Raw genomic sequence first — 72,089 nt, 5'->3', positions numbered from 1 at the left:
GGGCCCAAGGGCCTGTACTGCGCTGTATTCTTCTATGTTCTATGTTCTATGTTCTAATCTGCATAAACTATCTTCCATGTGCCTATCCAAGAGTCGCGTAAACATCCATAATGCATCTGATTGAACTACCACAGCCACAGAGTCTGATCGGTGCATAGAAAGAATTTACCTCTCATCTCCCCGAAACCTTCCTCCAATCACCTTTAAATTATGGCCCCTTATGAAGATATTTCTGTACTGGGAAGAAGTCTCTGGCTGTTCAATCTATCTGTGGCTCTTATCATCATATACATCCTTATCAATTCACCCCGCATCCTTCTTCACTCTAATGAGAAAAGCCCTCGGCCCCTCAATCTTACTTCATAAGAATTGCCCTCCAGCCCAGGAAGCATGGTGGTAAATCTTCTCTGCAGCGTCTCTAAAACCTCTGCCATCAGGATCAATCTAGTCAGATTGCAGATTTAAAAAAATCTGTAACTGATTCTGAATAAGCTTCACGTGGAATTTGCTTAAGAAATCTCAATCCCTCAGGTCGCTGGAGGGATCCCCATCTCAGAGTGTGATTTTGATTAAATACAGGAAATGTCTCTCCCCCACGGTCATTACGTGACTGTTTTGCTCTTTATGACAAACAGAAAGCTCTCGCCTATCTCGTGTCTATTTCACTGGAATTCTGTGCTTCATATTAATTGGCCACTAACAATAAGGAAGTCTGGCTCTGATTAGTTCATTGTGAGGATATAAGGAATCCTATGGACCACTTTCATTCTCAGAACGAAGAGAAATAACTTCTGCATGTGCCCTCCTAAATTCTGCTACTCTTCTCTTCCCTGTTTCCTGCATTTTCAATTTGTGTCATCTGCAAGTTCTGAAGACATATCCTGTTTTCTGGAGGTTGACAGTGAGTACATTTCGATGTCCACAACAAAGACTCCCAAGCCAAGCGTCAGCATGCTGACACCTCTTGATGTCAGTGACCAAGTCCTCATTGACAAAGTGGAAGTTTGAGATTCAGAAACTTAATAACTGTGATACTCTGTTCTGTCCATTGACTCTCCACCCCTCAGTGAAATTCAAATAATGACCTAGTTCCCTGTTAAAAGGGTCGGTTGGAGCCCCCTCCATTAGAACTCAAGCAGGGCCCTCCACGCAAAACCAAGCGTTGTGTCAACAAAAAACATCTCTTCTATACATCTGTTACTTTTGCAGATAATTTTAGCCTGTGTTGTCTCATTTTTGAGCCTTATAATTAGGGAGAAATATCTCCCAGGGTCTCATGATTTTTGAAAGTCCCATCAGATTCCAAATCTGAAAAGTTTCATTCTTTCCAATCCATCCCCATGATTGAAGCTGCGGACCCAGGGAGAAATATTCCAGTAATCTGTAGTGGTTAAGGAAGTGAGCTCACTCTCTACCACCTTCACGGGAGGAGTAAGTGACAGCACAGACAGTGAAGGCCACATTCTTTAGGAAGGCCTCCCCATCAGAGTTTTCAGGTCCCCAGTTGATTACCACATAGTCTATGTCCAGGTTTATGCAGGGGCCTGACATGCACAGCCAGCCTGTGCTTCTGCAATAAATACCTGACCAATGGAATGATTCCTTTCTGAATGAGTTAATGCAGAGAAATATTGATGCTTTTCATTGTAATTCTCTGGTTGTACAATCGACGAGAACCTGCTGTAAATGATACTCTCCATTAGGTGTTCGGCAGTATGTCAGGTATTCATACAGTAGATATTCGACCCATTTGAATGGCTGGATTTAACCCAGTGGAAGAGCTCCTGTCCTAAACACACGCAGGTTCAATTCCCAAGCAAAGTCACTGGGCACAGTTGTTACATCGGTTCCCTTGGAACTAGCTGTCCAAGCTCTGTGTGTAATTGTCAGTGTCCCTCTGTGCAGCCAATAGTGAGGCCCACAGTGACTCCTTCCTGGTCGTGCCTTTCTCATTGGGGAACACTGAGACATGGAGATTCTACAGAAACTGCGCTGTGGGGCCTGCCCCCTGAATCTCATCACACTGCGGCTGGGTCTCTGACCTCACAATGAGAGATAACCCTCTCTCAACTCGAGCTGGAGATTCAACAACAACCAATAGTATTGCTTCCTGGAGCACGGCCGCTGAAACGTGAAGGAAAGGAAATCAGAGAAAGTTGCTCAGATAGAGAGAGTACTGGGGAGAGAAACTGAAGTTCTCACGTGTCCAAAATCAGGTTGGAGTGCAGTGACTACAGCGACTCTAGCTGTCTTTTCCCATTTGAACTGAACTGGTTGTACTGGAATCTGAAATATGAAAATTAAATCGAGGAAAATACTTCGTGTCCATAAGGGGGAAAGTGGACTTTACATTTCAACATCAATAAGTGTTAAGTGTAAATTTTAATGAATCCTAATCATACTTTACTTATTATATTGCAAGTTAACAAATACTCACAATCTGCTGTAGACTCTTACTTTGTCTGAGTTCCATCTGCTTTCGTCAGAAATTAAAAATGCAGAAATTAAAAGGATTTAGTGACAAAGAAAAAAGAGGGGAACCGGAGGGAATGAAAATAAAATGGAAGTGCAGGAATGATGAGATAACAAAATGATAAGGGTGCAAAACAGAACCCATGCATCCCAACCTTCTTGCCCAAAGTTGCTTGGAAGCAGAAAGAAATAGATCGGGAATGGAGTTTGTGGTGGAATTGAGCAAAAGTGCCAAAGTATTACTGGAAGCTATGTAATACTGGGACCAGGATTGGAATCAGGAGGTGTAGCCACGTGGGCATGGTCGGAAAAGTCCTGAATGCAACATTGTCAGAACTGGTCAATTAACGGTCGGTCAGCAGGGGGCGTCGTTCAATCAATGTGGGCAGAGGATGTTCCGGTTCATAGAATGCAGCAATCAATTTTAAGTCTGTTACCTATACGAACAAACAACAGCTCTGGAAAGACATTGGCTACTAACAAACATTTACCATCAATTAGATTCAGGTTGCTCTCTGATTCACTAAAGTTCCTGCAGGTTGTTTGGGCACAGGAACAGTCCCCGTTCTATCAAGGCTGGAGAAGATCAATAAGTCAATGTGGGCAAGTTCAGGTAGAGATTGTTCAGATGGTGAGTACGTGTGGGGAACCTGGTTAAGTTGACAAAAAGGGATCAGCGAGCGGACATTTTCTGGAAGGGTTACATGGTTAAACTGAAGAACTTACATGTGGCCAGAGGTGAAACTGAAATTGAAAGCAAAACACATCATATCCAGCCATTGCCAAATTCATGGCAGCAGACTGTCCTTCCAAAAGGTCAGGGAAAGGAGGATCCAGTGTGCCCTGCCAGGGTAGATCAGCTGCTGACTGCAGTAACTGGATTATGGGGAGTTGTAGGGTTTCGGGGGAGTGGGGGTTGGGGGCCTCACAGTCACTTCCCGTGACCAACAGCAGCTCCTCATTCCCACTGAAAATTACACCAGAAACCACGCAGAAAGCTCCCAGGTTGTCGGTACCTCTCGTCTTCAGGCAATTAGACGAGAGGCAGAATGATCAAAACCAACGGAGAAAACAGACAGCAGCTTGACGTCACTTCAGCTGTCAGTGCAGAGGTTCAACAACATCATAGCACCCGCATTTGCTAAGAAGGTCACCTTGATGTCCTTAGATTTCACAAGTATCTACTTTGTTATTAAATATCACCGTGGTGTGTCGCTATTTTCAATTAATTCTGGTGGGATGCATGACAAGTCAATACCGTCAGTTGCGCACCCCACTGGGAGCAGGGAGTCCGGGAACTGTCTACAGAAAGGGGCCATTGACAACAGGGCAAGTAGGGGTCGAGGAGAGCGCAGATAGGTGAATTGGAGCATGACCAAGAGCATCAGGAGCTTACCTAGTCAGAGGGTTCAGTGCTGTGTGAAATTACTGCCCGCAGCATGGAATAATGGACGTCCAGGTTCTCTAATGTGAGATCCTCAGAGGAACAGTGGATACTGGCATTCAATTTACATAAGGTCTGCCGGCTCACGAGGGCGACTGGGCAAGAGTCTGAAATAATTGCAGCATCAGTCGCAGTGGCAGGGCCAATACTGGAGTTAATGGGTTAGGAGAGTGGGTCTGTTATGGGTATTCTCAAAAACCGTAGAGTGCAGAGGGTCTTGCAACTCAGGTAATTTTCTGAGTCGGAAGCCGCAGACGGTTGGACAGACCCAGTATCCAACACAAAAGAAATGACCAGCTCCCCAGCACCTCCACATCCATCATCGGAATTTCAGATGGGGCGTTTGAGAGACATATTGAGACAGCCTGTGAAAACTCACTCTGACGATAACCCTAGTTAGTTTCTGGAGCACGGGGGAAGGGATCAGCCACAGTATAGGCAGCCTGTTGAAGCTGCCTCTGTTGTGTGGTCAACTGCTGTCGTGCCTAAGGGGAGAGGGAGAGGGTAGATGTCCCTGGGCGACATTGCCTGGACCAGCCCTGTGTCACTCAGTGTTCCAATTTCACACTGTTCCAGCACTGCCTTCTTTAAATTGCCCTAGTTTGCTGTACTGGCCTAGTGATGTCCTTGTGGTTGTCGGTTTGCGCGAGCCAGTCGAACGCCCCCGTCGGTTTTGGTGTAGTGAACATCCCATTCCCGTCCAAGTTATTAAGTACAATTAAAGTGTCCGTCCTGCTCGTCGTTTGATTGTGCAACGTGAAAACGTGAGCATATGTAAGGTCTGCACGGCAAGCTTTTCGTTCTCTGCGAAGGGAAGGCCCGACGAGGATTCACAGACCTCCCTAAAGCGGCCAAAGACATCGAGCAAATGCTTGGCTGCGCTGCAGACACTGGATAACAGCCCAAATTCGGCATGCCGTCTTGCACTGGCCTTTATTGCATCCTTCACGGTGCTCTCCAGCCACTTTTTCCCAGTCTGAAGCGGTGTCTCCGTGGGATGTCACTAACAGGGCTAATGGTCACCCAGTGGGTCATATGCACAAGCTGTAATACGGTCTGCACGTCTTGGGACCGACAGTTGAAAATACAGGAAATTTCGAGGACCCAAATGTAGAACGGGATCTGTCACTTCAACGGGTCTGGGGCATCTTGTAGCATGGCCCGAACCTCTGCGTGGATCCAGGTCTTATACAGGGGAGTGCACCCAATCATGATGGGGGGGAAACTGACAGTTGGTGGCCTAGTAATTTCGGCAAGCACTCAGGCTTCTTGTGAGTCTGGAGTTATCGTTTGTGTTGGGCAGCAGTGGTGATTCATACTGCCCGGCGGCTAATGTGTCCCATCGCGGGCTTGCTGTGTAATGCATGGTTAAAAAAATGCAGCCACTTCATTCAGGCCCAACGGGTCTGGCTTTGAAGCCAGTATTGGAAATTTCGGGTACTGTGGGACATCGGGCGGTGTGGCTGTATCTGGAATTATTTTGATCACAGTGTCGTTTGTTATTGCAGCAGTCTTCCACCTTCGCAGCCTGATACTGCTGGGTAACCTGCCGAAACTTTGCAAGACACTGCAGCATGTATACAGTGTCCCAGGAGGGGTCAACGTGCCCTCCCGTATTGGCCGTGGTCCAATAATCAAGCTTATCAGATTTAAAGGAACTCCCATATGGCCAATTTCCTTGTGGACATGTGTAAAGGTCTCCTGTGAAGTGGGTAAAGTTACCACCATCCCCTGTCTCTTTCAGCACAGTGTCTGCCAGTGAAACAGGTATAACAAGAGAATCTCCTATCTTTACTTTGATTTTCACGTATTAACAGGGCGGCGTGGTTAGCACTGCTACCTCACAGCGCCAGGGTCCCAGGTTCGATTTCAGCCTTGGGCGACTGTCTGTCTGCAGTTTGCACATTCTCTCCATGTCTGCCTGGGACTCCTCCGTGTGCTCCGGTTTCCTCGCACAATCACAAAGATGTGCAAGTCAGGTGAAATGGCCGTGCTAAATTGCCCATAGTGTCAGGTGCATTGGCGGGAGGGAAATGGGTCTGCATGGCTTACTCTTCCGAGGGTCGGTGTGGACTGGTTGGGTCGACGGGCCTGTTTCTACACTATAGGGAATCTAAACTTACATGCCTCCTCAATATCGTCTTGTACAACATCGATCCTGGGCCGTTCTCACCACATGGTTGGGGTTGCCCAGCTATCACATCCCAGCAGTGGGTGGAATTCCCTGCCGCCATGGCGTACTGGAAGTCCTGCGCTGACTGCTAAGCATTGCACTTCAGTTTTCGAGGAAAGACAAAGGGACTACTCACAGAACACACAACCAGTGAGTGATTGACAGGTCAAGCAATAAAGGATTATCGCGTACCGCACTGTAAATAAACACTTGTCTGATGGATAAACACACTTAGACGAGACTCCTGAAACTGACAGGACATGCAGTCAGCAACCGCAAAACAAGCAGACACATCCAAAGCAAATGCTCAGAAACCATAAGACAGAAAAATAAGTGAGCTGGTGGAGCCCCGGTCAATTTCCTTCGAGCTGAGGAATCTCTTAGGATTGATGCGAAAAAATTAATCAGCAATCTCTCATTCTATTTTGCCGGTCTTCCCTTGCCCATCCCGCTCTCCCCTGGCTGGATCCGGGTTACGGCACAGGCTCTGGACTTGATTGATACAATCTGGACTCAATCAAGCATCCAGCAGCATTAATCAGTTCAAGAATGGGATCAGGGGGTTCCAGCTCTCTTCGTGGGTATGTGAGAATGTCCCTTTCCTTGGCAGTCAGTGATACAATTGTTGCTCTCCAGAGATGGGCAAGGTATTCTGGTGCATCCCTGGCTGACCTGAGCTTCATGTGGCTTTGATATCACTGGGGTACTAGATTACCCTTCGGGCTTTGTTTCAGTTGTGTTTATCGTGTCGAGGAAGCTTATTGGTAGATTGTCTTGGGAAGTGTATTCCCTGGTTTGTGAATAACTGTGATCATGTATGGTTTCCCTTGTCAGCCTGTTTGGTCAATGCTGAGGCATTTTGGGTGTTCCTTGTATGGCTTGGACAGGCTTGATTTTCTGTGTCCTTATTGACCATGCTGTGTGTAGGCAGGTTTGCATGTCATTTCCCATTCTGTTGAAAAATAAACTTTCTGATCTGCAAAGGTTGTAAATTCAAAATCTTAATTCAATATCAACCTGTTCACATGGGGACAAGCCACTCAGCTGTTCCATGACGGGAAGGTATTCACTCGGGGATCAATCCTAATGGCACCCAAACAACTTCAACAAAGGGAGAGAAGATTTGTCTTCTCTGTTTGGTAAGCGATTATCTTCACAACACCGCCTAATGTCATCCAATCGACATGAAACTGGAGAGACACCATTCGTCTGTTCTGTCCTTGAGAAGGAATTTATTAAATCAGCAAAGGTTCAAATAAACATGAATGGGCACACTGTAGAGATGCCTGCACTGAGTGTGGAAAGAGATTCACCTGGTCATCTCTATTCAGTGAGCACGAGTATATTCACACCAGCGAGAAATATTTACTTGCTCCTTGCCTGGGAAGTGATTAATTCGGGTCTCCAATCTCAGCAGATATGGAGTTGTTCCCACAAATGAGAGAAAACTTTAATGTTCTGACTTTGAAAAGAGCTTAAGGAGTAGCAATGATGTGACGGAACATCCGAAAACACATGAGAATCCCTACAGTGCAGCAACAGGCCCTTCGACCCAACAAGTCCACACAAACCCTCCAAAAAACACTCACATCCATTACCCTCCCTTATATTTACCCCAACTATTAACCTACGGTATTGGTAATAGATCATTGCCAACTTACCTAACCGGCGCACCATTTTGTCTTGTGGGATGAAATTTGAGGACTTGGAGGAAACTCACGCAGACACGTGAAGAACGTGCAAACGCCACACACACAGGCCTCCGAGGCTGGAATCGAAGCCAGCCCCTCATGCTCTGAGGCAGCAGTGCTAAACACTGAGCCACCGTGCGTGGAGAGGCAGTTAATTTGCACTGTGGGTTGCAAGGGATTCAATTACTCATTCGCACGTGTGACAGCCCAGTCAGGTGGAATCTGTTTCGCTCAGTTGGCTGCTTTGTTGGCTTATAAAGCAGTGTGATGCTCGCAGCGTGGTTCGAATTCCTATCACTGGTTTGAGGTTAATTTAAAAGTTGTCCTTCTCGAAATCTTCTCTGACCTGGTTAAATCACCAACAGCCCCTTCTTTCTCAAATGAAGGCAGTAGCCTCTACGGTCTGGAAAGATGGTAACAGTGCAAACAATCCAGTGAGGTCGCATGTGAATGCGATATGGAATTATTGCATCGAGAATTGAACTGTGTTCATTCTGTCAGCCGGGGTTTACTTCATTGGATGTGTTTAATCTCTTCAATTGATCTGGTGTTGAATTGTTCAGTTTTCAATCACATCAAATTCAAAGATTCTTTTCCCCGGATTTCCGTACAATTAGAGGAGACTGGTAGATATCCATTGACTGCCCTGTTCTTGATCCTCTTCTTCATTGTTAAGTGTGGATTTGTACTAAAAGATATATCGATGCATTCAGCATTTCTGAATGCTCTTCACATCGAAATGAAGACCTCGTGAAGTGTATTCACTTTTATCAAAGAAACAACAATCCTACAGTGAGAGCATAAGATTGTGTTCTCATCAGCGTGAACATGTTTATGGGACCTCAAATACTGGAAACTTATAAAGCATTTCCCATACTGCGTCATTAAAACAAATTATTGTCACAGTGAACCCGTTGGTGTATCAGGAGGATGGACGGCTTAAGTGCATCCTTTCCCCAATTCAGAACATATGAATGGCCTCTCGCCAATATGAATTCACTCGTCTTTCAGTAAGTTTGAGAAACGTCAGAGCAGGTGAATGGTCTCTTTCCAGTTGAACTCTCTTGTATTTCAGCAGATTGCCGGAATCAATTAATTACTTCAAATCACAGCGGACGAATGGTCTCATACGAATGGTATGAACTCACTGGTGTCTCAGCAGACTGAATGACTGACTGAATGCTTTCCCATTCTTAGAACAGGCGAACGGCCTCTGTCCACTGGGTTCGCAGATGTAAAGTGAGATCAAGTGACGGCCTGAACCCATTCCCTCTGTGAGAACACTTGAATAGTTTCTCATCAACTTGAACACATTGATTGTACAGCAGTTCGTGAGAACTTTTAAAGCCTTTTCCATACTCTGGACAATTAAATGGTTTCTTCTCCGTGCGAACCAACTGGTGAGTCAGCAAGTTAGAAAACTGAGCAAATCCCTTTTCACACTCAGAACAGTTGAATGGCTTTTCCCCGGTGTGGTTGCACTGATGAATTTTCAGTACAGACAAGTAACTGAATCGTCAGCACATTACCGCAGTTCCTCTCCAGCGCCCCTCCAATTATGTCTCGATAGTTCAGATAGTGAATGCTTTCACTCCACTGTGAATGTTACATTCTGCTTTCATTTTCAAAGTCCGGTGAGGATCAGGCTACATGGAACAAAGCAGCTCCATCAAATTCTGATGTGATGCATCGTTTCAGTTTCCCAACAGCAAATCCTCATCTTTGATACCCCTCAAATAAAACCAGATATATCTCAGTAAGAGAGAACGACTCAAAACTCCAAAGCGTATGATTTTCATTCTTCGTCGGGTTTAGGTATTCCAGAACAGGTCAGCATTTACTGTTCATTCCTGATTTGACTGGACAAGGTGGTGATGAGTTGCTTTCTTGAACCATCGTTTCCGTGTGCTGTTGGTAGACCCAAAATAAAGGGGAGTGAAATCCACAGTTTTGACCCAGTGATTCTGGAGGAACGCCAATATATGTCCAGAGCAGGATGGTCTGTGGGTTGTAGGTCTTTCCTCCCTATCTACTACACTTTTCCTATTAGATGGAAGTAGTTGTGATTTTGTAATGTACTTTTTAAGGAGCCTTGGTGAACATTTGCAGTGCATCTTGTGGATGGTGCAGACTGCATGTCTGAGTGTTTGGTTGTGATGGGAATGGATGTTTGTCGATGTTTTATTAGTTGTGTGTTGCGGCTCAATTCAGTTGCTCTGTTCTGGACGGTGTTGAGCTTTTCAGTTTTGTTGCAACTGCACTAAGGCATCCTCAACAAGGTTGTGATTTAAATGTCTCTTGCAACTCAGATGCTGACTAATCTGCTGTGCTTCTCCTGTGCATTGTTTTTTTAACACTGCAATCATCCAGGCGAACAGGAACTATCCCATCATGTCTCATTCTGTATTGTAAAGGAGTAAACAGTTGGTCGGGAAAGAACAAAAGAAAGAGAAGAACATTTGGTCAATGAGGTGAATAACGCTCTCGCTCGGAGAGTGAACAGCTGTTAGTGGAGACTGCCGGTGACAAATCATAGGTGGCGTGTCATCGCAGGCTATGTGTCAGACAGGCTTTCGGGAGTCACGAAAATCTCTGACTATGACCTGCTCTTGTGGCCACAATGCTTTTGGCTGCTAAAGTTAGCTTCTCAAAGACATTGTGACTTTCACTGAACCAAAGAAGGACTTTGGACACATCTTTCAAATGTCCGTCATGGAGCAACGTTCCATTCTCATCCCATGTTTTTCAGAACATGGTCTGGAATCTTAAGCGCTGTGGTACTCCAAGTCATCAACGAAGTATTTTCCTAAATCCATCACCTCCAGCGAAATACTATTACCAAACATATATTCCCCTCCCCGCCCTTGTCCACCTTCGCCAGGAACCATTCACTCCGCGGGACCGTGGTGCACTACAGAGGTTAAACAAAGTTCTATGATGTTGGGGAATGGGTCTGGGTGGGTTGCGCTTCGGTGGTCGGTGAGGACTTGTTGGGCCGAAGGGCCTGTTTCGACACTGTAAGTAATCTGATCTAATTCCTCATATTCTGTCTGCCTCCCTTTTTAAACAGTGATGTCATATTTGTGTTTTCCAATCAGCTGGGACTACCCCAGAGAACAAAGAATTTTGGAAAAATACCACCAGCACACTTCTTTTTAACACGCCATCGTGTTAATTAGCTCCAACAATCCAACACTCGCTCTTTTGTTATAATGACTGTTCCCAGGTCGTCACCAACCGTCATCACTTTGTCAATTACTGGCATGTTATTGATATCCTCCACCGTGAAGACCGACGCAAATGCCTGTTCAATGTCATGGCTATTTCTGCATATCTCATAAGTAAATGCCCCTTATTATCCACGAAAGTGTCAACGTTTACTTTTGCCACTCTTTTTCATTTTATATTTTAATAGAAACTTCTGCTATCGATCTTTATATTCTGTGCTAATTTTAATGCCATGCTCTTTCTCACATTTTCTCTGCATTAAATTCCATTTGCCAACCTTCAGACCAGCTCTGCATCTTACCTGTGTCCCTATGTAACCTACAATATCTTTCAGCACTATGCACAACTGTAACGAACTTAGTGTCGTCCGCAAATTTACGAACCCATCCTTCTGCCCCCCCATCCAGGTTGTTAATAAAAATGAGAAAAAGCAGTGAGCCCAAAACAGATCGTTGCATTACACCAAAAGCAACTGAATTCCAGGATGACGTTTTCCCATCAAATAACACCCTCTGTCTTCTTTAAGCTGGCTAATTTCTAGTCCAAAGCACGAAATCCTCCTCAAGCCCATACCTCAGTATTTTGTGCAGTCATCTACCATGGCAAAATTTATCAAACGGCTAACTGAAATCCAAACGTGCATTACATGAACGACATTATCCACATCTATCTGTTTAGTCACCTGGCGAGTTTTAACAAGTTTGTAGATCTATGGTGTATACCTATCCCTTTAAAAAGCTCAAGTAAACATAATTGAATTTTGGTAACTATCACCAAAGTGCTCACCTACCGCCAAATCTATCACCTTGCCTTGTTCATTACCCGGTACCAAATCTAATTTGGCCTCTTCCCTTGTTGGCCTGTTCCATTACACAGTAGTTAAGGAATCTATGGCAGACACACAATACTCTCCTCATCAAGGCTACCCTGACTGAGCTGCTTCGACCGATCGACATGTTGATTAAAATCCGCATGATAATTGCCATACCATTTTTTCAGGTGTTATTTATGTCTTTGTTTCCTGCCCTCCCTAATGTGATCTTAAAATTTGGAGCCGGTAGACTCCGACAATCAATGACATTTTATTCTTCGAACTTCTAATTTCCTCCAAATGGATTTAAACTCATTCTCCACAGAGCGTTTATCATCTGTCAGCATCGGTCTGAGGTTGTCCTTGAATGTTTGAGTTACACCACCTTCCTTATCACCATTTCTGTCCTTCCGAATTGTCTCATGCCCGTGAATATTTACCTACCAGTCTTGACTATGCTGTCTCTGCAATGTCTACTAAATTGTATTCGTTCGTGATAATTTATGCCGTTATATCCCCAACCTTCTTCCGAAAAGTACGAGCATTCAGGTATAGTGCCTTTATGGTCGCTTTCTTACCCATTTATTAACAACATCTCTAATAATATCTTCTACGCTATCCTTTCTTCTTGCTTCTTGCTTCTCCTCACTTGTCCATTTCTTAACTCCCTGCTTAGTACACAAGTGCTCAAATACACCTTCTAGGTGAAGCCACACTTTGCCTCCACTTTGCACAATCCAGTCGAATAGATTCACTGCTCATATTGTGGTCGCCACTACCTTGGGAAATGAAGTCTGGATTGAATGACCGTTTTGCAGAATACAAAGTTCCAGAGCCAAATATGTCCCTGAGCTTCCAGTTGACTGCTCCTTTAGCACAGAACCATGCTTCCTAGCCAACGTCTCTATCTCAGGCTGACTGCAGTGTTCCACCACAGCTCAGCGCATGCTGAAAAAGTAACAGACCATTTTCTGCTTGAGAACCCGGCGACCATCCATACCAATTTCAATCATTTTAGAGGCCTGAAGTTTCCCATGTCCTGGCCCCCGACACACCCACCAGGCCCAGTTATAGCACAACAGCCATTACACAATATTTATGGTTAGTCATAAACAGTCTCCGTGTACAGTTGTCAATGCTCCAAACAAATCACTATCAATTCCTATGTACAGCTGTTAGTCTCTCTCTTTCGGCTCTATCCCGACATCTCGTTCCCTCCTAATTACTGCGCCCCCACATATCTTCTGCATATAGACCAAACTTTTCCTGGAAACCATCAATGCTAAGGACGGTGTCACTGGACTGAAAATGTTAACTCCGATTTCTCTTTCCAGCATCTTTTGGTCTTGCCCCTGAGGAAGCTTGATACTGTGCTTGTGTAATGACCCCCTGCACATAAGACACAACTGTGTTAATCCTGAAAAGTTCTCTTGTTGATCAATCCCATTACAATGTGAGGCATTGGCATCGATTTCGTAGGTCAATAAATATAGAAATCATGTGCTTGGATTTGTGCCGCAGTTCTGTTCTGGATATGGTAAACAACAGAGAGCAAAATCTCGGTCATGTCAGATGGGAACAGATAGGAATCTCCACAAGCGGTGGAATTAAGTGAATGTTTTTCAGTTAGAGAAAATTCACACCATTTCTCACTGTAATAGACTGTGGCTATCAAAGCAAAATATTTTATGACCACAAAGGCTTAATACAGCATTTTCGAGTTAAAATATCTGAATGATTTCCTTCCAGTGTGACAGTACAGTTGTGTAAGCAAATGGGATAACTGAGTGAATCACTTTACTTGTTCAGTAAGCGAACATTCCTCTTGTGCTGAGGTATAGGGACAGAATGCAGGGCGTGGGATGGAAAAGTTCTGAAGAAGTTTGACAGAGGGACTGATGAAGTGTTCGTGGTTCTGAGCGGCTTGAAGTGGGCATATTCCCAATTCAAGACGGACTTCTATCTTATGTTCCTCTCTGTCTCAATGGAGGAAATATTATACTTTACTCTTTGGGTTTGTAGTGGACTAGACAAACGCAGTTCCACTTTTCAGCAAGATTGGGAGAGATAAACCAGAGAATCACACAGCAGTGAGTCTCACATCAATTAAAGGGAACCTTTTGGAGCAAACCCTGAAGGAGACACTTAACTGCCACTTGTCCAGTCAAGGTTTCATCAGGAAGAGTCATCACGGCTTTGTTACAGAATGTCATGCCTAACAGATTGGATTAAATATATTTTATTGGCAAGTGATCGGGTTTTTTTAACGAGGGCTGTAAAGTTGATGTTGTTTGTGTGGATTTCAACATCGCCTTTAACACGACACCACACTGGAGACTGGTAAGAGGATAAAAGTGAAAAGGGATTTAAGGTCCCCTGGCAAGTTGGATCCAAACTTAATTTGGTGGTGGTAGGAGTCACAGGATGGTGATAGAAGGCTGTTTGTGTGACTGGAACTGGCATTCAATGGTGTAACACAAGGATGAATGCTGGGTCCCATGTCGTTTGTGGGTGTGTGTAAAGAATATAGAACAAAGTCGAGGGAAATGAGAAGCAGAGTTGTCGATGATGCGAATATTAGCAAAATGGTTAATAGTGAGGAAGAAGGTCTTAGGATAGAGGAGCTCAGAGATGAATTTGTCAAATGTCAAATTCAGATAGGGGATGTTGAATTTAACCATGAAAAACATGAGGTGATGCACATTGGGAGTAACACGTCAACTGATTACTCAATGAATGGCAGGACACGAGGAAACCCAGAGGAACAGAGAGACTTTGCATGTTGGGCCACATGTCCATGAAGGCAGCAGAACATCGTGACAATCACAACTTTATCAGTCAAGGCAAAATTTATAAAAGCAGATAAAATGGTGTCACAATTAGACAAGATTGTGAAGAAAGTACTTGGCACACTTTTTGTCATAAATCAGAAATTCGATTATCCAAGTTGGAATGTCATGTTGTGGCGATAAAGAGCATTGGTGAGATCACATTTAGAATACTGCTTGCAGTGATGGTCAACTTCTACAGGAAGGATTTTGTGAAAATTGAAACTGTGCACAAATGAGTTACAAGAATGTTGTGGGGACCTGAGGGCTTTAGTTAAGCGTGGAGATGGGGTAGGCAGGGGCTTTTTCGCTGGAATGTTCCAGGCAGCACGTAACGTTCTCACGGTTTAAAAAATCATGAGGGGCATGGATAGGCAACTGGACTAAATCGTTTGCGCAGGATGGTGAAGTTCAAAACTGGAGGGCACAGGTTTAAGGTGACAGGCACTGAGACACACTAAATAAGGTATAGAGAGTGAGAGAATGATGGCTGATTTCCAACAGGCATTGCTTCAGCTCAGTGTTCGGTTTTAAAAATAAGCATTTTTTTCGTGAAAGTAGTTTGGTAGTTAAGTCGTGAATGGAACATTAGGGATACTAAAATTGAGTGATGAACCAATGAATAAGTGAGTGGGTACAAAATTGTCCAATGCATAATGAAATGGAGAATGCCATATTTATAAGGAACAATCAATAAAGATCTTTTAAATAAAATGCGATGTTGCAGGACTCTGAAATGCACACCGAACTGGCTGTGCTGGGTTTATGAGTCACATTGACTTTTCTGCAGGAGCATCAACTGATTCGGAAGGCAAAATGATATTTTTCATCTGTTCAGCAGAGGCGAAGCAAATATATATTCCTCCGTTCCTATCAGCACTTGACAAGGTGAGCATGCATTGCCTGATCGAAACATTCCAGTTCATGAAACTCTTTTTTTTTGAGAAACAGACCGTAGCAGTTATTGAACTGCAGCTTTCTCTTTTCCTTTACCAATTTTAATATCCAAACATTCAGTTGAACTGACAGGATGCTGAATTCTACAACAATTATTTTTTTTCTCTCAGATATTCAGCCTCTGCAGTTTTCTTTTCTTTAGCGATCTGAATGACTTGATATTTATGGGGAAATGAATGTTGCAGTTTGTCTCGCATGCGACAGAAGAATCACCTGAGTGGTGACAGGTGCATCTTAATTTTCCTATGCAGTTGAGCTGAGGCGGTGTCGAGTTAAAAGTGTGGATCTGGAAAAGTAAACCTGGTAAGGCAGCATCCATGGAGTAGGAAAGTCGATGTTTTGAGCATAAGTTCTTCGTCAGGAATGTTGGAAACATTGACACTCCTGGTCCTCCGATGTTGCCTAACCGCTGTGCTATCTTGCGGCATCCTTCCTGACTGTAATCTCTCGCATCTGCAATCCTCGCCTTCTCCTCAGGCGGGGTCCTGTTAGATACTGTTCCTAAGATGTAACAACATGTTCATAATGATAGTTTGGATATGCAGTTAGAAGCTCATCACTGATGAAATTCATTCTCCCCCTCTCAATCTGCCAAGCACATGCAGGTCCTGCGCCTCCTTCATTGACATTCCCTGAACACCTGTCGCCTGAAAGAAGAAGGCCTCATCTGCGCGCCCTTCAACCAATCGGCAGGCGGAACGTTGCGGCCGCCCTCCAGTCCCCGCCCACCGGTGCTGACGTACCGCCGGCCCCGCCCCTTTCCGAACGACCCCCCGCGACCCGCGGCGCCGCCGCTCAGTCCGCGCCTGGACGCCGGAGGGTGCCCAGGTATCAGAAACAGGATTCCTGAAGAAGGGCTCATGCCCGAAACGTCGATTCTCCTGTTCCCTAGATGCTGCCTGACCTGCTGCGCTTTTCCAGCAACACATTTCCATCTGTGTTTTCTATCACCACACTGTCGGCTCTGAGTTCTCGCATCTGCAGTTCTCACTGTCTCCACGGGGCAGTATTGTGTAAAAGTCACATTAGTGGAAAAGTGCAGTTTCTGTGGCTTTCTAAGTTGTTAATTTCAGTTGCTCAATCGGCTCTCGCTGGAGTACTGTGTGTCTTTCTGCAATTATCATTACAGCAGGGATGTGATAGCATTGGAAACGTTGCAGAACAGATTTACCAGGATATCGTCTGTTCGAAGATTTTCACTTATGAAGACAGTTTGGACGGACTGGGCTCTCACAAAGATGTTCTCTTTTTTAAAAAGAAACGGAGCTGTACTTTTTCTCAAGGATAATGTCTCTTGATATCTTTTTATCAAAGGCATTTTAAAACAGTTCGGGCTCCGAATCGGATGAAGTGTTACAGAGATGAAAGTGTTCACTGTGAGGCCTTTCGTTTCTCCGTAAACAGCTGAGGCTTAAGGCCAAAGATTTAATGTTTTAGAAATGAACTGTATAATGGAAAAGGAGTGGTCATTCTGGAAAGCTGAATTCCGGTTTTGAGATCCTGCAGCAATGGTGCACTAACTAATAACCTCTCTCCTTCTGCCCTTCTAATTTTTAACTGTAAGCTTCTGTTTCATTTTTACTGTTTTTAAGGTACTTTTTTTTAAGGATTGCTGTGTATTTTCAGAACAGCATAAGTAAGTCTACTTTGGATAGACTAAGTTCTGTGGGTATTCTATATTCTGTCTTTTGTTTTTCAATCCGTCATTTTGTGAATAATTTTTGAAACTAGCTTACTCGGGTAATTTTCACTGTACGCTTAACGAAAAAATATAGCGTTACGGTCTGGGTTGTCTGCTTAATAACGTTTTGAATGGATTAGCCTCGTCCATAATAAATTGGGAATTAGTTGATGGATTAAAAGAGCAACTGATAGGTGCTTGCGTCTTTATTTCGGGTGTTGATTTGGATTGGGGTAGGCAATGCTTGGGAAAGCAATGTCTCATTTAGGTTCAAAGAGTTGTCTTGCTATGGACGATGTAAAGTTGGTAGTTTTACAAAAAGTAATTCAGGCCGGGTTTCTGGAATTAGCAGACATACTGGGGTTGTATTTGCCTCTTTCTGTGAGGAAAGGAGAGATCATTCCCGCAGTAGCTCACCATTTAACTAAGCTGTAAAATCCATGAAATTTTTGGAGCTGGTGAAAATTTATTTGAACATGAAGCAGCTTGAGTTAGACTCGAGAGATAAGGAAAGGACACCAGATTTGAACAGTTTGAGATACGATTTGAAGCAGAAAGAGGGAAGAAGAGAGAGCAGCAGAGCAGAGAGAAAGGGAGACACAGTTTGAACTTCAGAAATTGGCAATTATTAAAGGAATTCACCTTAAAAGGCTGGAGAGAAAGGCTGAAGATAAGCTTACTCTGGAAGAGCATATTGTTAAAACGACAAGGTTAGCAGCTGAAATGGCTGATTGTTATGACATGGTCCATAAAACAGGGATGGGTTTCCAGAATCATTTTAAGTCTGAAGGATAGAAATTGGGGCAAAGAGAAATCCATACGTGGAAAGGGAAAGTTAAATCTCTGTGAAATTCATTAGGATAACTTATCACAGAGGAAATAGGAAACTCTTGAAGGGAACAAGATCTGAGGTTTTCATTGCAATAAAGTAGGCCACATGAAATCAGTGTTGGAGAACTAGGGAAAGCACTGGAAATTCAGATGCAGGGAAACGAAACAAGCCTGGATGTTTTGTTGGCGTGGCAATAGAAAGCACAGTGGAGGGTGGAAAGCTGCATCAGAGTGCACAAGCCGATCAGAGGTTGTTAAGGGGGAAGTGCCACATCTGCTTTAATAATAAACCTGCAAAGGTAAAGTTTATTTACCTTGTCCAGGAGTAGCAGATAGAGAGGGAACAATATTGAGAGACACAGGATCGTGCCTGTCTGTGATTCAGAAGGAGGGAGAAACATATACTCCTGACGAACTATGCATACGGGAATTCATGGTGGGACGAAAAGTTGCTCAGTTATGTACAGTGAGGCGAGAGTGGGCAGAAAGAGTGGGGAATTTCTGCTGGGAGGTCTGGACAAACTCTCAGCTCCAAGAATACAATTTGTGCTTGCAAATGATACAGCTCAATCACCGGTAAGCGTGCTGCCTACTCCAGTTGAAAAGCCAGTCGAGATGCAGGCAAGTGCAGCAATGCGGGACGTTTATCAAGGAATTTTCCCAGATTGTGTCTTAACGCGATCACAAAGTCACAAGCTGAAGCAGGACAAATCAAAAGGCACGGATATGGAAGCTGAAATATGATTACATTTTTTTTTGTCTGGTAGGTGGGACACAGCAGGGGACAAACGTTAAAAATGCAAGTATATTCAGCTCTACTATGCTACTGAGTTACAGCAGAGAGATGAATAATTAAAGCAGTTGTATCAGAAGACATGTACTTGGAAGGAGAGTGAATGCATCCCCGTGTGATATTATTTAGCAAATGATATGTTGAGGAGGAAGTGGAGAGCAACACATACTCAAGCAAGTGAGAAATGGGCAGAATTTATTTTTCCAGTAGGGTACAGAAAAGTGGGGCTGCGAGTGCCGCATGTGCCACAAATTGGAGGGTACGTAGGCGTGATGAAAACGGAGGCTAAAATACAAAGACATTTTTACGGCCTGGATTGTAGGGGAATGCATTTGAATTTTGCCAGACGTGTCATACATTTCAACTAATAGGAAAACCATGGGAAATAATAAAGCCTGCACTTTTAATATCTATCCCAGCGTTCGACGAATCTTTCTTAAGTGTCTTCATTCATTGTGAAGTTTTCCTACATCCAATAAAAGATGGGAATAAGCATTAATTAACAGAAAAAGGATGTATTGAGGAGATTTCCAAATGTTGTTCAATCATGCAATATGACAGCTAAAAGGAGAGTGGACGAATAACGGTTTTTTAAAAAAAACTAGATTAAGACTACCATCAGAGATACAATTAGCTCAAGGGTCAAACTTCACGTCCAAACTTTTCATAGAGTGTTTAGATAGCTTGGAAATAAAACGATTCAAATCTACTGTGTACAATCCGGAATCACAGGGTGCATTGGAAAGGTGACGTCAATTATTAAAGACTACATTGAAATTTTATGGTTTGGAGTAGCCAGATTATTTCCATAAGGGAGTTGCGTCAGTGCTGTTTGCGATCTGAGATGTACCAAAAGAATCCACCAAACTAAGTCCATCTGAAACCAATTTTGGGCATAAAGTAAGAGGACCATTAAAATTTATTCAGGAAAAATTAATAAGTCCGATTACAGAGACCAGGCATTTGGATGATGTGTCAAATTTTAGAGTTGAACTAAATAATGTTGGGAAGTTGTCGAGACAGTATTTAAAAGTATCGCAGCAAATGGTGAAGCAGGAAGTGTATGAGAAATCAAAGAATCACAATTTTGCCGCTGGGACTAATGCAATTATTTAAAATTCATTAATCTGTGAAACTTTAAAGCAAGGTTTAAAAGACCTTATCAAATTGAGAGGAAATTGAGTGAGGTTAGCTACTTGATAGGGACTCCAGTCATGAAGGAATCTCACAGAATGTGATGGGAATATGCTCTAACTGTATTTTGGCAGAGAACGAACGCAAGAGGAGAATGTGTTATTGACTACGACACACTGGGAAGAACCAATGTCAGGGAATTCTGCATTGGACGTTCCTGAAATAAAATTGGACAATGCAAAAGTTGTCCAAAAAGTTATTCAGTTATCTTCCAGAAGAAAATCGAAAGAGTTATTACTCTTGCATGGGGAGATCTGCTGAAATATACTGGGAATTAATAATCTAATTGTAGATGATGTAAATATAGGAGATGCTGTTCTGACTCTGTAACATCCTTGCAGGCATAACCCTTTAAAGTTGTACAAGTTCATAAGGAGATATCACGTATGCACCAATATGGCATAACCGAAGTGAGTTTCAATGAATAGAGTTCACCCATCATCATGGTGCCAAAGCCAGAAAAGACCCAACAGTTATGTGTGGACTACCACAAAATCAATGCTGTTAGAAAGACTGATGCGTATACATATCTGCAGTTGGAGGACTGTGTGGAAAAGATTGGAGGAGCATTTCTTGCATTTCTTAGTTGGACTTCCTCAAAGATTACTGGTAGGGAACTTTGACAGAAAGATCAAAGGCAAATTTGTAACGCCAACTGGCCTGCAGATATTTAAAGTAATGCCGTTTGTACGAAAAACACTTCAGCCACATTTCAGAGGTTAACTGACAGGGTAATTGCCGAATACGCAACAGATTGGTGTATATTGTGCCTGGTGACTTTCAAACTCTCGTGGATTGAATATTTACAGAATTTATCGGGCTTTTTTGATCGAATTCGGAAGTCAAACTGGTTTGTAAACCTAGCTGAAAGTGAATCTGCCAAAGCCAAAGTCACCTTCCTGGGAAACGTCGTTGAACACGGACAAATAGCCCCATGGGATGCGAAATCGAAAGTTACAGGGGACTTTTACACATTGTTGACGAAAAGAGTAGTACTACGGTTCCCCGCATTGAGTGTCCTTTACTGAAAGTTTGTGCTGAATGTTTGCAGTGGGACTATTCCATTCACCGAACGGTTAAAAACAGGCAAGAAATTTAAGTGAACACAAGACTTTCAAAATGTTGTTTTTCTCAGAGCAGAGCTGATTGTGAGGAGACATGATTGATGTGTACGAAATAATAAGGAGCAAGGAATTAGAGATTGAAGGAAACATTTGCTCTTGATCGATCACCAGGGTTGGTAGATTTCAGAAAAGATGCAGAAAGCTTTGAATAGACTGTTAGGAAAACTTTATCAGTCAGCGGGTAGGAGACTCGAGAACTCACACTCTATAAAGATCAGTTGGACAGTTAACCCTTCATTCTTCTCTGATTCCACTGGCCAAAGAGTTTCGAAAAATGCTCAAAGCAGAGCATCACCGCGAGCAACAGTTATTCGATCGGTGGCTTTATGAAATGGAAAGGTGCCCAAAAGTCACCCGCGCGACTATTCGGCTTCCCTCCTGTGATGACGCTGGGACATTGACTCTCATGTTCTCGGGGGCATTTAATGAAGGCATTCTCGTTCCTGCAGATGAGGAGCTCACACCTTATTTCGGCTTTTGAAAAATCAATTTTTAAGCGGGATTAAAATCTGCGCTACTGGCGAGCCAGGTAGGATTCGAACCTACAGTCTCCTGATTCGTAGTCAGGCGCGTTATCCATTGCGCCACTGGCCCAATGCACAGCCTTAGCAGCCGTGATGTTAATACGGAACGGTTAATAGCAGTCATGTTCTCCAGTTGAACAAGCAATAAAGATAATCACTGTCACTGCTTCAGTCTAATCTTCATCACCTTTCAAAGCAACGAATTTTCCAAAAAAAAATACATATGTCCTCATGAAGCTTCCATTCACACTCTGTCTGCTTAGTCATTTAATGGAATGTGATGTGATGAATTTCGAATCCACTTCTTCAGCATAACTCACGTGAATGTGAGCCGAATCACCACATTGTATATACCAGTTAATTTTCAGAGGTTTCGAGTACAGTAGCGACTTTTGCGAATATGCAGGAAAGTGAATACTGTGAACCGAGCAAAAAAATCCCTTCATGGAAATTAATCCAGTGCAAAGTCAAACATATGAGGATGGCAGATGACGTAAACATTCCTCTGCATCACTCTGCACAGATGCTTCTCCAAGAATTGACTCTTTGCAGAATTCTTCTTTGTAATTTTGACTGTCCCGGTTGTAGATATTCTTTCAATCCACAACAAGTATCCTGCTGAAAACTACTGACTTAAGAATAAAATAGTTGAGTATCTATTCGACCAGCTGATGTCCCAAAGTTCCGTGTTCCATGTGAATACAAGTTCTTGCAGGTGAAATTGGAGCTCCGAGCCTGATGTCCCACTGCTTCTTGATGCGTGGGAATTGAAGCCGGTCTCCTTAAGGCGGGAGCTTTTAGCCTCGATATTTCACGCGCCTCTATATCATCAGAGAATGGCATTACGCTCACCGATTGCATTTTCGCAGCCACATGCTCGCGCTGAACGCCATTACCATTTCCAATTAGTTTTGGGTGCATTGCAAATCAATTTCTCTGATTCCACGCCCTTGAACTGGGATTATATGACATGCCATTATATGATTACGTCAATAAGTGAGGAAATTGGTGAAGTAACCGATGTTAAAATACAGTGTTATTGAGAAATACATTTCAGCAATGCCCTGCAGTATCCCATGACCCTTTGAAGTTTTGTAGATATCTCGCAAACATAACATCCTACAATCTCAGTGTTGCAATCTCTACAGTCTCTCCGGACATAGAAGCGATATATATGCAACCGAATCTGAGTTCCCACATCTCAGTCACTGTTTGACAAGTATTCCTTTGTGCGTGTGTTTCTGTTCTTGGCATAACCTCTGCCCCGATCCTTATTGCTTTTTGCATCGTGCTTTTCCATGTGGCGCCAGGATCATGAAATGGTTCTTCCTTGGCATTGTCAACACAGTAAGTTCTGCTCGAATCACTGTCACAGCAATCGGCATTTTACCCGTTTTACCCCATGTAATATGTGCTTAGCAAACGTTGAGAAAATCAATCTATGTTTTACATAAAAATACTCGACGTGGTGATAAGTTTCCTTCTTCAAACACCCGCTATCTCACATCTTTGCGTTTCACATATCATAACCACCCTTTATCGAAGAAATCTCTCCCTCCCACAAGAACTAATTCGCCTAAACGTCCACCCTCCCATTTCACTGAGGTATTGCGCAATATAATACTCACATTTACACTGTTCATTCTGTACTACTGCGGTCACTGTTTTGGGTGAAAGTGTTCAAACCCATGGTCGGCATCTTCAAGCAATTCAATCCATTTAGCTGCAGCTGTTCTGTAATTATTCCTCATGGAGCAGCTTTTACTGACACGGACAAGAGATTACTGGAACATCGGGCTCAGGGTAAGTGTACAGCGCAGGATTGAGCAAATGATGTTTTATTGGAAACGACAAGTTTCTGTGGCTTTCTCCAGTCAATTATTTCATTTGCTCATTCGGTTCCCCCGAAATATTGCGTGCAGTTCTGCAATTCACATTACAGGAGTCATGTGATCACACTGGAAACCATGCAGAAATTTACCAAGTTGAAAGGTTTAGGTTATGAAGACAGATTGTTTTGACTGGGGTTGTTTTCTTAAGGCAGAGGAAACTGTGAGGATACATGTTTCATATGCACTAAGTAATGAGCGGCATGGACAATGCAGACTAAAAGAAACGTTTCCTCTTGACCGATCAACAGGGGCGTAGACTGAAGTTAAGAAGTGGAAAGGATTGAGGATATATGCAGAAAAATCTCATCAGCAAGCGGATGGTTGAATCTGGATTCACTGTCTGAACCCACATAACCTTCAGAAATACACGGATCTGAACTTGAGTTGTTAATGCATATAAGGCCAAGTGATGAAAGTGAATAAAGATAGTCAAGCGATTGCATCTGACGAAAGCATGTACAACGACCTTGAGGGCTGTCATTCTACACATACGTGGTATTCGTGTAGCTGTCCATGGTGGGCTAGCAGGTCCATTTTTTTCGCTTCCTTCGCTGTGACCCGGCTTTGATTCTCAGTCCGGGAGTTGGGTTTGTTTTGATCCTGACAGTGACATCAGCAAAAGCAGACCCCCTGCAAGTGGAGTGTTTTTAGTACCTCGGATCAATTAATGACGTCGAGAAATGAGAGACGATGTCCCAGACTCTTAAATAAAGGGGACGGTGCCTCGGCAGTCTCTGCTCATTCAGACAGATCACTCGCCATTCTCCTCTGATTCCGCTTCCTAAAGGTTTTCCCAAAATTGTCAAAGCTGAGACTTGGCTCTGTGTCTCGTTTCCTTCACAATCGCAGGTGCCACAGTGAACCTCAGAAAGTTGAAAGGTGTAGAGGGCAACCTGATTGAAGAATTCAGCTTTCCCCCCCCCCCCCCCCCCCCAGTGATGACTCTGGGATATTGACTCTGACGGTCGCAGGGTTATTTAATGAAGGGACTCCTGTCCCTGCAGTTCAAGGTGCAAACCTCATTTCGGCTTCAGAACAGTCAGTTTTAAATGCAATAAAGTCAGCGCAGCCCGCAAGCCAGGTTGGAATCGAAGCTCCACAGAGTAGATCTGTAGTTAGATATGTTATCCATTGTGCCACTGACCCGTTGTATGTGCTACATTGTGCGGTAAATTAACTTGTATGTGAAGTTGAAGCCTGCCAGTCTTGCTCTTGAACCAAGTCGAAACCTTAACTACAATCTCTGGACCGTAACCAAGCGCATTATCCATTGTGACACTGTGCTCCCGCGTGCTTGAGGTTGGCATTCTGCAGAGTTGTGATCTCAACATGGACATGACGAATCGTACTCATGTTCACAAGTTGAATAACCAGGAAAGATAACCACCGTTACTGCTTCACTCCAATGATCCACTCTTTGTGCAGCTGGAGGTTTTGTAACGAAAAGACATTCATCCTCATGAAACTTCCATTCACTTTGTGTCTACTCAGCCATTCAATGGGATCTCCGCTCATCTGATGAATTTCAAATTCACTGCACTGATTTTGCTCCATCACTTTTGATCAACTAATGCCTAATCACAACATCGTATTCAAGCTGATTTTCGAAGTCTGAACGTATTTTAACGGCCTGTGCGAGTTTACAAGAAATTCAATAAAATGAAATGACCAAAAAAATTCCCTTTCTGCCCAGAGCAGAGTTAGCCATATGAGATAGCTCAGAGAGAGAAAACATTACCTCCATTTCTCTCAGTGCAGATGTCAATAGTAGCTGCTCCAGATACAGTTGGAACTTCCAGCTTGATATCCCAGTGCTCCCTGCTTCGTGTCAATGGAAGCTGCTGCAGTTCAGGTTGGAGCTCCCAGCCTGATGCGACGTATACCACGTCAATAGAAACTGCTCCACGCAATGTTGGAACTCCCAGTCCCCGGCATTTCAATTCACTCTGTACTTTCAGTGAAATACTTCACACTCAATGATTTCATTTCTGAACTCATATCCGTTGCCTCATCCTCATCCGCATTTCCAGTTTGATCTTCGCTGCTGCACCACACAGTTTCTCGTATTCCAGTCATGAAACCTGGCACTATATGATATTCCACAGCAATGGTCACTTCCTTGTATGACGAAATTGCTAAAGTAACCGATGGTAAACTACATTTCTTTTGCAGAAATACATTCCAGCAATTCCCTGCGCTATTCCCTGATGCTTTCATTTTCTGGAGAACTTTTTCAATCTTCACCTTCAACAAACTAAGTGATGAAATATCCATCGGCTCTAGAGATACCGAAGTTTACCATTCAGCTCACCATGAGTTTGCATGTCTCAGTCACTGTTTGTCAAGTATTACTACTGTTCATGTGGTCCTGTTCCTAACATATCCTCTGCCACTATCTTTACTGCTTTTTGCATCATGCTATTCCATGTGGTGCCGGTATCATGCAGTGGTTAGCGCTTTGCGTAGTGGCAGCAGAAAGATCATCTGCAATTTGACTTCCAGTATTGTCACTTGTTACCGTTTTATGCAGAGTAAGACATGCTTAACAAAAGCAGGAGCGAATCAATCTTTTTTGACATGAAAATATTCGTCGAGTTGATGATTTTGCTCCTTCAAACCCTCGCCCTTTCACATCTCTGCTGTCTCTGTATCAGGATTCAAACCCACCAATTCTCGGAGATTTCTCCCCATCCCACGATCAGTAACCCTGCTTTAGGTTCCTCCTCCAATTTCCCTGAGGCATTTGGCTATCAAGCACTCGCATTGACATTGTTCAGTCTGTGCAGCTGCAGTCAATGTTGTTGGGCGAACGTGACCAAATCCCACAATTAGGACCTTAAAACCAATCGATCCATTTACATACTGCTGTTGTGAGATCAGTGCTCATGTAGCAATTTTTACTGACATGTTCCGGAGATCACTGGAACATCAGGCTCAGGAAAATTACACAATGCATATTTGTTTTTTTTTTGGAAACGATCAGTTTTTCTGTTCTAATTTCAATAGAGAAGAGGAGATTGTGAGGAAACATGATTGAAATGTGCAAAACAATGAGAGATAAAAGCATGTTCAGCTGAAAGAAATGTTTCCTCTCGGACAAACGCCAAGTGGTGTCGATTAAATGTACGAGGCACAAAGTTTTCAGTAGATAAGCAGTAAAAACTTTATCCACCAGTAGTGGTGGTGGATAAATCTGCAACTCATTGTGATGAAATCAACACAACCTTCAGAGATATTCAATCTGTATTCGTGATGCTAAGTCATACAAGGCAAAGAGATGGAAAATGGAATGAGGATAGTGAAGCGGTTGTTTCTGCAAAGAACGCGTCCAACACATTTGAGGGCTGTCAGACTACGTGCCTCCGACCGTTGTACTCGTCCCTGGTCGTGTCGTGGTTCTGAATTGGCACTTTTACCAATGCAGACCGCGTTCAATTCCCAGTAAGGGCTGTTTTGTTCAGCATCAACAGCGTAGGCTTCTGTGATAGGATTCCTTACAATGCTTCGAATCAATCAATGTCTCCACGAACATCACAGTCAATGTTCCAGCCTCTTAAAGAAGGAGAAGGTGCCTCGGCACTCCATGAACCAACATGAGACTGAGATATTTATTTTGTTTCCTTGCCATTACTATGAGCCGCAGTGATTGGGTCGATGGCTCTGTGAAATTGAAAAGTGCCGATTCGCAGTGTGTGGGACTATTTGGTCTTCCTCACTTGTGCGACATTGACTGTGATGTTCTCCGGGATGTGTACTGAAAGAGATTATCGTTTATCATATCAGGAGCTCAAGATTCATCTCGGCTTCAGAACAATGAGGAAGATTAGGTTGTGAGATTAATAAATACCTGTGTTAACCTCGAGCTAGAGCGGAGTGAAATCTACAATGTTCTGATCTTGAGTCAGGCACGTTAGACTTGGCGCCACTAGCCCCATATGTTCTTCACGCTTTCATGCTTCAGAGTTTTGATGTTAACAAGGACAGGAGAAATAGCAGTCATATTCAAAAATTTAACCAGGAAAGAAAATCACCACCACTGCTTCAGTCCAATCCTCCCCACGTTGTGTTTCAGCGCGATTCATAATGAAAACATATCTGTCATGATGAAACTTCCATTCAGCCTCTTGTCTGTTCAGTCATTGAATGGGATCATCGTTGATCCTGTAAATTTCAACATTAGTTTCCAGCTTTTCCTCCATAAATCAAGATAAACTCGAGCATAATGTCAACATCAAATAGAGTCATAGAGTCAGAGAGATGTACAGCATGGAAACAGACCCTTTGATCCTACTCGTCCATGCTGACCAGATATCCAAACCTAATCAAGTCACACCTGCTATCACCCCGTCCATATCCCTCCAAAACCTTTCTATTCGTATATCCATCCAAATGCCTCTTAAATGTTGCAATTGTACCAGCCTCCACCACTTCCTCTGGCAGCACATTCCATACACTTATTACTCTCTGTGTGAAAACGTTGCCCAGTGGGTCTCATGTATATCTTTCCCCTTTCACCGTAAAACTATGTCCTCTAATTTTGGACCCACAGACCCCAGGGAAAAGACTTTCTATTTACCATATCTTTGACCCTTATAATTTTGAAAGCCTCTAATAAGTCATGCCTCAGCCTCCGATGCGCCAGGTAAAACAGTCCCAGCCAATTAAGCCACTCCCTCTTTAGCAAATCATCCAACATTGACAGAATCCTCATTTCTTTCTGAACCCTTTCAAATTTCGTAACTTCTTTCCGATACGAAGGAGACCAGATATGCACGCAATATTCCAACAGTGGCCTGCCGAATGTCTTGTACAGCCGCAACATGACCTCCCAACTCATGTACTCAATACTCTGAATAATAAAGGAAAGCATACCAAACGCCTTCTTCACTATCCTATCTACCTGCGACTCCACTTTCAAGTTAAATTTCAAACATCAGGATTCTATGAACCTGCACTCCAAGGTCTGTATGTTCAGAAACGCTCCCTCGGACATTGCCATTAAGTCTTGAAGTCCTGTTATGATTTGCTTTCCCAAAATGCAGCACCTCACATTTATCTGAATTAAACTCCATCTGCTATTTTTCAGCTGATTGGCTGAACTGGTCAAGATCCTGTTCTGTGGTAACTCTCTTCGCTGTCCAACACAACTCCAGTTAAATGACAAAAAGTAGAGGACCCAGCACGGATCCTTGTAGCACTCCACTGGTCACGGGACTCCAGTCTGAAAAACAACCCTCCACCACCACCCTCTGTCCTCTCCCTTTGATCTAGGTATATACCGTTAATTTTTGGAAGTTTAGTTCGCTTTAATGACTTGTATGGGTTTTCAGGAAATATAATATCATGGCACGAGCTGAAAATCACTTGCTGCAATTTAACCAAATACGCAGTCAGTCTTATGATAAAAGGCAGAAAAAGAAAATATTACCTGCGTTTCTTTCTGCACAGATTCTCCTCCACGAGCTGAATCCTTGCCACATTTTCCCTTCTTTTTGCGAGATTTCCCTGGGACAGATATTCACTCAATCTACAAACATGGGTCCGGCTAAATACTACTTTAATTCAGATTAAAATAACTGAGTATCCTTTCTCCAACTTTACGTCTCATCGGTCCGTGCTCCTTATCAATACAATCTGCTCCAGGTGAGGTTGGAACTTCCAGCCTGCTGCCACAATGCCCCTTGCTTTATGCCAACAGAAGCTGCTCCCTATAAGTTGGAGATCCCAATCTGATATCACAATGCGCCTTGCTCCATGTCAATAGAAGGTACTACAGGTGAGGTTGGAGTCCCAGCCCCGGCGTTTCATGCACCTTTATACCGACACAGCGGGCTCATCGTCATGCCAATTTCCAGTTTGACCTTCACTGCTGCGCCACAGAGTCTCTCTTAGTTTAGCCCTGGGAACACGAGATTATATGATATTCTGCAACACTGGTTACTTATGTGGAATATCACAATTCTCCATTTCATAAATCAGAATTCAAACCCACGCACTTTCAGAGATTTCCCTCCCTTACAAGGCCATTAAACCTCCTTTACATCGCTCCTGCCATTTCACTGAGGCATTCCATAATCTAAGTGCACATCGGCACCATTCTGTCTGTGTTGCTGCTGTCACTCTTGATGGGTAAACGTGTCCTATCCCATCATCGGGAACAGGAAACCAGTCGATCCATTTCAATCTCGGTCGTTGTGAAATCAATCATCATGTCGGAGACTTTACTGGCATGGACCAGAGATTAGATGTTAACAATTCGTCTTGATTTCCTGCCACTAAGCCAGTATGGCACCTTACTTGCTACGTTTCCATTAATGCCACAGACGTTTATCTTTTAACCAGTTTGCCATTGTAAAATAAACACACACCTTGTCAAAAATACTAGTCTAATTCTTGTGCGAGGTGTCTTCAGTCTGACGTTAAGCTGACTGGTTTTTGATCTCTACTACCAAGATGCTCTCACGACGCCATTCCTCCTATTGTGCTGCTCTTGTTTGTCTTGCCATGACTGATCAAAACAGTGCTCTTGAAATCACTTCAAAAATCATTTCGCATTACAATGACACACTACATTGGAGTTATGAAAATCCACTGTTATTTCTACCCTTTTATTTGATCATTATTGAGAGATTAACTGCCATTAGCTCCACTATACCACTAAGTTTTTCTGGTCTCTGTGGCACTCTTCCACCAGTGTCATTGCATTTTTTGTTCCTTCGCTGAATTTCTACAGTCGCGTTTGATGTTCATTTAAAACATCATTTCTCAGAACTGCAATTTTTCAATCGAGCAAAATCTCCAGCCTTTTCATTTAAAGTCCCCTATAATGATATCAAAGGGGGAAAAATGAGAGTTTCAGCAGCAGATGAACTGAGATTCGGCCGAGTTATCAATTGTCAGCGTGTGGGGCACATGTGATCGTGATGATGATAAGACCCAACAGCGCAACCCAGCCGCTTTCATGCAAACATTCGTTTGGTGTTAGCTGCACAAATTGCCAGAGTCATTTCCCTTCATTTCGCAATCGGTCTTTTTGTTTTTGGCTTTTCTTTTCCTCCTGTAGTTCCCCCTTGATGGCAGTAACTCTGTCTAACGTTCAAAATGCCTACCTTTCTTATACCCCCAAATCGGATTATCTCATTTGTTCGATGTTGGCAGAATAATAAATTCAAAATCGATTGGCTTTTAATTTACAGAGACGTAAATGAATCTCGTTGGTTAAATTTGAATTGTCGTCAAAACAGCAACCAACTCAGGTACCTATTTCACAGCCAAATGTTAGAAATTTTCAATTTTCCAGTAAACTCTGAGACTGCTCTCGTAAGCTCTCAGTGCAGAACAACATTCTACCTCTCTTCAAGGTACAGCACACATTTTCAACTTCATAACAATTTGGAATTGCACATCAGGCTGTCACTGGCCCACCGCACACAAAACCAGAAATACAGACCTCAAACAAAGGACAGTTATAAGTGGATAAACGAGCAGTAAAATGTGCCATGTCACAGTCAAAGTGAAACAGGGGATAGAGAAAGATACTGTACTTGCCAGCACACAGAAAATAGTCAAGTATTTTGCAGGAATCTACATCATAGTCATGAGAATGAATTGATCTAATTTTTTTGGATAACATGGTGATGAGGTAGAACTCCATATTACCGCCAAGAGCAGTAGCCTGTAGTGTTTAGTGCAATGCAACACTGCTTCAGACTCTCTCATTCAGTGTAAAATCCATATTTGGCAGTGGGGGAGTAAGGAGCGTTCGAATACTGAGAGCAGAAGTAGAGGAGTGGGAAGAGCACAGAGGAATGTTAGGCTGGAAGCAGTGGTGGATTAATGGGGTGTAAGACCATGGATGGATTTGAAAACAAATCTGAGAATTATAAAATCAGTGGAGAGTCATCGTGGGAACCAATGCAGATCTGAAAATGTGTTGCTGGAAAAGCGCAGCAGGTCAGGCAGCATCCAGGGAACAGGAGAATCGATGTTTCGGGCATAAGCCCTTCTTCAGGAAGCCCTTCTTCGGGCTTATGCCCGAAACGTCGATTCTCCTGTTCCCTGGATGCTGCCTGACTTGCTGCGCTTTTCCAGCAACACATTTTCAGCTCTGATCTCCAGCATCTGCAGTCCTCAATTTCTCCAACCCATGCAGATCAGTGAGTTTTATTTAGTCAGAACAGAAGGGAAGTCAAGGAGGAAATGACAAGTAGTTAGATTAACATCTGTCACATGAAAGCTTCTCAATTTCTTTTTAATAAAGTTGTTGAGCAAGGCACTTGGAGAAAGAAAATCAAGGGTATGATGAAAATTCAAGATACTTTGCGAACAGGTAGTCAGATTTAACCAGATTATTGATATTCTTTGTGGAGCTATCGTGTGTTATGGATAAACTTCCATTTACTGACTCATTCTTGATGCTGTCAAACTTCACTTGAAGGCTCCCACCATTCTCCTTACAATGTACATTCCCATCCAGTTGATGTCATCAACAAGTTTAGAAAAATTACAAGAGGTCCAAATGTCCAAATCATGTATAATGTTTGGGAACAATTTGGTTCAAGCATTGAATCATAGAATCTCTCCAATGCAATGAGGCCCTACTCTCTCCCTATAATGCTGCATTTCGCATGCCCAATCCACCAAGCCTGGACATTCCTGGATATAATGGACAATTCACTTAAACCGTGAATATTTGTACTGTGTGCAGAAACAGCAGCATCCGCAGGAATCCCACGCAGACACTATGAATGTGCACAATTCATGTTGGCAATCGCGTGACGATGGAATTGAACCCCGGTCTCGAGCACTATGAGGCAGCAGTGCTGTCACTGATCCTTGTGGTACTTCACCCGTAACAGAACACCAACGTGAGAAAAGTGCGTTTATTCCTACTCTATGCTTTCCAGCTGGTAAACAGCTGGAAATGAATGCTGGCACGTTTTCTCCAACCCCATTGTGTTTTGTGATGTTCTGTGGGACCGGATAAAAAGCTTCCTGAACAAGCAAAACTGTGGGGTTCCAACGTGAATTCCACTCCACAGGAGGCTTTTCAGAGATTACATAACTTGAAAGATGACTCCCAGCGCATCCACATTCTCTCATTGTCTTCCTCTTTCTTCAACATTTTGGGATGAAGCCTGTTTGGTCTAATTGACTCAAACTTTAGCCCAGTTAACTTTTGAAGTACGACCTCTTTCTTGTTCTTATTTTTTTGTCCCTTGTTTCGTATTTTTGGTACATTTAATCTCCCGATGAAGGGCTTCTGATTGGATGTTGACTGACGGCCTGTGTTTTTCCAGTACCACATTCTTCGACACTGATTGCAAGCATTTGCGATCCTCACTTTCTCCTTTTCCACAATCCTGACATTTGCATAGTATCTCACTGTGCTGATTCGCTTTGCGTCTTGCCAGGCCAGATGATCAGCTGAAGCCTCGCCCACACACACGTGCTCTGTTTCTCCTGACTTTGAACGAAGTTTGTACCTTTTCTGTTCAGAACACCATACTATTCAGGTTTGGATAAATGATGTGACTACGTCAGACTCTGCTGTGATCTTTGATCCAAATTTGCTGAGTGCAAATCAATCCTTCTAATACCCTATAAAATTGATTTGAAGAATATAATTGAGAGATAACCCATTCAAACATGCTCAGTCAAGTGTCTAAACAACTCTTTATGTGGCTCAGTGTCAAGTGTTGCCTTTTCACATTTCTGTGAATCATTGTGGACATTTTGACAGATGGAAGACGGGGTAGGATTGCAATCTGATGTTTTTGAATTGGATATCCATTGCAATTCCTTCATCATTTCCAGGTGTTTAACCTGTAACTCCTCGCCTGCCAGTAATCTGGGACTAAGTGCACTACGTGGACTGCAGCAGTTTAAGAAGAAAATCCATCGACTTCTACATAGGCAATTGGAGATTGACAATATCAGCCAGTCTTGCTCATGAAAGGGCTGGAGAGTGGGGTGAACTAATCTGCCCAGGGAACCAGCATTGGCACGATGCGCCAAATTATCTTGTGTTGCAATCATTCGGTAATTGCGACTAAAATTAAAGAAAAAAAGACTCACACAGGCTGCCATGGATCTGTTTCTGCATTCACCACTCAGTAAGAAAGCAGCTAATCGTTGGAGCATCTGTACTTTTAGACTCAGTGCTGTGAGAAACACCTGCAAGAAAATAATAGCAAAATACTGCAGCAGCTGAAATTTTTTTTTAATAAAACAGGCTATGCTGGAAACCTTAGCTGGTCGGGTTTGTGCAGGGAAAGAAGGTAGATAAATGTTTTAGCGTGCGCAGACAGACATCAGGAAATAAAAATGAAGCAGATTTTCCTCATCCTTATGATCTGAGAAGCAGAAGGAAAATGGAGTAGATTTGTGACAGTCACAGGCTCTGGGGATGGTAATTAGTGGAAAACTCATAAAGACACAGTCGACAATAGTTATGGTAAAATAACAAAAAGAGGTATCTAAAATTCATCACTGTCAATCCAGGTAAGAAATTCAGAAGACACAAATATACCTTGGTTTGGGTTTGGTGTGTGTAAATACTCTCCTCTGAACTCACTTTAAATGCAGTTTCGTAAACCCTTCTCTACCAGTCCAGGAGAGAAATTCACAATCATTGTGTCCTGGTCACAGTCGTGTTCCATGTACTGTGCTATACTGTAGAAGTTGGTGGACGTTATCTCAAGTCCAAATGGCACTCCGTCAGCGCCTAGTAACACCGGATCCATTGCTCACGCCACCTGAACATGCTTAAGAGAGGATAAAGCAAACATGACTGACAAGAGAAGTCAGTGAGAGCACAGAAACAAAAGAAAAACACCATCTGGTGTAGATTAGTGAAACCTAGAGCATTTGGAAGGGTTCAATAACGAGCAGAGAACAACCGAAATGGCAAGATGAGTTATTAAGATTTAGTACGTAAGTGTGTGAACTTGAAATATAAAGAATGGTGCAAGAGTTTGTTCGCATATTTAAAAGGTTACAGAGAGAAGAGCAAGGTAAAACAATGACTGCAGATGCTGGAAACCAGATTCTTGAGTAGAGTGGTGATGGAAAAGCACAGCAGTTCAGTCTGCATTCGAGTAGCAGGAAATTCCGACGTTTCGGGCAAAAGCCCCTCATCAGGAGTACAGGCAGAGAGCCTGACGGGTGGAGAATTAAATGTGAGGAGGGCGGGGATGGGGAGAAAGTAGAATAGAGTACAATAGGTGAGTGTGGGTGGGGATGAAGGTGACAGGTCAGTGAGGAAAGTGGGAGAAGGTAGCTTCAGGGCAGAGGAAATGACCTGGGAGTTGCAGTGGAAGAGGACTCCCTGAGATTCTTGTAGAGAGAGGAGGAACATTTCTTCAAGGCAGGCATCCTTGCAAGAGTATTCGCAGTAGGGTTAAAGTCAACTCGGTAAAAAAACAATTACTGCAGATGCTGGAAACAAGATTCTGGAGTAGAGTGGTGCTGGAAAAGCACAGCAGTTCAGGCATCTTCCGAGGAGCAGGAAAATCCGACGTTTCGGGCAAAAGCCCTTCATCAGCAATACAGGCAGAGCACCTGAATTGTGGAGAGACAACAGAGAGATGAGTGCAAATTGGTGCACTGGAGAAGACGTAATGGGGAACAACGAAATGGTGCAGGTTAACAAGCACTTTGCATCAGTTTTCACAGTGGAAGACAACAACAAAATATGTCAATTAATAGACACGTAGGGAAGAAGTGAATGAAATGCCAACAATAACCAGAAGATGCCAGGGAAGCTGCAAGGTCTGAAGGGACTAAGTCACAGAGATCAGTTGGACTGCATTCCTGATTTCTGAAGGAGATTGCTGAGGAGATTGTGGACGCATTGGTCGTGATCAGTCAGGAGTCATCGGTGTCAGGGTGGGTCCCAGATGAGTGGAAATTTTTAAATGCAACACCCCTGCTGAAAGAAAGGGGAGAGGCAGACACAGACTACTGTCGGCCATGCTAACGACAGTGTTGCACCGTACTTGGAAATGGATGGTAAAATACAGCAAAGTCTGCATGTCTTCATCAAGTGGACGTCATGTCTGACAGCTATGTTAGATCTCTTTGAGGAAGTACCAAGTAAGTTAGGCAAAGCAGAGCCAGTGGATGTGATCTAATTCAATACTCATAAGTCCTGTGATAAGGTGCCATACAGCAGACTGCAAAATAAGGTAAAAGCATGCTGTTAGTGACAAGGAGGGGATTGGCTGACTGGATCAGTGAGAGCAGAGGGGTCTTTTAAAGGATGGCAGCTACTGATTTTTTAAGACTTGCACAGCCATCGGTGTTGAGAGCATAACTATTCACGTTACACGTTAAACATCTGGACAAAGGAACAGAGTGCATTTTCGCTACATTTGCACTTGACACAAACGTAGTTGGAGAGACAGGTCGTATCAAGAAAGCTGGGAAAGTTCATAAGATGCTAGGCAGGCGCAGAGAGTGGGCAAATGACTGGCAAATGCAATACAAAATGGGATGTGTCAGATTCTGCAGTATGAGAGGAAGGAGGCAGGCTTCGACTAATTTCTGTTCACGGAAAGCCTTTAGAAAGCCGAAGCACAAAGTGACTTGGGAGCCCTAGATCAGGCAGGTTCAGTTGGAATTAAGGAAGGAAATTTCAATTTTATAATGCATATCAAGGGGTCTCGAATATAAGAGCAGGGATGTCCATTTGAGCATTTACATAGTCGTGGTCAGACGGTATTTGGAATATTGCAGGATGTTAGGCACGATATCTAAGGGTATATCAGAGTCATATAGCAGTTTAGCAGACCATTCACTCCATATATACCATGCAGAACTCATTGCCAAATTGAGATAGACCCGCCTGCCTGCCGTTGGCCCAAAAACTTCCAATACATTCCTAATCAGTTACTTATCCAAATGACTTTTAAATAATTTAACTGTAGTTGCATCCATCACTTCCTCTAGCGGTTTATTGCACACAGTGACCAAAGGGGGTAAAACAAAAGCTGCCACTCATGCCCTTTATAAATCTTCCTTCTCGTACTTTAAACATATGCCCCTGGATTCGAACTCCCTCACCTTTGATAGTAATCTTATTTATGCTCCTCGTGATTTTACAAATCTCTATAAGCCAAACGTCGAAGTCTTCTGCTCCATGGAAAAAGAAACCGCAGCCTATTTTTATAACAGAACACTTCCATTCATGACATCATCCTGGTAAATAATTTCTGAACCCTCTCCAATACAATAAAATCCTTCTCGTAACGAGGAAACAAGAACTGTACACAATACTCCAGAAGATATGATGACATTGGAGAGGGTCCAAAGAAGGTTTAAAAGAATGATCCTGGGGGGAAGAAATGCTTGTCATAAAATGTTGAAAGCTCGGGGACTGTACTTGATGCAGTTTAGAAGTTTGAGGAGATTCTGATTGAAACTTAAACAATACAGAGAGGGGCAATTAAAGTGGCTGTGGAGAAGTTTTTCAACTAGCACGAGAGACCAGGAGCCGACTGCACAGTATAGAGAGAAAGGATGACCATTTTGAAGTGAGATGCGGAGGAATTTGTTCAGCAAGAGGCTAGTCATTCTTTGGAACTCTTTGCCGTAGAGGGCTTCGTGCTCAAGTCATTGCAATTTTTCAAGATATGTCCCTGATGGATGAGGGGATCAACAGTTACAGGAGATGGCAGAAAGCCGAAGAATGAGGTTGAGAAACATATCAACCATGACCAAATATTGAAGAGGTCTCGATGGGTTGAATGGCCTAATTCTGCTCCTTTATCTTGTAGCCTTCTCGCTATTGTGTGTGACTTCAATCTGCCCATAGACTGAGCAAGTCAGATCAGTAACAATACTATGGAGGAGACTTACGTGGTGTATGTATGAGATGGTTTTCTGAGTCGCTACATTTAAGACACAAATGGAGGACAGAGCATCCTTGATTACATACTGTTTAATGGCTATTGGTGAGCTAGCTTAGTTGGCTGGTCGACGAGATTTCGATGAAGAATGACAGCAGCAGCATGTGCACAGTTCTCGTACTGGTCTCATGAAGTCCACACATTTTCACCTTGTGCCTGAAGCACAACGACTCTCAGGTTAAAGCACCATCAGTCAACTCGTGCGATCTCTCTCTCTCTCTCTCTCTCTCTCTCTCTCTCTCTCTCCCTCTCTCTGTCTGTCTCTAATGAGTCAGCAGGCCTGGGAATATGTCAACTTTTATTTGAAAGCTTTATTTGTATATATGTCAAGGAATAATTGACAATCCATCTCGATGGTGTCCCTCAGGAAGATTGAAGAAGTCAGTGAGAGAACTCTTCATTAAGTTCGAGAGTGGGAGAGCTGACTCAGATTATGAGCCGAAATCTAAATAGAAGAAATGATACTGATATGAAGCGTGAGCATGGGACAACGAATTGTGGAACAGAACTTAAAGGGATGTCAAGCACTTCAAAAACATTTGCAGGAACTGCAACTGCTTCTCACTCCTGTCTGACACAAAGAAACCGGAGAACGTGGCCATGTCATGGCTAACAAGTGATATTAGGCATAGTATTGCACTCAAGGAGCCTTATAAATTGGCTGAAAATAGCAGCAAACATCAGATACCAGCAGAAGATGAAGAAAGAATTAATGCAGAACGAAACTTTCGTTTAACAGTAAGCATATAATGAATTGTTAAAGCTCCTGAAGGTATATGAATTGAGAAAAAAAAAACGATTATTGAAAACAAATCCCTTACAATGAGAAACAGAGGATGTTATAATGCAGGATAAATATATAGCATAGCAAATAAATATGTATATTAGTTCTATCATCACAGATGATAAAAGTTATATTCCTAAAGTGCTGGGAAGAAAACGAGAGGGAGGAACTGAAAGAAATCAGTATTATCAGGGAGATAGTGTTGTTGAAATTGATGAGATTAAAAGACAGTAAATTCCACCAACTGCGAATCAAACAGCAGTGTACATAAAATCACCATAAATGCAGTGAATGCTTTCTGTAACTAGAGTGTGGAGTCTAAATAGAGTAAATTAATTGTCATATTTCAATATTCTATCGACTCTGAAACAATGTCTAGGGCTTGGAGGTCAGTTAATATGACGCCATGATTTATAAAAGGAAGTTGCGAGAAAACATGGAATGACAGAACAGTTAGCCTAACACTGGAAAACAGTAACTAGATTGGACAGAGCCAGCATGAATTTACGAAACTAAAATAGGAAAGGAGATCTCGTCTTCTTGTACACAAATCGCTGAACGTAAGCATGCAGGGGCAGCAGCAGGTGAGGAAGGCAAACGGTGTGTTAGCCTTTGTACTGAGAGGATTTGAACACATGAGCAGGGAAGACTTGCTGAAATTGTGCAGGGTCTTGTTGACAGCACAACCGACAGTGTTGTGTGCAGTTTTGGGATCCTTATTTGATAAAGGATGTTCTCCATTCGGAGACGGCACAATAAAAGTTTACCAGATTAATTCATGGGATGACTGGACTGACGTATGAGGATTCGTTTGGATGAAGATCACTCAAGTTTAGAATGATGAAGTAGGATGTCACAGAAACGAGTAAAATTCTAAAAGGTACGAACAAGGTAAATGCAGGAAGGATGCTTTCAATGACCAGGGCGTCCAAACCATAGAGGGTTGGGAGGTGGCGTCACTTCTAAGAATATGGGGTAGTCCATTTAAGACGATTTTATTTATTGATCAAAGGCGGGTTACTAAGTGAAATTTGATGCCACAAAACATAATTGAAGCCAGAATGTGGAATGTTGACAAGATGAAGATATCTAATGTTTTGGGGCAAGAGGGATCAAAAGGTGTAGGCCTAAATAAGTAGCAGGTTACTGTGCAGAATGATCAGACAAGATCATACTGAATTATAGAGAAGGATCAAACATCCCCACAAGCCAGTTCTGTTCTAATATTTCATATTTCCATTCTGTTGAAGGTGGGATATGAAAACCAATTGTTTTTAACTGACACAGATATCAGTAACACATTGTCTAGATTTTAAAAAAAATTCTGTAAGTACTTACCAAACAGTAATCGGGGAGCAATTTTAGCATACGAACTTCAGCAATTCGAGGAGGTGCAAAGTAACTTTTGAGATTCGTACACTGGCTGTTCTGTATCTCAATTTCAATTCAGTTCTCAAATTACTGAATGTTCTGACAAAAGCGAGATAGTATGTATGAAATAAGTAAACGTCTTTAAAATGTTGCTGATATTGGGTGGAGGGAGTGGTAGGAAAGTGTGGGGAAGGGGAGCAGTGAGAAAAACAATGGGTCGGGTTTTTGTTGAGGGATTGGCCACGAATGACCCCAAATTCCAAAACCCCCACGAACCGCTATCCTGCTCAGGAGTCCTGTCCCTCCACTTCCTGCTCCATTCTTTCCATCTCTAACACATTTACAGCAAGGTAAGTGATAGAGGTGTTCATGGGGTACACTTTCCCACCAATTCCAGTCACTAATACACTCCCAAGCGTCTCCCAACAACACCACATCCTCATGAATCACCGCAATGATTTCATACAATATCATTTATTTTCAGCTCTATTCACACTAAAGATAGATAAACCTACCGTGACCTGATAAATTAAAAAAAACTGAAACAGGAATAGCGGTCTGTGGCTTAATTGGCGATCCCAGATAAACTATGTTTGGTTCCAGAATCATTTCATGACCAAACCTGTAACCTCTAACTGGGCTATAGCATCTGGCGCTTCCCTCCCCTTTAGCCCTCACTCAACGACTGTTGATTGGAGACAACAACATTTCGTTCCAATGAGCACTCGCCGCGAGCATGCTCACAGTTCATGTTAACTCGATGCATGCAAGTGATGACGTATAATGTTCAACAGCGAAGAATAGGCAGTCCTACAGGACCAAGCTGGAGGCACTGGTCCTCCAACCAATCAGAGAATCTCATGGGCGCGCTGGGCGGTCTGATAAATCAGAGAATGCTGCTTGTCTAAAATAATCTAACTAGAACTTGCACACACCAACGCTCAATCAAAGTCCGCTTGAAAAACTCTTCCAGTTCAAAACACAATTGTTAATGGTGACTCTGTTCCCTTTCCCGCAGACGAAAGTGAGGACTGCAAATGCTGGAGATCAGAGTCAGCATTAGAGTGGTGCTCAAAAAGCACAGCAGGTCACGCAGCATCCGAGGATCATGGAAATCGAAGTTTCCGGCAGGCACCCTTCATCAGTAACCATTCACGCAGCCAATTTATGATCAATATTGCTATGATTCCTTATATTCCTTCATCCCCACGTTTCATGCACTGCAGTCTCACAGAACTTTTGTCTTTTGTTTGGCCAATCTACATTTATCTGATCGCTTTGGATTAGCATCATCAAGACTTCTTCTTACCTCATAAAAAAAAACGGCAGAAAGTTCACCACAATTTTCTATGAACAATTCTATTTTAACTTTCCTGAATGAAACACATATTTCTTCTCACGTGGCACCTCATTTTGTCTGGTATGACTGTTTGCAACATGTTTCATACAGCTTTAAACGGTTATCCTGTCAGTACTGAATTAATTGATAAACGTTTCTCATGGCAAACTGAAAGCGTGCATACATTTAAAGATGAGGAAATGTGTCTGAATGAGTTGTGACTTGGACATTAGTTATCATTAATACAAAGTAAAGACAATCAGGTTGTGATGGTGTTGACCTCTACTACACTTTCAGAAGCTGCCAGACAAGCTGAATACTTCCAGCATTTTCTGTTTTTTTTTAAATATATATATATCAGATTGCCAGTATGTAGCTTCTGCACTTGTTCTTGGGACAAAAGGGATGAAAAGTGGGTCGGAAGCAGAAGCAGTCACCTCCTTCAGCCATGCAACTCCCAGCTCTTCCTCTGGTTTTGTAGTTTTGTGACAACATTAACTGGCTTGAATATTGGATTTTAATGACAATCGAAGTATTTACATGTTACACTTTCAGCCCAAATATGGAATTAAAAAAAAACATCAATTTATATCAATTTCACAATTTATGTGTGCATGTCCAGGTCATAATTCTACTTTTAAGGGGAAGGCAGCATTTCATATTGGTAACAATAAATGCAAACGATTCGCAGGCCATGGCTGTGAGAGCACGGAATCCAAATGACTAGACTTCCAGGGACAGTCGCTGTTTCTATCAACATGGACACTGTCTGATTCGGAATTACAGTATCCCATCCTTCTGCTCATAATGCCTTCAGTTCTGTCTTGGTTTTGTTCCGACTGGTTTCTAATGCACGGGCTATCCAATCATCTATTGTGTTGCTTTTTCTAAAGAGTGAGAATCCTTCTCTCAGAGCACACTGCCTCCGTAGCTCAATGCTTAGATAGGGGAGGAATACGGACAGGGGAGTGGCTGAATGCTTCCTTTCTTTGCTGCAACCAAACTCTGGTGTTGTAATTTGAAATGGGACAAAATAAGCCAATTGAGTGCATTCCTATTTTCTGGCTGATCTCTCCAAAGGCCACAGTCACTTCGCCAGAACGTGTCTGTGTGTTTGCCTCTGTAAGTGAAATGGGGTTCAGATCACCGAGGGGGTGTGAACACAGGTTATCCATCTTAAACATCAGTCGCATAGATTGTAAAACGTGCCTGGATGAGAGCATTGCGACGAGTGCTTGAAACATTTGAGAACACAAGGGGAGAGGCCAAGAGCTGAAAACGTGGATGATGGGCCTCTTTCCATTCTGTAAACAGTCGATGACTTGCTCAAACTTATGTACTGATAAATTAAACGCCATATGCTTTGGCATTAAGAAGCAGTTCAACAGCTTGCGAGGCAGCACTGGTGGCATATTGGTTAAGAGTCATTGTTGGGTTGGGTGCCTCGTCAGGGAATCAGGTTATATTGTTGCTGACAGTGACAACAACGACAGTGGAGCAGCTCTGATGGGAATGCTTCAATATCTCAGATCAGTTCATGCCTCAAGAACATCAGAGTTCATGTCCCTGCTCCTTCAAGAAGGGGAAGGTACCTTGACAGTCTCTGCTCATTCGGTCAGTTCATCCTTCATTCCCCTAAAGATTCAGAGTTGAAACTGGCTCTTTTTAATTGTTTCCTTCAAACTCCCACGGGTTGCAGGTATTGGATTGGTTTGAAATTGATAATGTGCACAAGAGCAGCTTGCGAGACGCTCCTATCTTCCCCTCCTCTGACAGCGGTCTGAGGTTAACTCTGATATTCTCGGTTGCATTCATCGATCGGAGACATTAATCGGTATATTAAGAAGTGCCTCAAATAATTCAAACAGAATGAAATTATTTCAAATGTTCTGGCTACAAAGTACTCAGAAACAGCTTTTCTTTGAGAGATATTTAGGAAAACCGAGCTTAAGAAGATAAACAACTTGCTTTGCAAGATGCTTCCAATGAGGACGTCAATTCTTTTGAACGATTCGGTGGAATTTTAGTTCTTTCTATTACCACAGACACATCTTGCGAGAGTGACAAATGCCTCAGTAGGGACCGACTATCAGAAAATTAGGAATTTAACGATTTGGCTACTTCTTCCTTCACTTTAGACTTGAAAACCAGAGCCTGTTTCCGTAAGCAAAGAGGTAAACAGGCAGCAGGCTGCCATTCGAGGACAGGCCCAGCCATTAAGAATTGATACACGTTGAATGTATACCTCCTGAGGCAGCCTGGCTTCCTGTAATCTCCCATCCTCCTGCCTGTTTACTTTGGATTCCTCTAGTTGTGTTGTCGTTACATAGGAAGAGAAGCATTAAGCCGCTTCCCGTACGTCTTCCCCCCAACTGTTTCCCCGTTACTCTACGGCTTCTATTCTCTCATGTTGCTCTTCCTGCCAAACTGGAGCATTCTTCGCGTCAGCTGCTTGTTATCCACATGTTCCTCGAAGGAGAAACACAGAAGTGGAATTTCAAACTCAAACAGATTAGCCCTGGAGAAAACTACTTCACGCTTTTTCATCAGAAATAATTACCACCCTATCTAACCGTATGATTATCTTATATGTCTCTATTAAGTCACCTCTCAACCTTCTTCTCGCCCTCGTAAACAGCGTCAAGTCGCTCAGCCTTTCCTCGTAAGATCTTCCCTTCATACCAGGCAACATCCGAGGAAATCGGCACGCTTTCCAAAGTTTCCACATTCTTCTTTTATGTAATGAACAGAACTGTACACGATAATCCAAGTGCGGCCGCAGCAGAGTTTTGTACAGTTGTCGCATAACTTCATGGTTCCGAAACTAGATCCCTCAATTAATGAAAGCTAAAACACTGTATGCCTTTTAACAACCCTGTCAACCTGGTAGCAAATTTCAAGGATCTCTGTTCCTGAACACCGAGATCTCTCTGCACACCTCCACTTCCAAGAAACTTACCATTAGCACAATACTTTACACTCCGGTTACTCCGACCAACAAGAATCACTCACACTTGTCCGCATTAAACTCCATTTGCCACCTCTCAGCCCAGCTCTGTAGCTTATCTATGTCTCTCTGTAAACTACAACATCGTCGTCACTATCCACTACTCCATCGACCTTAGTGTCGTCTGCAAATTTACTAACCCACCCTTCTACGCCCTCATCCAGGTCGTTTATTAAAATGAAGAGCAGCAGTGGACCCAACACCGACCCTTGAGGGACACCACTGCGAACTGGTGTCCAGGATGAACATTTCCCATCAACCACCGCCTTCTGTCTTCTTTCAGCAAGCCAATTACTGATCCAAACAGCTATATCACCCATAATCCCATTCCTCCACATTTTGTACAACAGCCTACTCTGGGGAACCTTATCGAACGCCTTGCTGAAAACCAGATACACTAAATCAACCGGTTTACTCTCATCTACCTGTTTGGTCACCTTCTCAAAGAACTCAATAAAGGTTGTGAGGCACGACCTACCCTTCACAAAACTGTGCTGACGATCCCTAATCAAGTTATTCTTTTCCAGATGATTATAACTCCTGTCTCTTATAACCTTTTCCAACACTTTACGAACAACTGAAGTAAGGCTAACTTGTCTGTAATTACCAGTTGTCTCTACTCCCCTTCTTGAACAGGTGAACCACATTTGCTATCCTCCAGTTTCTCGCACTCTTCCTGTGGACAATGACGATTTAAAGATCAATGTCAATGGCTCGGCAATCTCCTCTCTGGCTCCCCAGAGGATGCTAGGATAAATCCCGTCCGGCCCAGGTGTCTAATCTACTTTCACACTCTGCAGGATTTCTAATACCTCTTCCTTGTGAACCTCAATCCCACCTAGTCTAGTAGTCTGTGTCTCAATATTCTCCTCGACAACATGGCCGTTTTCTCGGAGAATACTGTCGAAAGATATTCATTTAGTGCTTCCCCTGTGCCCTCTTCTCCACACACAACTTCCCACTACTATCCTTGATTGGCGCTAATCTTACTCTTGTCATTCTTTTATTCTTTAAATACCTGTAGAAAGCCTCAGGGTTTATGCTGACCCTATCCACCAACAACGTCTCATGTCTCCTCCTGGTTCTTCTGAGCTCACTCTTTAGGTCTTTCCTGGCTGTCTTGTAATCCTCAAGAGACCTAACTGAGCCTTCACATCTCATCCGAACATAAGCCTTTTTCTTCCTCGTGACCAGAGATTCACCTTCCTTCATAAACTACACCTCCCGCGCTCTACAGCTTCCTCCATGCCTGGCAGGTGCATACTTATGTTAGACAGTCAGGAGCTTTTCCTTGATTAAGCTCCACATTTCTAATGTGCCCAAAACCTGCAGTTTCCTTCCCCATATGATGCTTCCTAAATCTTGCCTAATCGCATCGTAATTGCCTTTTCCCCAGCTGTAGATATTGCCCAGTAGTATGCATCTGTCCGTTTCTATCACTAAAGTGAACATAACAGAATTGTGATCGCTATCACCAAAGTGTTCACCTATTTCCAAGTCTAACTCCTGGCCGGGCTCATTACACAGTACCAAATCTAATGTGGTTTCACCCCTTGTTGGCCTGTCTACATACTGTGTCAGGATGCCCTCCTGCACACATTGGACAAAAACGGATCCATCCATAGTACTCGTACTATAGTGTTTCCAGTCAATATTTGGAAAGTTGAAGTCCCCCATGGCAACTACCTTGTCTGTCTCATTGCTATCGAGAATCATCTTTGCTATCCTTTCCCCAATATCTCCGGAAGTATTCGGAGGCCTTTCTGCAACATCCTTTCTGCAACTGCAATGCTGTCCCTTGACCAAAAATGCCTCTTTTACCATCTTCTCTGTTTCGATTACTTACAGTGTGGAAACAGGCCCTTAGGCCCAACATTTCCACACCGACCCTCCGAAGAGAAACCCACCCAGACCCATTCCCCTACACCTAACACTAGGGGCAATTTAGCATGGCCAATTCACCTAACCTGCACATCCTTTGGACTGTGGGAGGAAACCGGAGCACCCGGAGGAAACCCACGCAGACACGGGGAGAATCTGCAAACTTCACACAGACAGTCGCCCAAGGTAGGAATTGAAGCTGGGTCGTCTGGCGCTGTGAGGCAGCAGTGCTAACCACTGTGCCACCGTGCCGCCCACTGTTCTTACTGAAACATTTAAATCCTGGGACCTGCAACAACCATTCCTGTGTCTGCTCTATCCATGTCTCCAAAATGGCCACAACATTGACGTCGCATGTACCAACCCATGCTGCAAGTTCATCCACCTTATTCTGGATGCCCCTGGCGTTGAAGTAGACACACTTCAAACCAATATCTTGCTTGCCGGTGCCATCTTGCATACCTGATACTTGATTTCGGATCTCCATACTCTCACCCTTTTCTATACTCGAACTACAATTTTGGTTCCCATCCCCCTGCTGGATTAGTTTAAACCCACCCCAATAGCCTTAGCGAATATCCCCCCCCCCCCCCCCCCCAGGATATTGGTACCCTTCTGGTTCAGACGAAGACCATCCTGCTTGTGCAGGTCCCACCTACCCCAGAATAAGCCCCAATTATTCAAGAATCCAAAACCCTCCCGCCTGCACCATCCCTGTAGACATGTGTTGAACTCCAATCTCTCCCTATTCCTCGCCTTACTAGCACGTGGCACTGGCAAAAATAGAGAGACAACAACTCTGTTCGTCCTAGCTCTCAGCTTCCATCCTAGCTCCCTGAATTTCTGCCCTAAATCCCCATCTTTCTTCCTACCTATATCGTTGGTGTTCGATGGACCATGACCTGGGGCTGCCCCCATTCCCACTTAAGGATCCTAAAAACACGATTAGAGACATTATGAACCCTGGCACTTGGGAGGCAACACACCAACTGTGAGTCTCTTTCGTCCCCACAGCACCTTCTCTCTGTCCCCGAACTATGGAGTCCCCAATGACTACTGCTCTGCTCCTCTTCCCCCTTCACTTCTAACCAGCAAGGACAGACACTGTGCCATAGCCCTGTGCCCCACTGCTCTCTCCTGGTAAGTCGTCCCCCACAATAGTATTCAAAACGGTATACTTATTGTTGAGGGGAATGGCCACAGGGGATCCCTGCAGTGCCTGCCGGTTCCACTTCCGTCCCCTGACTGTAACCATTTTGCCTTTTAATTGTACCTGAGGAGTGACTACCTCCCTGTAACTGCCCTCAATAACCCTCTCTGCCTCCCTAATGATCCAAAGTTCATACAGCTCTCGCTCCAGTTCCCTAACGCGGTTTTCGTGGAGCTGGAGTTGGGTGCACTTCCCGCAGATGTAGTCAGGGGGGAGGCTAGTCATGACCCTTACCTCCCACATTCGGCAGGAGGAACATTCAAATGCCCTCACCTCCATTCCCACGATTCTAAATTCCCAAAGAGACTGTTGAAAAAACAAAGAATAAAACAAAAATCGTTATCTTACCAATCTTACATTACCCACACCTCAACCCACCTATCACACTCTCAAGTACCTTGCCTCCTCCTATTTGTCTCTGTACCGCCTCGGCTCACAAGCCTCATTCCAAATGAAGAGCTCTTGCCTCAAAAATCGATTCTCCTGCTTTTCGGGTGCTGCCTGCCCTGCTGTGCCTTTCCAAGTCCACAATCTCTATTCAGTGGCGAGGCAGTGGATTTGTGTTGGGGACTGAAGATAGAGGCCTCACTTTTGCACGATTCAATTGCAGGAAATGTCTGCTCCAACAGGACATGATATCAGAGAAATCCGGACAGTGTTTGACCTCGAGCGAACAGGGATTTGATGGTGATCTCATCCACCTGTTGACCTGCTCCTTCTCAGAAGTGGAGGCTGTGTGTCTGAAAGATTCTTGCAAATTTCCTGTCAAATTGTTGGTGCCTAAATCCCTTAACTGCAATCCTAGCTTCAGGCACAATCCACAGTCTGTGAGAGTGTTTTTCTAATTCTCTTGATTATAAAAAAATTATAACATCAATTTCACAGCATATTAGAAGGGGAAGTTTTAATAAACAATCACTCCAGCATGATAAGATGAAGTCGCGCATTTTATCCGAAATAGAACTTGATCAGAGTTTGAACATGGAAGGAAAAGGCTCCGGTTATGGTGGGAGAGAATCGTTCATTTGTTGTGTGTGTGGACAAGGTTTCTGCACCCACCAGAGCTCACAAACTACAATTGTAGTCATATTTAAGTGAGACTGTAGACAAGTGAGGATTCATTTCTCCATCTGAGCTGAAACCCCATGAAAGCAATGACACCAGGAACTCCTTCTCTGACCTACTGCGACACCTGGTCGATCACAATGACGAAAAATCATTTCAATGTCTGGATTGTGGAAAATGCGATAACACGTCCTGTGATTGGATTATCCAATACCATGTTCATACCCATGAGAAACCTTTCATCTGTCCAGACTTTGGAAAATATTATCATACCTCTGTGTAGTTGATGCATGGGAAATGTGCTCACATGAATGAAAGTCCTTTAGAACTTCTGGGGACCTGGCGTCCGATCCATGTGCTCAGCCAGAGGACAGACATCTTCAATTCCACAACCGTGGGACGTGCTGCAAATGTCCTATCGACGTGAAGTCCCATCAACATTACTAACAGGTCTTTTCAACGCCCAGACCGTGACTAGTGTTACAAATGTTCCTGGGGACTGACATGGCATCAAGTTATTCACAAAGAAGAGACCCTTTAAATGCTGAGATTGTGGTAATCTCTATACAAGTTCCTTGGGATCGTTTAATCATTAACGTCTTCACATTGTGGAGAGACTATCAAATATCCGGTGTGTGGGATGTGCTCTCCAGTCTCTGCAGGACTGATGTTCCATCGACATTTTCACAAGTTGAGAGACACTTCAATTGTTTTCTTTGTGGGACTCGGTTGGACGATCATCTCAACTCTCAGTACACCAGCGAGTTTGCAGTGGGCAGATCGTATTTACATGCTTCATTTGAGAAAAACAGTTAGCTCACGCATCGACCCTGCTGAGACCGCAGAGAGATCCACTGGGGGAAGGAATTCACTCACTCATCGAGCCTGCTGAGAGAGCTCAGAGCGCAGAGTTCAACTGCGATTGGACTTTGTGTTCGTGACATTCAGGACTGAAAGCAAAGTTTTAATATTTTAGATAAATGTCAAACAAAACAATTTTGTATTCAATACCGTACGAGAGGTCAATATAAGGATGGGATTCCGTAGTACTTGAAGCATCAACACAGGTTCTTAAGGACAAATGTAATAGAATTCTATGAAGAGGTAATGAGCAAGTGAGAAACAGTATATTCTGTGAATGTGATCAGCTTGAATTCGCAGCTGGTATTTGTCAAGGTGCAGTATCGGAAGCTGCGAAATATGGGTCTATGGTGTCAGGGGCAAAGTACTGGCATGGCTTGAGTGTTGGCTGACTGGCTGAAAACAGTTGGGTGAAAGGGTCTTTTCCAGGATGACAGCGCGTGACATGTGGGGTTCAGCAAGAGTCAGTTTTGGCACCACAACTATTCCTGTTATGAGTGAATGATTGGGTCAAAGGACCTGAGAGTGTTGTTGATATTTTGCAGAATACACAACAACAGGTGGAAGGACAGATGGTTTTGAGGAAGTGGGCAGGCTGCAGAATGACATGGACTTGCTGAATGCTTGGATAAAAAATTCTTGCAGTTAGAACACTGTATGGAAAAGAGTGAGGTCATAAAGTAATGGCATGATTAGAGGCATAGACCATTTTGTGACGGGGAAAGGCTTCAGAGATCCCTCGGTTAAAGACACTTGAGAGATCTAGTTGAAGTTTCGCTTATGTTTAACATGCAGGTCCTGTTGGCCGTTCGGAGGGTAAATGCAATGTCGGCATTCATTCAGGCGAGTTAAGAACCAGCTGCAGAGGTTTACAACTGACGCGATAAGAGGCGCTCGTCAGACGCATTTGGATTATCTGGAATAGCTTTTGCCCTCATGTCTCAGGGGAGATATATTATGAGTGGTGGATAGGAGGTTTTCAATGGCTGACACAGTGGTAGCACTGCTGTCTTCCAGCCTTAGCAACGCTGGTTCAATTGCTTCATCGGGCGACTGTCAGCAGTTTGCACGTTCTTTCCGTGTCTACGTGAGTTTTCTCCACAGAAGGAAAATACGTTGTTGATGTCATTTGGCCATGGGAAATGCAGAGTTACGCGAATCTGGTAGAGGTGTGAGGTTATGTACAATGATCTTCGTATGTTTCATGGGTTCTTCTTGGGCTGATTTGCCTTTTCGCACATTGTCAGGATTCTATTAGAACAACGGATGAAGGACTTGTCGTCTAAGAATTTATTTTTAAAAAAAATCACAGTTTCCATGTAAACATGCGATCTCAAGTCAATCTCGTGAACAATATGAGGAGTGGAGGGGCATTCTTCAAAGGAAATCATGAAGGCAAAGCGAGCATATTAGATAGCCTTAGCAGATAAATTTAAGGATAATCTAAAGAGATTTTATAAGTACATTCAGTGCTAGAGACCAAATCGGATCCCAGAAAGATGCAAGAGCTAACATTTGTCTTGAAACCTCAGCAGATGAGAGAGACACTAAATGTTCATTTCACATTAGTGAACGAAATGGAGGCTACAAACATTGATGTTTTGAAAGTAGTTCACATTGAAAAGAGGAAGTTCCGGAAGACTTGGAAAATATAAAGTTGGATATTTCTCTGGGATCTGATCTCGTGCAGCAAGGGCTTTGTGGGAAAACAGGGAAATAAACTGTTGGGCTCTTGGTAGAAATATTTGCATCACCTATTACTGCGAGTGATGTGCCCAATAAATAGGGTGTAGTTTTGTTGAGGAACAGATGAATGGAGAAAACTGAAAATGATATACCTGTGAGGCTTGCTAAGGTCGTGGGTAAGTTGTTGGAAGCAATTCTTAGCAAACGGATTTATATGTATTTTGAGAGACGAGTAATGAATAGGGCTAATCAGTTTGGTTTTGTGCGAGGGAATTTCTGTCCCACAAACATGGTTGGTTTTTTTGAGGACGTAACCAAGAATATTGATGAGGACTAAGTGGTAGGCATCGTTCAGTTGGAATTTAATAAATCCTTTTAAAAGGTTCCACAAGGTTGATTAATTTTTAACATAGACTTCAACGTAAGCTTTACAATTAGATATAAAATTAATTTAATGGTAGAAGGCATGAACGGTGGTGGAAGGTAGTGTTCTGACTGGAGGACTGTTACCAGCTGTGTTCCACAGGGTTCAATACTGAGCTCACTTTCGTTTTTCATTCATACAAATGATTTAGATAAAAATGTATAAAACATGGTCAGTGAGTTTGCAGATGAGATCAAGATTGGTAGTAGAGTGGACAGTACAAAAGGTTGTGTCAGATTGTAATAGTAGATTATCAGTAAAAAAAATACTGAAGTAATTTATTTGATTTATTTGATTTCCTCTTGCTAATCAAATGCTGGACCCGGCAGCTCGAACGAAATCAGAAGCACTGTGGTCAAAGCAAACGTTCACAGTTGAGGAAATACACAGGAATCAGGGTGATGTTACTGAGCAATTGCCTATGTGTGATGACATCACCCATATGAATACACAGCATTTGGGTTTGCGCAAACAGGTGATCTCGACAAAGAATGTGAATGTCTGTGGAGAAATCGAAAAGGAGATTTATCAGAACAGTCAAAGAAATGCGGAATATTATATCTAAGTTCAGGGTGGAGAAGTTGAAGTTGTTCTACAGAGATCAAAAACGATTCAGGTGTGATTTGTTCAACATACCAAGGTTTTAATACGTTTAGGAAGTTAGAGGAAGAGCAGCTGTTCCCGTTTCATGGGAAACAAATGTATGATATTGTGCAAGAATTACTGCGAGTCAGAAGGTGAAACTTCCATGTTGCTTTTGTCTTAGCGAATAAAGTGGCATGATTTAATCTTGATACATAATTTGGTTTTCGTGTTCGAATCTGTAAATCCTCCTCTGACATGGTGTAAAATAATTTTGCAAAGGTCATCTTAGTCAGTCCAGGACTGAAGTTCAGAAAAGAAGAAATATTTGGAGCTTGCTGTTCACATTCTCCCTGCCTCACTCTGTGTAGAAGGACTTATAAGCTTCCCGTCAGTGCAGGTGAGACATTCACAAAACCAACAAATATTGTCACCCACAATGCTTGACTTCAATTGTCACCACTTTGTGACGCGGTAAGTTACATTGGCAAAGAAAGCACATTTATCACCATGAAGCTTCCTTTCACCCTTTGTCTGCCCATCCACTCAATTTGAACACTGCTGTTCTGATAAATTTCACCTCTGCTCTCCTGTTGTTCTTCCGTAATTCGACGGAACCTCGAACCGAATCCTAACTTCATGTTAATTTCTGGTTGTTTATGTTACATCAATGACCAGACCAGATCAAGCTTGCAGGAAATTGAATAACACAACAAAAATTAAAAATATCCTTCCAGAAAATAAACCGACTGCAGAGTCAGAATATGAGAAATGTCAGAGTGCAATGATATTTAGTCCATTTCATAATGCACAGGTATTCCTAAGCGAGCTGAGTCTTTGCAAAATGTTTATTTACAATTGTGACAATTTCCTGGGGCAGATCCTCCCTCAATCCACAAATATGTATGCTGCCGAAAACTATTTCAGTTCAGATTGAAATGGTCCATGATACTTTCCATCAACCCAATGTTTCCTGCACCATGTCAATTGAAGTGTATCCAGATGAGGTTCGAACTCCCAGCCTCTTCTCCCAATGCTCCCTATTCCATGTCAACAGAAGTTGCTCCAGCTGAGTTTGGAGCTCCCAGCCTGGGCGTTTCTCGAGCCTCTCTGCCTTCATAGAAGGACTGCATGTTCACGGACTTTGTCACTGGCACATGGAGTAGAGATCCACGCCTTCATTCCACTCCCAATTTCCAATCGGATCTTCGCCATTGCGCCACTAAATTTCTCTGACTCCAGACCTGGGAACTGGTGTGATGTGAGTGTTCAACAGTTGTTACTACGTGGTCCGTCTGCACTGATAAAGGAAAGATGTGAAACTTCGTTGTTATTGAAACATACATTTCAACAATTTGTGTCCTATCGCCTGTACATTTCATTTTTGTTAGAAATCCATTGAACTCAGTCTTCAACATTCTCAATGATGGAATCTCCACAGCCAATGAAGGCATTGAAGATGACGATTCATTCCAATTTCAGTGCGTTGTCCTCTTGTGCATTTGGTGCCGTCCCTCGCCAATCTCAGCCATTGCATTTATTGCTTTTACTCTTGAGTTTTTCATGTGATCGTATAGTGGCTCGTCCTCAGCATTGTGGCCGCAGCAACCTCCATTCAAATCCGAGTATCAGTAATGCGCATTTGTTCCATGTTACTCCATATAACCTGTAAAAAAAAACGCAGAATGGAAACATTCAATTTTAATGTGAAAATACTCTCTAAGGCGATGATTTATTTGCTTCAAACTTTATCTGCATCGAATCTCGGAGAATTTTCTCCCTTTCACAATCACTATTCTTCCTTTCCATCCCTCCTCCCATGTCTCTGGGGCATTGCACAAATTAACATTCACTTTCACATTGACACCGTTAAGTTAGTGTTGCAGCTGTCACTCTTGTTAGGTGAACATGCCCGAATACCACCATGAGGACCTTTAAGCCACTTAATGCAATCAGATAATGTGGTTGGTTATCAATCCTCATGTACAGTGTTTGATTTGCATGGACGAGAGTTCATTGGAGCTCTGGGTTCATGAAAGGACACAGAACAGTTTCGAGGGAAAGAGACTTTATTATAAAAGACCAATGTTTGTGAATTCCCCACATTTATTTCAAGTCTTTATTCGTCTCTCACTAGAATATTATGTACAATGCTGCAATTCACATAAAAGAATCGATATGACAGCTGTGGAAACGGTGCAGAAGTAATTTGCCAATATGTTGTCTGGATTGAAGAACTTCAGCTATGATAGAGTTCAGACTGACTGGCCTTGTTTTTGTGAGAGCTGTAGAGATTGAGAGGAGACAGTATTGAGATGTAGGAAATAATGAGGGGAATGGATTGGGTACACTGAACGAAAAATTTCCCTATGATGGAGGGATCAATCAAACGGTAGCCATAGATTTAAGATAAGAGTCATAAATGTTCGAGTAGCTGTACATAGAAAACTTTATCAGCGAGGGAGTGGTTGGAATCTGGACATCACTGTTTGTATGTGTCAGAGCGGCAGAAATTCTCACAATTTTCAGAGATATTTAACTGTGAATTTATAATGCTTAAGGCATACAACGTTAAATGATGGAAACTGAGATGAGGATTATCAAGCAGGTGTTATTGACAAGAACATGCACAAGTAGCTTGCAGGCTCAGTTAGCTCTGACATCCACCGTGTGGCGTTTTGTAACCTCAGTTGTGACGTGGGAGGCCAGGGTTCATTTACCCGGTGGGGCGGCTCTGACAGTTTCAGGGTTTCAAGGTTTGTGTGAAGATCTGTAGTTCCGGTGAAGGGTGCAGATGGTGTGGGGATGTTCGGTGGTTTTGGGAAATTGTTTTGCAGCCGTTTCCTCCCCTTTCTCGGTGATATCCTCAAGGCAGATGAATCTCGTGTGAAGCGCTGCTGTCCTGCAGCGTTTCGAATTGGTTTGATTTCCTTCCCACAGCTTTCAGTTGCTGGTTCTTGTCGTCCTTTGCATGTCCCAGTATGTTGGGTCCAGATCAACATGTTTATGGATGTAGTCATTGGATGAGTCTCGTCATTCTAGAAATTCTCTGGCTGCACTTTATTGAGCTTGTCCTATTATTTTTGTGTTGACCCAGTAGAATTTGTTGTCCTCGTCATCGCTGTGCATTGCTACTCGGAACAGCTGGTTGTGTTGTTTACTGGATCCTCCAGAAATACTTTGCAACAGTAGATATTGCCGCAGGTCCATTGCCAAAATCAACGCTAGGAGGACATGCCATGACCCAACACACCAATCACTCTACATTATAGGTAAAAATAATGTCTCGGCACATACAGCCAGACTCCTCTGACCACTCGGATTTATGAGATAACATAAACCGAAAGCCACGTTTGACAACAACTCACCAAAAAATGGACCCAATACCCATCATCTGCAGGACAAATTTGGACAAACAATGTTGCACGTAGTGACTGCAGGAAACATTATAAAGGACAGACAACTCACGATACACATTCATGAAGATCAACTTGACACAAAACACCACTGCCAGGTGTCCGCAGTAGGTTGACTCATGACACTGAGTGTCGCTGATTCCGTGGCTCGAAGCTCGGTTGTGTGATAGTCTGCAGCAATGGAGAGTGCGTTGCTGAAAAAGTACAGCAGGTTAGGCAGCATCCAAGAAGCAAGAGAATGGACCTTTCTGACATGAATACTTCATCAGGCATTCGGCCAAAACGTCGATTATCATGCTCCTCGGATGCTGCCTGACCTGTGTTTTTCAGCACCACACTCTCGAATCTGACCTCCAGTATCTACAGTCCTCACTTTCTCCTCCGTCTGCAGCATTGGTTAGTTCCTTGTGTGAGGGAACTGTTGAGATCACAATGTAAATTTCGTTTGCTGATTGAGATATACAACCAGGTCCGTAACCCAAAAGAGTGTTTCTGTTGCTTTGAGTTTCCTGGCTGTTCAATGTGTGCTTCTGTGATCGCACAGATTGCAGTAATCTGGGGAGCGGCTGCAGTTATCTGCGTTCGGAACCGAGATGCTATTGATGCTGTTTGATTTGTTCTTAATTTGTGAAACAGTAACACAGTGACGGATCAACTGACATTGCAAGAAGGCTGGCAGGCGTGGAAAATATCGAGGTACTTGTGACATTTGATTAGAGATCACCGAAATCAAGGAGAAAAGAATTTTGAATTCTTTTGAGTCGTGATGAAGAACAACCAGGGAAATAAGTCACCAGCGGGTACAGTTTACAAGGGCACTCACAGGAACCAAAATGCGAAATAAAACGTACAAAATGACGTAGACAGATGAAGGATGACAGTAATCTTGGGTAACCTGACTTCCACTCCCCAGGTTCCCTAACTCCCACTGCCAGCCCCATTATAAACAAATGTTAGCGAGCCATAAACATCAACGTCGTCCATTGGAACGATCCAAGTCTTTTCTAAATTTTAGATTAGGCTATTAGTTTCAGTTATTTTTCTTTCCTGGGAAACAATCTTTTTCATTGTCAGCATTCGGGAAGGAAGCCATCCTTTTTGTCAGGGAAAGAATATGACACTAAACTTTGTGCCATGTATAATATTCTTCTGCGTCACATGTTTCTTCTACTTTCTCTCGATTTTAATAGCAATCTGTCTTTTGACTCTTCCGACCAAAGTGCATGACCTAATAATCCGGACATGAAACTGCACCTGAATAGTTTGTCCCCACTCCCGCAATCTATCTATATGTCTATGCATATTGCCATGATTTTATCATAACATGCGCTCCCACGAGTGTGTATTGTCAGCACATTTGGACACTTTTCACACTGCCACTTGCTGCATGCTATTAACAGAGAGATAATTGAACCCTTGAACATACCCAGTCTTGACAAGCCTCGGCTGTAAATACTTCTACATACTTGCTACACACTGAATGTGAGAACATCCTCCTCATTTGTTTCTTAAGAGGGTAACGCCTTCCCCTGAGATTGAGATCACTGGTCCTGCACAATTCTGGATATAAACAAGAGCAGGACAAACTTTTAAAGTAAAACATAATCTCACTGGCGTTTCCAGTGCAAGTTCTGAGTTTTCTTTTTTGACCTCTGTTTGAACAAACTGCCCTGATTGGCACATTATTATTGACAATGACACATTTGCTTCACAGGTGCTTCAGTGCCTGTGATTAATGTGGAGCTGAAAACCGCGATAGAAGTGCATCTTTATTCCTCGAACATTGCCGTGTTATTAATCTCTCTGCTCACGAAAAGGGATCCTTCATATTCATTCTATCTCTCATCAATACCGAGCATGTTTCCCTCACAGTTGATTTCAAATGTTTTCTTGTTGGAAGGGTTATCGCTGCAACTCCAGAAAACCCGCCGAAACAACTCGATATGTTCTCAGGTCTACTCATTTCTTGACATGCAGGAAACTGGCGTTCTGAACAAGAAACGGACATGACTCAAAACGGACCTGTTTCTCTATCCACAGATGATAAAATAAACGCATGGGATATATGTAGGTTTCACTGACTTTATTTGAAACAAGTTGTCTTTTTCCATTAAACGTCTTCACTCCTCGTTCTCTGGTCAATCACCTTGGTCAGAGGCAGCAGTTCCTCCTGACGATTAATCCGCCCATCCACAGCTCTTTCTCCCACATCATTATAAACGTCCCCAAGAAATTTACCATTAATCTTCTTTGCTCCAATCAAAACATTCCCAGGGTCTTGAATCTCTGTACATGGTGAAAAGCAGAATTGTGAAAAGATTCTGGGAAAATGTTACTAATTGTCAAGTGGGAAAACTGTCAACAAGCAAAACAGAAAACCCAGACTCGAGCTTTCGGAATCTTTAGATATTCCTTGGGCCGCGGATTCAGTGGAAAATGAAGGGTGAAATGGCCGACTGGGCAGAGACAGTTTAGAAATCTTTCCGTTCTTTCGGAGGCCGGTACTTTGACTCTGATATTCTCCGGACATGAAATGATCTATGATAGTGAAGGATTCTCGTTCCTGCGCGTCAGGATGTCAAATCTCATCTCAGCTCCAGGGCAATTCGAAAACACGGGAAGAGATAAGACACTGAAAGGCTGGAAGTGAGACAATCCTGGTTGGCGGATAACTGGTTCCGGTGTCATGGGTGCGTCTATAGAGGGTGGGATCAGACTGTTCCCATGACTTCACCGTGAATTTCCCTGGATTTATTTAGGAAAAATGCTAATTAAGGATGATTGTCAATATGGGAGGGGCAGGCTGCAGCTTGCATTCGGGGGTCATTGAAGCCGTTGGCTCATTAGTCTCTGTGACGATGTTAATCAGTGCGTTCGGCTCTTCACTGACAGGTTGCTGTTCTCCTACGACTCAGGAACAGAACGACAGCTGTTCTCACACCATCTGTTTTTTTTTTGTGCGCACAGTTTTGGGTTTTTACCAAGGTCAGGAAAATGTTTCTCAGAAGGCTCAAAGGGAGAAGTTCCCCGTTTTAGGAGAGCTGTTTCCCGGTGACACGTGTTTGCAAAGCATGAGATCAGACTGTTCCTATTGTCCACAATGAATGCCCCAGGATTCATTTTGGAAACTTTAACCAATTGAGGACAATTTTCATTCTGCAAAGGGCAGGCGAAAGCTTGAATTCACTGACAGTCTGCTTTAGGAGATCCTGCAAGGGGCCTGCTACAAGGGACTACCTAGTCTCTGTGGAGCAATTAGTCCTCTCGTTTCGCTGTTAACCGAGAAAGTGTACACACGCATGGAGCGGCAGGTGTTCTTATCCATCCGACTCATTTGCTGTGCACTTTCGGGTTTTTAATAGGGTTAAGGATATGTATCCAAACGGAAAGCAAATCCAGTGAGGAGCCACAAATGCGTTACTGTATTGTTGACTGGCTAGTGAAGGGTTGTGGACACTCGGAATCTAAAACAAAAACAGAAACTGATGAAGGAACTCGGCAGGTTTGCCAGTACCTGTCGGAGAAAACAGAGTTCAGAGAAACTCCTGGAGAAGCTCTGAATCGTTGTCTCTATTTGTCTCTCCCCAGATGCTGCCAGATCTGTTTAGTTTCTCCTGCAATCTCTACCTTTCTTTTTAACTGAATGACCATTTCAACCACCGAGATTGATTACACAGACCAAACATGTCCTGACATTTAACCCTGTCGAAACTGTGGTGATTGAATTCAAACAAACCGAACAATGATTGCCTATCCCTCAGCTCCACAGGGAGGGAGTACTTGAAACCAGTTTAGTAGCACGCTTCTGCAGATGTGGCCATGTAGTTTAGGCGATGGGCGTTAAATGCAATGTGGATTCCTCATTCAGTTAAGCATTTTGCTGACTGTGATTGAAAGCCGAGAGTGAACTTGAAGAGTGCTTGTTCTCTGCTTTCTTGTTTGAAATTCAATCGCAGGATTAGGTGAATTGCGTAAACTCAAATAAGGAACGTTAAGAATCTGCAACCAACTGCCTGTCAGGATGGAAAAGACAGATAACTCCAGAGCAGGTAAGACCCATTTAGTTGTCCACTTCCATGACTGAATACATTTGCCCCTCTGAACCAATTGACGCCAAATGAGATAAGAACAGTTCAGGAGGATTGTGTTGGACTGGTGCAGATATATGGGCCAAAGGATATTATTGTGCTAGACACTTCCATGGCCAGCTTCGAGGAGGTCATTTTGTCAAGTAACAGGACATTCTTTGCTAAATGTCCCTCGTCGATGAAGAGGTCGAAGCTACTCTCCCCTGATCTTTCTGTCCGTCACGGTATTCACTGGGACATTTCAATTGGTAATAACTGTTGCGGTGCATATTTGTGGAATCAGTCTATATAATAATGAAGAAAACGAAACTGTGATTTTTCATTACCCAGCAGAGAGCAAGCCCTTGCAGCTTACAATCCCTGGCTCTGCTTTTGAAATAAAGATTACTTTCTCGATGTGCCTGTGTTTATATCAAACAGTTCATTGACATTGGGACTAGACGTTCAGAGGAAGCGGGAGGTGTGACAGCGACAGAAACAGAACAAGACGAGACATGAAAGTGTTTAGATTTTGCCGTGTGCCCGTTGTTTTTAGGGAGGAATGTCTGCTGGGCGCTAACCTGTCAGGTCCCAGGAGCCAGAGGGCTGGTTTTGGTGGGATTTGTGTTATTGAAAGTTTCACATGAGAAGCGTTTGGGACCATTTCAGCTCAGTATCCATTTCATATCGCGGCTCACAGCAACGGTGCATTTTTTTTGGGAAGTGCCTTGTATTCTACTTAAAGCCTCCTTTCTCCGGAGATACTTGTAGACATAAAGCACATGGAATGGGTATAATCCTGAGGATTCTGTCACTATCGGGGAATGAGCCTGCGTGACTACCTCTGTAGTTGAACATGAGAATACGTTCCTCAAAGGGGTTACAACAGTGTGACCAGGTCAACCTTCGGTACCATTGTTATGTCATTGCAGATCACATAGACAATTTCATTGCTGCAAACTGGGACTAGAATAGATGGATGCCTGATAACGTACGGTTCACGATGGACGAATGGCCCTTCACAACTCCCCCCCCCCCCCCACACGCTTTTTAAACTCGAGGCCAGAGAGAAACTGACCTAATGAGAAAATCGCTTCACAACCTTCCAGAACCTTATTATTGTCCATTCTACTACCAATTTTGCAAACTTACTTACCATGCTTTCTATCTTCCTACCTACATCATTTATTTAATGAAAAATAAAATGAATGTGCGCTCAGCCAATGGGATACCATTGGTAACAGTCCTCCAGTCCGAAAACTGCCTTCCACCACCATTCTCAGCATCCTGCTATCGAACGAATTTCATATCTGATTGGAATCCTTACATTTAACTTATGCGATTTAACTTTATGAATTAGTCAACCGTGTGGAACAATGTAAAAGCTTTTATTAAAGCCCAAGTGAGCAAACTCTACCACTATGTCCTCATTGATCTTCTTGGTTACGCCTTCAAAAAACTCAATCAATTTTGTGCAAAGACAATGTTGATTATCCCGATTCATTCCTTGTATCTAAAATTCAAATACATCCTATCGGTAAGAATTGCATCCAACAACTTACCCACGACCATAACCAGACACACAGGTCTATCGATCCCAGACTTCTCCATGAATTCCTTTCTAAACAAAGGCACAACATTAGCCATCCCCCAGTCATTCGGCGCCTCACTCGTAATAATAGATGATAAAAATATTTCTACAAAGGGCCCAACAGTTTCATTCCCTAACTTCCCACAGGTTTCCGGGATACAGGAGATCAGATCCCAGAGAAATATCCAACTTTATAGTTTCCAGGTCCTCCAGCACTTCCCTTTTTCAATGTGAACTACTTTCAAAACATCAGTATTTAGGTGTACCCGCCATTTCGTTCTCCACAGTGTAAACTGACGCGAAATGAACATTATATGTTTCTCCATCTGCTGAGGATCAAGGCATAGGTGAGCTTTATCATCTTAAAGTGGTCCTATTTCGTCTCAATTTCTTAATGCACTTGCAGAATCTCTTTAGATTATACTTAACTTTATGGTCTGAGGCTATTTAATATTCTCCATTGACCTTTATGATGTCCTCCTAAAGAATGTTCCTCCACTCCTTATATCGTTCAAGACGTTCACTTGAAACCATGCGTTTATATGGAAGGTGTCACCTCGGTTAAAAAAATTCTTATGACAAGGCCTAAATCCCTGCGATCAACGTTGTTCTAACGGAATACCTAAAATGTGCAAAACGGAGATTTGGACCAACAAACCCCCACTAATCATGCGAAGGGAATCGTACCCAACTCACACCTCTACCCAATTCCTGTAACTCTGAATTTCCCATGACGAAAGAACGTCAGCTACACATCTTTAGTCTGGGGAGGAAACGCAGGCTGAAACGGACAGGATGTGCCAACTCCAAATTCACATTCGTCCAATGTAGATATTGAACAAACATCGCGGAGGCTGCAAGACATTACTACTCACCACTGAGTCAGCCATTATAAACCTCCTATCCACCACGCAAAACATACCATCACTTAGATATGGGGCCAAAACCTTCTCCCAATGTTCCAAATGCAATGGTCCAGAGCCTCCTATTGACTGAGGCCTAAACCTCTGCCCGTGCTTTTTAATTTGCATGAACAAAACGCCGACATTGTATTTGCCTTCCTAAACACCAACTGAAACTGCATGCTAAACATAAGAGAAAATTGAACTTGGAATTCTTTCTGCTTTTAGAAAATTATCTATGCCTCTACACTTTCCACCAAACATATGACCTCATATTTTCCACAAAGTATGGCAACTTCAACGTTTTTCGAAGCACTCACTCCGTTCAAGTCATTCTGCAGCATGCCCGCTTCATCAATAAGATCTGGCCTTCCACCTATCATTGTGTCTTCTTCAAATGGAGCAACAACACCCTCAGTTCCTTTGAATGGATCATTCATACATAATGTGAATAGCTGTGGTGCCAACCCTGACTCCTTTGAACTCCACTAGTCACGGGCTGCCATCCTGGAAGATACCTCTTTACCCAACTGTCTGCCTTCTGCCAGTCAGCCAAGCCTCAATCCATGGCCTCTTATTTAGCAGTTTGCCATACTGCACCTTGACATATGTCTATGGAAAGTCAAGCCGGTCACCTCCACAGGCTTGACTTCATCTCATTTGCTTATTATCTCCTCAAAGCATTCTAATATATTTGTCAAATGTGATTTATCCTTGACAACCTGTGCTAATGCTTCACGTACTCTGTAATCCCATCCTTCCAATGACCTTCGATTTCAGATCTGAATGTGAAGAACAAAGTTCAATCGGTGTTGAGATATGTAAACTCTCCGCTGTCTCAGTAGGGTCGATGAGTGAATGAATTCCATCCCTCAGTGGGATCCCTCTACTCTCTCAGCAGGGTCGATGAGTGACCTAACTGTTTTTCTCACATGGAGCAGGTAAATGCTTGCTGACAACTGCTGAGCAGTTGAGATGATTGTTTGAATCTATTCCTGGAATAAATTCACTTGAAACGTCTCCCACAATTCGAAAATATCGATGGGACATCAGTTCTACAGAGACTAGAGAGCACATCCCACAGACTACATGTTTGAAAGGTCTCTCCTCAATGTGAAGACGTTCATGATATACTGTCCCCAGGAACGTTTATAGTGATTAATGTCTATATTCAGTGTCAACACGTTGATGACACGTTTCTATTCAGGAAAGAGTGCAGCACTTCCCGCAGTCAGGGCATTTAGAAAGACCTGTTAATACTGTGTGAAAGGTGATGAGCCATCCGGTCGCTCGGACGTAACAGCACGTCCCACAGATTTGGAACTGGAGATGTCTCTCCTCCGGGTAAGCACGTGGATCACACGTCAGGTCTCTTTGATTCTTAATGGACTCTTATTTATGTGAGCATATTTCTCAAAAATGAAGCACATAGAGGGTTGATAACATTTTCCAAAGTCCGGAGAGATAAAAGGTTCCTCATTAGTATGAGCGAGGTGTTCGGTTCTCCAATCGCTGGATGTTTTAAAGCATTTTCCGCAGTTCAGGCATTGAAATAGTTTCTTATCATTTTGAACGAGTAGGTGTCGCAGCAGGTCAGAGACAGAGTGAACCCCTTTCCACACTCTGAGCAGGTGAATGGCTTGTTCCTGGTATCATTGCGTCCACGGGAATTCAACTCAGACAGGGAGTGGATCTCCACGTTTCCCCAGTCTTTCCTGAGTATGACTACAATTGAGGTGTGTAAGGTCTGATGACAGGTAGGAGCCTCGTCCACACACACAATAAGTGAACGATTTATCTCACACTGTAACCAGAGCTTTTTCATTTCATGTTCGAAATCTGATCAAGTTGTATTCGGGATAAAGTGTGCGGCTTCATCAGATTATGGTGGAGAGGTTGGATTGTAAATCTTACCCTTCTAAAATCCAGCGAAACTGATGTTATCCAAAAAAGAGAGTGTGAAACCGTCTTTCACAAGACTCTAGATTCTGTCTGAAGATAAGGTCTGAAGGTAAGGGATTTTCGACACGAAGAATTTGATGAGAATTTTGTCAGAATCTTTTATGCACACAGCCTCCACCACAGAGACCAGCGGGTCAGCAGGTGTATATGAACACGATCACCTCCCTGTTCCCTCCAGGTCAAACACTGTATTGACTTGTCTGCCATCCAGTCCTGATGGAGCAGACATTTCTTACAATTGAATCATTACAAAAAACTGAGGCATCTGACTTCAGTCCCGAACCCAAAATCCACTGCCTCGCCACTGAGTTAGAATTGTGATATTGGAAGAACACAGCAGTGCAGGCAGCATCCAATGAGCAAGACAATCGATATTTCGGGCACCATCAGGAAAGAGGCTTGTGAAGCGAGGTGGTAGAGAGACAAATGGGAGCGTGTGTGGCTGGGACAAAGTAACTGAGAGTGTGATAGGAGGATGGAGGTGGGGGTAATGATTATAGGTCGCAGCGCGGGGTGGAGCAGATAGGTGGGAAGGAAGATGGACAGACAGGAGAGTTCATGAGAGCGGCAGAAGCCCTGGACCTGAATGAACTTGGCTGTGGGGGAGGGAGAGTTGACATGTTCGGCCAGGGGCCAGTGGTGTTGTTTGGTGCGGGTGTCCCGGAGAAGTTTTCCGAAGTGGTCTGTAATTAGGCACCCGATCTCCTCAGTGTCAAGGAGACTGCAAAGGGAACAAGGGATACAGTAAATGACATGCGTGGAAATGCAGGTGAAACTCTGATGGACATGGAAGGGTCCTTTGGGGCCTTGGACAGAGTTGAGGGTGGAGGTGTGGATGGATGTTTTGCAAATCCCCTGTTGGAATGAGAAGTTTGCTGGGAGCGGATGGGAGGGTGGTTTGGTGGGGGCGTGCACCATCAGGAAGTCGAAGAGGGAATGATATTTACAGAAAGTGGGTAGGGGTGGGGAGGGAAATATATCTTAGTTGGTGGGTTTCATTTGCAGCTGACGGAAATACCGGAGGATGACATGATGTCTACAGAGGGTGTTGGATTTTAAAGTGATGTAGAAGGGAGTTCCGTCCTCGTCTCAGTTGGAGGGATGAGTTTTGGGAGCGGAGTTGAGGGAAGTGGATGACATGAGCTGGAAGGCATTATCGACCAAGTCCTAGGAGAAAATGCCTCGCCACTGATTCAATCTCCTCCCTGGTAATTGTCTGAGTCTGAACAGACACGTCATAACCATGGTGACATACTTCACTTCCTGATGTGTTTTTAACCACATATCCCCAACACCACCATGTCAGCCGACTTGCATTTCATTAACATCATTAACTCTTCCACGTCTCTGCTCTTCTGCAGCTCAAACTCCAATCAATTCGTTTGGAAGTCACGGTCATAATACACTTCCATCCGTCCATTCAAATTCCCTCCCTGCTGTTGTGCTCGTGATGCAAGGAACTGGGAGAGAGTGGAGTTGAACATATGGCTACAGGGATGGTGCAGGAGGGAGGGTTTTGGATTCCTGGACAATTGGGGATCTTTCTGGGGTAGGTGGGACCTGTACAAGCAGGATGGTCTTCATCTGAACCAGAGGGGTACCAATATCCTGGGGGTAAATTCGCTAAGACTATTGGGGTATGTTTAAACTAATCCAGCAGAGGGATGGGAACCAAAATTGTAGTTCACGTATCGAAAAGTTTGAGAGTAGGGAGGTCCAGAGCAAGTTTCAGGGTCGCAAGATTGCAAGACGTTGGTTTGGAGTATGTCGACTTCAACGCCAGAAGCATCTGGAATATGGTCGATGACCTTACAGGATTGGTTGGTACCTGGGAATTCGGTGTTGTGGCCATTTTGTAGACATGAATAGAACAGTGACACGAATAGTTGCTGCAGATTCCAGGATTTAGATGTTTCAGTAAGAACAGAGAAGAAGGTAAAAGAGGGGGGACCTGTGGCAGTGTTGGTCAAGGACAGTATGACAGTTGCAGAAAAGATGTTTGGGGACTCGTCAACTGAGGTAATATGGGCTGAAATTAGAAACCGGAAATGAGATGTCACCCTGTTGGTAGTTTTCTATCGGCGTCCGAATCGTTCCAGAGATGTAGAGGAAAGGATAGCAAAGATGATTCTCGGTAGCAGTGAGAATGACAGGGTAGTTGTTATGGGGGATTTCAACTTTCCAAATATTGACTGGGAACAAACATAGTGCGAGTACTATAGATGGGTCAGTTTTTGTCCAATGTGGGCAGGAGGGCTTTCTGACACAGTATGTAGACAGGCCAACAAGGGGGGAGGCTACATTAGATTTGGTACTGGGTAATGAGCTCGGTCAGTTGTTAGACATGGAAGTATGTGAGCACTTTGGTGATAGCGACCACAATTCTGTTATGTTTACTTTTGACATAGAAATGGATAGGTGTATACCACTGAGCAAGAGTTACAGCTGGGGGAAAGGCAATTATGATGCGATGAGGCCAGATTTAGGAAGCATAGGATGGAGAAGGAAACTGCAGTGGATAGGCACTTCGGCCCTGGCTGTTGCAGCGACCTGTAAAATAATGTGATGTTCATTGCAATGGAAAATAAACATTTATTTTGAAACCAATAAAAGCACAGGGAAACAAATAAGTCAGTACCTAACTTTGAAGAGGCAAGTGTTGCAGACAGACTGAAAAAAAATGCAAAGTTAAGCCGAAATAATAGCAGACTTACAAGGCCAGTAAACTACCATATCAACAGTCAAGGAATGAGAAAAAAAACTCCGTATCTGGAAAGTAACTCGAATGTTTCAGGTCCCTGAACTTGAGGTGTTGATAAGAAGAAGTGAATTCTAGCATCAAGGGAAAATGTATTATTTGTGGAAGGTGAGCTAGTTTCCTTTTTGGTAGATACAGGAGCAACATACTCTGTCCTTAACTCAACACAGTTGAGAAAGTCGATGCAGTGGATGCATCAGGAGTCGTGATACGAGAGAGCTTAACCGCACCACTATTGTGCGGAACCAGTAATGGTGAAGCATTCCAATTCTCATTCCTATTGTCGGAAATCTGTCCTTTAAATCAGATGGCTCGCGATCAAATTGTGAGATTGGGGTCGGGTTGTGCAGTACCCTGTCAGGCTTGCAGGTAATACGAAAAGAAGATTTACCAGTGCAAGCTGTAAATTACGACTCACGACCAAGATGCATGTCTATGAGTGGCGATTAAGCCAAAGAACCAAACGTTCAGGAAGCGATTCACTCGCCCAGAAATCAAGTAACCAGGTTAATTCCATTAACACAGATTTCCTTGCTGGGGTTATGCAGCACTGCAAAGCACACATACACCGTGATGGCCCTGACAAATCATATAAGAAGGATTGTTTGAGGAGATTGGTTAAACCAGATCAGTTAGTATTGTGCGAGGTTTATTGGAATGATCACAGATGTGCAGTCAGTGTAAACTTATCCAAAGTATCTGTGACGGCAAGTAGACCCTATCCTTTTGATGTGGAAGGCACCTTTCCTCACGTACCATTGGCGAAGGCATCCAGCGAGAGGTGGCAGGATTTGAGACGATGGGTACAGCAGGCACACAAAAAAACAAAGTTTGTGTCTTCAGCGACGATGTTCGTATCTGATTCAATACAGATATAAGGACAGATATGAAGAAACGAAATTGGCGAACTCAGGCAGATAGAGCAGTCCAGGTAAACCCCGACAAGAGGGTAGCCTGGCGATTAGCTATGGTAGATGTCTCGGACCCAAGATTAAGAAGGGTCCCTACTGAGTGCAGGGCAAAAGGCAAACGTGATGTGGGGTTCATACGAAGTTGTGAACCCCATAAGAATAGCTCCGAAATCTGAGTATCGTCCTTGCAGAACACAAGACTCGTTAAAACCCGAGGCTCTCAAAGGATACTACTTTGCATCCCTTCTGAAGGCTTGAGTGATATTTCCCTGTGGATAATCACCGGTGAGAGTCCCCATTGTTCCGGTCAAATAGGCAAACATTCCAGGTGAATCAGGAAAACGGAGCTTTGTTCAAGACCTGCAGGTAGTCAACTATGCTGTTGTTCCGCCCGCCCCAAATGTTCCTAATCCTTGTTCTATATTAGCTCAAATTCCACCGGACAGTAAATGGTTCTCTGCTTTGGATTTAGCAAATGTCTTCTTTAGTGTACCGGTACACCCAGAAAGTCACTTCTGGTTCACTTTTCCACTTAAAGGCAAATCATATACATTCAAGCAACTTTGTCAAGATGACTGTGAGTCCCCCGCCATAATTAATGGGGCTAGATGCTGGAGTCTGGAGATTCTTGTTTTAACCCCGGGGGTCAGCGCGTCTGCAGTATGTAGACGAATGCTTAACAGCAGCACCAACAGAGGAACAATGTGAGAAAGATACGCTTGCGTTGCTCTGCCATATAGCCAGGAATGGGCACAAAGCTAGTTTCGCAAAATTACAAATTGTGCAACAACAGGTGAAGTTCTTAGGTCACTTCTTGTCTGAACAAGGGAAGGCCATTGGTCAAAACAAAGTTCAAGCAATCCAGCAAATTCCAAAGCCTCACACGAAGAAACAATTGCTGTTCTTTTTGGTCATGCACTCCTACTGTAGAATTTTTATCCCACATTATACAACCCTTGAGGCCCCCTAAATGAAATTTCCAATGGCTAGGAATTGCAGAACCAGAGACCGTACCAGTTGAATTGAAAATCGCGCTCCAAACCATACCTACACTGGGGATTCCGAATCCAAACAAGCCTTTGGATCAAACAGTAGATGCATGACATCTGTGCTGATGCAGGATAATGTGGGAAAATTGAAGCATGTAGCTTACATTTTGGCTAAACTTAGACTCCGTAGCGGCAGGATTGCCTGCATGCCTGCGAGCTGTGGCTGCAGCTGAAAAAGTTTGTTGTAGCGTCCAGGGACACAGTCGGCTTTGGATAATTAACCCTCCTGGTCCCACATGCATCCTTACTGGTTTCCGAGCAAAACACAGCACACATGTCGGCAGCACATTGGCTCAGAAACAATACTGTGCTATTGGAAATGCCTAACATTACAATAACGAGATGTAACGTCCGTAATGCTGCTAGCCTTCTCCCCACAGAAGGAGACGGAGACTCACATGACTGTGTCCTGTTACTAATAAAATTTGCAGCCCAAGACCAGACGTGCAGGATTCACAAACTCAGAATCAGGATATGGCGTTATTTTTGGGGGAATGGGTCAGCATTCAGGAGCAAATGGATAGGCCAGAATTGTGTTTGGTATGCTGTCGTAACTACTCATGAGGTAGTCAAAACGGAATCACTCCCTTGTCATCTGTCAGCTCAAGCAGTGGAGCTGATTGCCTTGGCTGAGGCATGTAAATTGGCTGAGTGAAGGATAGTGAATATTTACACCGACAGCAGATATGCATACGGGGTTGTACATAATTGTGGAACTCTGTGGAAATACAGGGGCTTCTTGACCTACTCTGGAAAGCCCAAAATACACCGTGGCCTGACTTCTGACCTCCTGGAAGAGGTCCTACCGCCTAAATCATTCGCTGTCTGTAAATGTGAAGCCCACACGAAAAAGTACGATTCCCTTTCTCAAGGCAATGCGAATGCAAACTCAGCGGGAAAGACGGCAGCCCAGCAGCCGCCACGTGATCAGTTGACATGTGTATGTCGAATATTTGTAATCCAAAGCAGACTTATGAGAGGTCGAGTCGCAGGCCACGCCGGGGATAAGCGTGAATAGACAATGGCAGGGTGCAGAATGAGGGAATGGGTGTGGTGTGGCCCCATTAGTAAACCCTGTCAACGCGATCATTATTCCCATTCCATGCCAATTAACACACAGTGAGGGCCATGTGTCAAAAGGGGGGATGTCGCGAATAAAGTGGTATGACTTTATCTTGATATGTAATTTGGTTTCCGTGGTCGAATCTGTAAGTCCTCTTCTGACATGGTGCAAAATAATTTTCCAAAAGTCATCTTCGTCAGTCCAGGACTGAGGTTCAGAAAAGAACAAATATTTCTGGGGTTTTTTGGAGCTTGCTGTGTTAACATTCTCCCCGCCTCACTCTGTGGAGAAGGACTTATAAACTCCATTCCTGTCAGTCCAGGTGAGACACTTTGTGACGCAGGTAGTTTGATTGGCAAAGAAAAGACATTTATGCCCATGAAGCTTCCTTTCACCCTCTGTCTGCCCATTCATTCAATTTGATCACTGCTGTTCTGAAAAATTTCACCTCTGCTCTCCCATTTTTCTTCCGTAATTCGAGGGAACCTCGAACCGAATCCCAACATCATATTTATGTTACATCAATGACCAGACCAGAACTAGCTAACAGGGAGTTGAATAACACATAAAAGATGTTTAAAATTCCTTCCAGAAAATTAACTGACTGCAGAGTCAGAATATGAGAAATGTCAGACTGCACTGATATTTCGCCCATTTCACAATGCACAGATACTCCACGACGAGTTCAGTCTTTGCAAAATGTTTATTTATAATTGTGACAATTCCCTGGGACAAATCCTCCCTCAATCCACAAAAATGTATGCTACCAAAAACTATTTCAGTTCAGAGTAAAATCGCTCAGGATACGTTCCATCAACCCAAAGTTTCCTGCGCCCTGTCAATTAAAGTGTATCCAGAAGAGGTTAGATCTCCCAGCCTCGTCTCCCACAGCTCCCTATTCCACGTCAACAGAAGTTGCGCCGGCCTAGTTTGGAGCTCCCAGTCTGGGCGTTTCACGCGCCTCTCTGCCTTCATAGAAGGACTGCATGCTTACGGACTTGGTCACTGGCAGAAAGAGGAGAAATTCATGCGTTCATTCCACTCTCAATTTCCGATCGGATCTTCGCCATTGCGTCACTAAATTTCTCTGATTCCAGACCTGAAAACCGGTGTGATTGAAGTGTGCAACCTTAGTTGCTACCTTGTCTCGAGGAACTGGTAAAGTAACGATGTGAAACTTCGTTGTTATTGAAACCTACATTTCAACAATTTGTGTGCTACGTCTGTACATTTAATCTTTTCTTGAAATCTATCGAACTCAGTCTTCAACATTCTCAATGATGGAATCTCCACAGCCACTGAGGACATCGAAGATGACGATACAACCCAATCTCATTAGGTTATCCTCTTATGCATGTGGTGCTATTCCTCGCCAACCTCGGACATGGCATTTATTGCTTTTACTGTTGGTTATTTAATCATGTGATGGTATAGTGGCTCGTCCACTACATTGTGGCCGCAGAAACCTTCATTCAAATCCGGGTATCAGTAATGCGCATTTGTTCCATGTTACTCCACATAACCGTTGCAAAACAAACGCAGAAAGGAAACAATCAATTTTTAAGGTTAATATGCTCTCGAAGGTGATGATTTTTTTTGCTTCAAACTTTATCTGCACCCAACATCGGAGAAGTTTCTCCCTTTCCCAATCACTATTCTTCATTTCCATCCCTCCTCCCATGTCACTGGGGCATTGCACAAACTAACATTCACTTTCACATTGACACCGTTAAGTTAGTGCTGCAGCTGTCACTATTGTTAGGTGAACATGCCCGAATACCACCATGAGGAACTTTAAGCCTTAATGCAATCAGATAATGTGGTTGGGTTATCAATCCTCATGTAAAGTGTTTGGTTTGCATGGACCAGAGTTCATTTGAGCACTGGGTTCATGAAAAATACACAGAACAGTATCGAAGAAAAGAGACTTTATTGGAAAAGACCAATGTTTGCGAATTCCCCACATTTATTTCAAGTCTTTATTCGTCTCTCGCTAGAGTTTTATGTACAATGCTGCAATTCACATAAAAGAAGCGATATGACAGCTGTGGAAACGGTGCGGAAGTGATTTGCCAATATATTGTCTGGAGTGAAGAACTTCAGCTATGAAAGAGTTTAGACAGACTGGCCTTGCTTTTGTGAGAGCAGGAGAGATTGAGAGGAGACAGTATTGAGATGTATGAAATAATGAGGGGCATGGATTGGGTACACTGAACGAAAATTTTCTCGATGATGGATGGATAAATCAAGCATAAATTTAAGATAAGAGTCATAAATGTTCGAGAAGCTCTACATTATAAAAACTTTATCAGCTAGGGAGTGGTTGGAATCTTGACATCACTGTCTGTATATGTCAGAGCGGCAGAAATTCTGATAATCTCCAGAGATATTTAACTGTGAATTTGTAATGCTTAAGGCATACAATGTCAAATGATGGAAAATGAGATGAGGATAATCAAGCAGGTGTTATTGACAAGAACATGCACAAGTAGCTTGCAGGCTCAGTTAGCTCTGACATCCACCGTGTGGCGTTTGGTAACCTCAGTTGTCACGTGGGAGGCCAGGGTTCGTTTTCCTGCTGGGGCGACTCTGACAGTTTCAGGGTTT

At 43.3% G+C, this 72,089-nt stretch overlaps 1 non-coding gene across 1 annotated transcript; it reads right to left on the bottom strand.

Moving 5' to 3' along the window:
* Positions 1-21,748: 21,748 nt before the first annotated feature.
* Positions 21,749-21,821, bottom strand: trnar-acg (transfer RNA arginine (anticodon ACG)). The gene has a single exon. It is a non-coding gene; the product is annotated as a tRNA-Arg (tRNA).
* Between the last annotated feature and the right edge of the window lie 50,268 nt (positions 21,822-72,089).

The sequence above is a fragment of the Chiloscyllium plagiosum genome, unplaced genomic scaffold (assembly GCF_037043375.1).
Source record: "Chiloscyllium plagiosum isolate Xiang-an unplaced genomic scaffold, Cpla_swu_hap1 HiC_scaffold_42, whole genome shotgun sequence".
NCBI classification, from domain to species: domain Eukaryota; kingdom Metazoa; phylum Chordata; class Chondrichthyes; order Orectolobiformes; family Hemiscylliidae; genus Chiloscyllium; species Chiloscyllium plagiosum.
This window is presented reverse-complemented; position numbering and strand designations above follow the sequence as displayed.